The following is a 72,089-nucleotide window of genomic DNA, read 5'->3' as shown; positions in this document are numbered from 1 at the left end:
AACCTGAGCCTCCATTACGTTTGTTTTTATACAGTAAGTCTCTCGAGATTCTAGCCTTTTTCCCTCCCCAAATAAAAGAATTAATCAAATTTTGAATCTTATTGATGAATTTATGAGGGATAGTCAAAGGCAAAGTCCTAAAGAAGTAGAGAATCTTCGGCAAAGTAATAGTTTTAATAGTCAATATTCTTCCAAATAAAGAAAGAGCTAGTCGAGCATGGAAAGAAGTGTCGAGAGAGACAATCCTGAGGATCTCATTCAAGTTTGTTTTAATAATATTCGGTAGATTACTAGTTATAGTTATCCCCAGGTATTTTACCCCTTTTTCCTCCCAGGTGAACTCATTCTCCTTCCTAAGCTCTTCAATCTCCAGGTTGTCCAAATTAAAAGTCAGATAATTAGATTTATTTTTGTTGACCTTAAAATAGGAGGCCCTAGTAAAGAGCTCCAATTCCAAAGTCAATGCAGCGATGGATTTTCCAGGATCGAGTAGAGTCAAAAACAGGTCATCCGCAAATAAACCAATTTTATACTCACGATGTTGAGTTCTAAAACCCTGAATATCAGTATTAGATCTGATTCTCTCAGCAAGGGGTTCAATGGCCAGGACGAACAGAAGTGGTGACAAAGGGCAGCCCTGCCTTGTGCCGTTAGAAATGGCAAATTTTACAGACAGGAAATTATTGGCGTATATTCTTGCACTGGGCGCCGAATAAAGTGCAAAAATTGAAGACAGAAACCTATGGTCGAAACTGAATTTTTCAAGGGTGGCTTTGAGATATGACCAATTCAGCCTGTCAAATGCTTTTTCGGCGTCCAGTGTCAAAAAAACCGCTTGAGAGCCAGATAACTCAATTTTATTTATCAGATTTATCACTCTCCTTGTCCCATCCGAAGCCTGACGCCCCTTTATGAAGCCGATCTGATCATCTGAAAGTAGAGATGGTAAGATATTCTTTAAACGGTCTGCTAAAATTTTAGAGTAAATTTTGACATCGCTATTGATCAATGATATTGGCCTATAACTCCGAATCCTCTCAGGATCTCCCCCCCCCTTGGGAATCATGATAATTGTCGCTTCCAACATTTCTTTTGGGAAAGAGCCCCGAGAGGATGCAGCTTCAAAGACCGACACCAAATGGGGAGCGAGAAGACCTGAAAATGACATAAAATATTCATTAGAAAAACCATCTGGTCCTGGAGCTTTCTGGGTCTTGAGTCTGTTAATGGTGTCAATCACTTCTTTTTCATTAAAAGAGCCATTAACAAAGTCAAGATCTGCCGAAGATATCTTGGGCAGATTAATGCTAGAAAGAAAAGCATTAATAGATCCTGTGTCCACACTGGGAGTACTAGGGTCTTCCTTTAAGTTGTACAAATTATGAAAGAACTCTGCAAAGGAGTTGACTATATCCTTAGGGTGTATTAGGGTTTTACCTGCAGGTGTAATAATTTTGTTAATTCTCCTATTGATTCTCTCCTTCTTTAATCTAGCCATCATGAATTTAGTAGGTCTATTAAGGGAAGTGTAAAACTTGAATTTAGAGGCCCTAATCATAGCATCGTATTCCAGTGTAATTTCAGACCTCAGTTTTTGCCTAAGTCCCAAAATCTCCGCTTGGATAGTGGAGGAAGGAGTTTGTAAACTGATCTGTTGTTGTTCTTTCTTACTGATTTGGGCCTGAAGATTAATGATATTTTCTCTACTTTTCTTCTTATTTCTGGACGCAATCTGAATAAGGCCACCTCTGATAACTGCCTTATGCGCGTTCCATAAAGTGAAAGCGTCTTTTTCGGGGGAAGCATTCTCTCTAAAATAATTAGTAATTAGGTCCTCAATTTCCTGACTGTATTCTGGAGTCTTAAGTAAATTTGGATTATATTTCCAAAGGTATGTATTTTCGGAAATCGGGCCTAAAGAGAAATCTGCCAAAACAGGGCAATGATCTGATAACGTTTTTTTGAGGAACTTAAAGCTCTTAAATTTGCTCAACGTAAAGACATTCATAAGGATTAAGTCAATGCATGAGGCTGTGCCATGGACATCCGAGTGATGTGAGTATTCTTGAGAGGAAGTATTCAGACACCTAAAAACATCAAAAAGCTCATTTTGTTTTAGCCATTTATTCAGCACTGGAGCTTTGTAACGGACTGTAGAGGATGAGTCAATTGTACTGTCAGGAATGATGTTAAAATCACCCAACAAAATGACGTCTCCTGATTTAACCTCATTAACTTTTTTTAGTAACTTATTCAGAAAGGAGATGTGGTTTTTGTTTGGAGCATAAATGTTCACTACCGTGCAAGGCGAATTATTTAATACACAGATGAGAATATGAAATCTGCCCAATGGGTCTGCTACCTCATTGACAAATTGAAATGGGACAGCGCCACCGATCATTGTAATCACTCCTGCCTTCTTTGATGGAGAAAGTGCTTTAAACAGGTGTGGAAAAGATTTATGTTTAAAAGTCGGTTGGTTATCCTTCGCCAGCTTGACTTCTTGCAGGCATATCAATTCAGCATGTGTACCGGAAATTTCTTTCAGTAAATCATATCTTTTATTGGGACTGTTAAGACCCCTAACATTGTATGATAGAATTTTCATTAAGTACAATGAAAGGGAAAGAAAATGAGTAAAAAAGTAATCAACTAGTCAAGCAACAATTGGCCTAACAAGGCCTATTAAACAAAAGTGAAGACTGTAAGAGTCCTCCTGGCGGACTTCCAAAATTGGAGTCTCACCTATTTGCGGGGTAAAAAAATTAAAAATTGTGGCAAAGTTCCCCCACGGATCCCCACTAGTTTAAGTATGTAAGCAAACATACATAGATTATGAACAATTGTTTCAATATCTGTCCTTAAACTCAGGTTCTTCTAGAAGGAATTTTACAAATCTGGAACCTTCCTGAGCTGTATTAATTACGTGGCTTCTATTATTGTACCAAACTAACAGCTTTGTTGGAAAACCCCAATGGTAAGGCACTTTAAGGTCTCTTAGTTTGGCAGTAACATCTCTAAAAGCTCTCCTGGCATCCATTGTCTCCTTCGAAAAATCCGAGAAGATTTTGATATCTCTGTAAGGTTCTGGAAAAGAGCCTTTTTCTCTGATATTTTGTAAAATCCTCTCTTTGGCTTCAAAAAAGTGAATGCATAGTATTGTGTCCCTAGGTTTATCTTGATATAAACCCTTGGGACGAGGAAGACGATGAATCCTGTCAATATTTAACTCCAAATCTGAAAGTGACGGTACTGCCTTTTTAAACATATCTTTTGCGTATCCAGAAAGTTCATTCTGGGATACACTTTCAGGGATCCCCCTAATCTTCAGGTTATTTCTCCTGTTGCGGTCCTCTAAATCGGTTAACTTTGATTTAATAGTGCTGATTTCTGCCTGTAGTAATGAGTTTTGTTTAGAAAGAAATCCTGTATTTTTTTCCATTGCCTCTATCCTATTCTCAACTTTATCAAGTCTCCTGTTTATTGCATCACACATATCTTTAAGGGTTTTGTTCTGTGCCTCGAAACCTAATCTGATGGAATCGTTGAAAGCTTTAAAAAGGTTGGCCTTAAAACCCTCCGTGGTCTGCTTACAGGAACCCACAAATTCCTCATAATTAATAGCAGGGTGTGGAGTTACTGTTGGAAGAGAGAGTTCTATGTGTATTCTTTTAGCTCTCTGCCTATCTGGACTTACATTAGGGGAATAGTCATCAGAAGGGCAGTCCGAGTCTTCTACGGTCGAATGTGTCCTATTATCTTTATTTTCCGGGCCCCCCCTCTTAGCTGATTTTATTATGTCCATTTCTTCAGTCACATCAAAATTTTCTCCAAGAGCTGTGCTGGGGGTCTCCCTCTGATTACCACCAGCTAACTGAGATGAGGAGGGGGTCACCTTTGAAATGCCCCCCCCTTTAGCAACATTGCTATAAGTTGTGGAGAGGGATTTTTTTGCAGGGTCACTTTTGGGAGGGTCGTTCTTTAAAGGGGACCTTGACTTCACTGGACTTACCAAATTAGCAACATCCCCCCATGATTTTGAGCTGTATTGGGATGTGAGTCTACCCTTCTGTGATTTATAGCTTGATTTCCCTTCTGTGAACATGATTTAACTTTTGTGAGGTATAAAAGATGCCAGCAAATAAAATCTACGTGAAATGCAGAATATAGCCACTCCTCTGAGAAGGAGGAGGTATATAAACTAATACTAGTAACAAATTACACACACTATTTATAACTGTAGTAATATTGCACCCTGGACCCCTATCAGTTCAGCAGGTTTTGTAAAAATAAGACAGGTTCGACAGGAATATCTAGTTGTCAGATTGACACATGTTTTGGAGACCAAGTTCAATAAAAAAGTTGCATAATTAGAAAGGAGTCACATCTCCCAGGAAGCATTGTACAAGGGAAATTTTCAAGTTTCAAAGTGTTGCTTATGAATGTAGTTTGCAAATACAGCAGCACCGCACTTAAGAAACCAATCTCTTGAAGACTGTGATAGCCGTCAGTCACCACCTATGTCCCTTTGAATTATAAACTGCAGCACTAGTAACAACATGTCTGACCCACCAGAGATTCCAATAAACAGGGTCCTCTGCTACAACACAGGAACAATACAGGTGCTTCTGATGTGGCTGGGGGTGTATAATCTCAGACAGTTCCAGGTAACCCCCCCATCACTCTCCAGATATATGTCAGCCCCCGCTATTCTGCTCTGTAAGGCCTCTTTCACACTTCAGTTTTTTACAATCAGTCACAATCCGCCAGGTTTTGAAAAAAACGGATCCTCAATTTTCTTTTGAGGATCCGTTTTTTTTCCCCATTGACTTGCATTAATGGCGGATTGTGACGGATTGCTGTCCGTTGCATCCGTTTTTTTTGAGGATCCGCCAAAAGTTGCTGTCCGTCACCATCCTCAAAGATTTCAAAATGGAGCTTGCAACGTTTTTTCCTCTGGCGGATCCTCCAGACACTTATTTAACCCGAAATTCTTTCTGGGTGCCGGACAAAAGGAAAAATCTTTCTTTCTCTCTCTCTCTCTCCTTCCTGGCCAGCAGTTCCTTTATATTTCCTCATTTTCAGGATCCGTCTGAAAACGGATCCTGTGCCATCCGTTCACATCAGTTGAGAACGGATCCGCTTGTCTCACTTTTTGGCGGATTTGAACTGATGCAAAAAAACTGAAGTGTGAAAGAGGCCTAAGATGAGCGCAGCCTCAGTAGTACAGGAGCAGGTAGGAGCAGGCGCGGCACCAGGTATTTCCCTCAGACTGACTTCACAGCTGAGGCTGGGTGGCAATAGAAAGCAGAGATAGGCCGGGACTACTTTCAACAATCAGCTGGTATGTACGTCTCTCCAGCCCACTCTCAGTCCACATTAGCACCGGATGTCACGTTTCCTCATGCAGACCGCAGGTTCAACAATGCAGGAGCCGGTGTAGCTCCCCAGAGAGTTCCTCCCAGACAGGTCACAGCAATCTTAAGGTGTCAATCAGCTGTAGCAGGGAAGCTAGTGAGGGGCTACGAGAGCAGCCTGGTCAACTTTTGCCAGTCAGCTAACATACACTTCACTTCAGCCTGCTCTCAGAGCTAGACCACGCACAGTGTCACTGTTCATAAAGTGGGCCACATCAAGTACAGTATAGTGACCAGCGCAACTCCCTTGGGGACACCCTCAAGCTGGGACCTAGCAGTCTCAGAACAACTGTCCTCCAGGCTCACGTCTCAGGGGCAAAGCAGTCAGGATATGAGCAATGCTGGAGTCTCCATTGCGCCCAGTTACACTCCTGAGACCAGGGCCACCACTGCAATAGTATAACAGTGCAAAGCAGGGTGGACGGCTGGAACTTCTTTTCTCAAACAGCTGATTGAAGTGTAGCTATGACCTTCTCTGCACCATCAGCCCCTGCCAGCAAATCTTCAGTGTGTCTCACCTCCAAGCAGCAGCACAGGCATCCAGATTGACTGGGGGGCACTTCTTGGTAATCCAGAGGTATTTCAAAGTGGTCTTCCAGGTAAAAATCCTGTATCAGGCTCTCAAGCTAGGGCAGTGAGAGGTCAAAGAAAGTGAGAGATCCCTCCGCCTCCTCTCCACTCCTTCCCAGTCACAGCATGTAAAAGGCTGAAAAAATGGCTTTCCCTCACCCAAAATAAGCAATCCTGGTGTCAAAATGTTGAGACCAGCTTCAGGAAGGTGATCCAATAAAATTTGGACAGGAACAAAATTCCTCTAATAAGCTTAGTGTCGCTTTGTGTGGATCCATGCAGGAGCTCTGAGCTCTTGCTGCTCACATTTGAGGGTAAACTGATTAAATTTGCTGATGACACAAAGCTAGGAGGGATAGCTAATACTAGAGAAGAGAGAGAGAGGATTCAAAAAGATTTAAATAAACTGGAGAAGTGGGCAGCAACTAACAGAATGGTTTTTAACAGGGAGAAATGCAAAGTACTACATCTGGGCAATAAAAATGAAAAAAGCATATATAGAATGGGAGGAATAGGGCTAAGTGACAGCACATGTGAAAAAGACTTGGGTATACTAATAGATCACAGACTGAATATGAGTCAACAGTGTGATGCAGCAGCAAAAAAGGCAAATGCAATTCTAGGATGTATTAACAGAAGCATACAGTCTAGATCACGTGAAGTAATTATTTCCCTCTACTCCTCTTTGGTCAGACCTCATCTGGAATATTGTGTCCAATTTTGGGCACCACATTTTAAAAAAGACATCAACAAACTGGAGCAAGTTCAGAAAAGAGCGACCAGAATGGTGACCGGTCTGCAAACCCTGTCTTATGAGGAAAGGTTGCAGGATTTGGGAATGTTTAGTTTGCAAAAGAGAAGACTGAGAGGAGACTTAATAGCTGTCTACAAATATCTAAAGGGCTGTCACATTGTAGAAGGATCAACTTTATTCTCATTTGCACAAGGAAAGACTAGAAGCAATGGGATGAAGCTGAATGGGAGGAGACACAGATTAGATATTAGAAAAAACTTTTTGACAGTTAGAGTGATCAATGAGTGGAACAGGCTGCCACGAGAAGTGGTGAGTTCTCCTTCAATGGAAGTCTTCAAACAGAGGCTGGACAGACATCTAACTGGGATGATTTAGCGAATCCTGCTTTGAGCAGGGGGTTGGACCAGATGGCCCAGGAGGTCCCTTCCAACTCTACGATTCTATGATTCTACATGGGCAGAGCTCAAGCCACACCTCCCCGGGTACATAACATTTTTTGATCACTTTCTATTCCGATTTTTGTGGAGGCAGAATGAACAAAAACCAGCAATTCAGGAATTTTTTTTTCTCCGTTCCGCATGTCGTAAAATTGGTATGGCAGCTTTATTCTTCGGGTCACTACGATTACAGCGATACCTCATTTATATCTTATTTTATGTTTTGGCGTTTTTTACACAGTAAACTTTTATAGAAAAATAATTATTTTTGCATCGCTTTATTCTGCGAGTTATAACTTTTTTATTTTTCACTGATGATGCTGTATGGTTTCTTGTTTTTTGCGGGACAAGATGACGTTTTTAGCGGTACCATGTTTATTTATATCCGTCTTTTTGATCGCATGATATTGCACTTTAGTATAATTTGTGGATTTTTTTTATGGCGTTCACTGAATCGGTTAACTAGGGTGACATTTTTATAGATCGGATTTTTTCGGACATGGCGATACCAAACTTGTGTATTTTTTTGTTTATTTTATTTTTTTACATAAAAATGTGTATTTTTAGGGGAATTTTTAGGGAATTTTTTAAAATTATTTTTTTTATTATTATGTTTTTAAAAAAATGTTTTGTTTTTTTTTTACTTTGTCACATCATGGGACTTTCACTTTCGGTATATTACATTGCAATGCTCCAGCATTGTAATGTAATATGCCTATGCTGAGAGCTGCTGAGATGGTCTCACCAGCTCTCCGTAGCTGTATAACCCAGAGGTGTCATGACAACCTCCGGGTCATCATAACACAGGTCGGGCCCCGCGATTACATCGTGGGGATGCCAATCAGAGGCAGAGGGAGCCCCCTACCCTCTGCCTCCCCCCTGAACGCTGCGATCGCGCTCAATCGCAGCAGTGAGGGGGTAAACAGCAGGGGCGGCGGGGGCGCCGCTCCCAGCTATCAGTGCAGGACGCTCAGCCACTGCAGCACTGAGCTCCTGGCACTGATCATCGGGCAGGAGATGCTGACATTTTAGCCTCTCCTGACCAATCGCTGCTGTGTTTGGTCAGTCAGACTGACTGACCAATCACAGCGCTTGGGGTGCAGGGACCGATTGCAAGTGTCCCTGCACCCCTTGCTGTGCCTGTCAGCTGTCATAGACAGCTGTCGGCACTGAACTGTCACTGCGTGTTTACACACAGTGGCAGTTCAAAGCCATGACGTGCAGAGTCCGTCATGTTGCTGGAAGTTACCTCCTGCCATGATGGACTCTGCACGTCAGTGGACATTAAGGGGTTAAATTTTGTGGAAATTCAAAAACTGAAACGTGGGGTGTGCAATATTATTCGGCCCCTTTAACTTAATACTTTGTTGCACCACACTTTGCTGCGATTACAGATGCAAGTCCTTGAGGTACGTCTCTATCATACTTGTACATCGAAAGATTGAAATTCTTGCCCATTCTTCCTTGGCAAATAGCTCGAGCTCAGTGTGGTTTGATGGAGATCGTTTGTGAACAGCAGTTTTCAGCTCTTTCCACAGATTCTCGATTGGATTCAGGTCTGGACTTTGACTTGGCCATTCTAACACCTGGATACGTTTATTTGTGAACCATTCCATTGTAGATTTTGTTTTATGTTTGGGATCATTATCTTGTTGGAAGACAAATCTCAGTCCCAGTCTCAGGTCTTTTGCAGACTCCAACAGGTTTTCTTCAAAAATGGTCCTGTATTTGGCTCCATCCATCATCCCATCAATTTTAATCATCTTCCCTGTCCCTGCTGAAGAAAAACAGGCCCAAACCATGATGCTGCCACCGCCATGCTTGACAGTGGGGATGGTTTGTTCAGGGTGATGCGCTGTTTTGCCTTTACGCCAAACATATCGTTTGGCATTGTTGCAAAAGAGTTCGATTTTGGTTTCATCAGACCAGAGCACCTTCTTCCACATTTTTGCTGTGTCTCCCAGGTGGCTTGTTGCAAACTTTAAACAACACTTTTTATGGATATTTTTGAGAAATGGCTTTCTTCTTGCCACTCTTCCATAAAGGCCAGATTTGTGCAGTGTACGACTGATTGTTGTCCTATGAACAGACTGTCCCACCTCAGCTGTAGATCTCTGCAGTTCATCCAGAGTGATCAAGGGCCTCTGAGCTGCATCTCTGATCAGTCTTCTCCTTGTTTGAGATGAAAGTTTAGAGGGACGGCAGGGTCTTGGTAGATTTGCAGTGGTATGATACTCCTTCCATTTCAATATGATCGCTTGGACAGTGCTCCCTGGGATGTTTAATATTTTGGAAATCATTTTGTATCCAAATCCGGGTTTAAACTTCTCCACAACAGTATCACGGACCTGCCTGTTGTGGTCCTTGGTATTCATGATGCTCTCAGTGCTTCAAGCAGAACCCTGAGACTATCACAGAGCAGGTGCATTTATACGGAGACGTGATTGCACACAGGTGGATTATATTTATCATCATTAGTCATTTAGGATTACATTGGATCATTCAGAGATCCACAATGAACTTCTGGAGTGAGTTTGCTGCACTGAAAGTAAAGGGGCCGAATAATATTGCACTCCCCACTTTTCAGTTTTAGAATTTCCACAAAAATTAAAAATAACCAATAAATTTTGTTCAACTTCACAATTGTGTTTCACTTGTTGTTGATTCTTCACCAAAAATTTGCATTTGATATCTTTATATTTCAAGCATGATATGTGGGAAAAGGTGGAAAAGTTCCAGGGAGCCGAATACTTTCGCAAGGCACTGTAGTCCAAAAGATATGAAGTTACTAGGAATGAGCTTTCCGATATTGAAATATCGGAAATCGGCCCAATATTTGCGATATCGGAATTCCGATTTCCGATTCCGATACTTTTTTCACATCGGAAATCGGAAATCCCATAATCCTTCAGCCTCTGAGCGCTCCGTGGAGCCAATCAGGAGCTGAAGAATTGCTGACAACATTGTGTAACTCCCCTAAGCTTGGTAGGAGGCATCGAAACTTGCTAGCTAGGGGCTGCGCTGCAATTGATTGGCTGGCTGGATGGTGTGATCAGGCAGTATAAAAGACTGCTCCTGCCATTTTAGCCTCACTCTACTGTGAAAGCAGATAGGGATAGGTTGCTGATGGAGATAGGGAGAGATCTCGGATCTAATAGCAATAGAAATTGTTTTTCAGCGACTGTAGCAGCCCCTGTGTGTTACAGAAGCAGTCTTTTTCCTCACTGACCCCACTCAGCTTCATTTTTTGTGCTGTGCAGGCTCTCAGTGAGGTGCTTAGTGAGACAGTGCAGCGCACATTCACTGCAGCTGCTGCAGCTCCTCTTGCTGCAGCACTGTGTAGTGTGTGTCTCACTGCCTTTTCACAGCCTTTTCTTTTCATCCCTTAAATCCCCTTCCCCTATTTTTTCCTAAAAGGGTAGCTTCACCATCCAGTATATTTTGGTGAATGCTATATAGGGATTTTTCAGTGAGGGGTTCCCTCCCCGAACCTCCCCCCCAATCCCTTACCCCCATTTATCCCTCAAATTTCCTGGTGCTCGGGTGCGCTTTGCATAGTTTATTCACCTCCGCTGACCACTTGCGTGCTTTTTTTTTGGGAATGCAGCACCCATCTGCATCTTTGTAGTCACATCAGACTGCAGGACCCCTAGTGCGGCCTGTTCTATCGCGCACCCCCAAATTTTTCACCAGTAAATTCACTCTCACTGCCCCTATAAGTGTTACTTTACCTCACAGCATCTATTGAGGTTAAAGTTAAACACTATATAGGGATTGTACTGTGAGGGCCCAAACAACCTCTGTGGCTGGTGCCACACAGCACCTGGCCCAGTCCTGGAGAATCCTTTTTTTTTTGTATCACAGCAGTGTCATTTACTGCTCTGTGACAGCCGACCGTGACGTGTACACCAACACCACAAACACACGTTACTCTTTGTGTAGGCCACACTAGATTCAAATAAAGTGTAGCAGACACACCATCATACAGTGCCTTTAGTGTTTCTTATACCTGTTTGTAGTCCTACAGGAATAAGCACACTAATCCCTAATAATTACTTTCTTGCCATTCTGAATCCATCGATAGAGATGAAGAAGGGAGGGAGTAAGGGACGTCCCCGCGGCGGCCGCGGAAGAGGTGCATCAGCAGCTAGACATGGTGCACATCCAGAGCAAGCAGCAGGCCCAAGTCACTCAGCACCTACTTTCACCCAGTCATTTATGCACAGCTTGTTAGGAGCGCAGGGCCATAGGCTGATAAGAGAGGATCAAGTAGAAACCATTTTTGGTTGGATGGCAACTGAGGCATCCACCTCAATGAGCGCAGCATCCTCCCAGGACCTCTCCACCACATCGGGTCAGGCAACTGAAGAGCAGCACCCATCTGCTTCTTCACCGCCCACTAAATTGCCCAGACATTCAGAGGGCCAGGAGCCAACCTTAATCCTCTTCTCAGAATCTGTTGGCTTGGAATCTGTGTGCTAGCCAGACAGCATTCCTGCAGCTGAAGAAGAGGTAGTGTGCATAGATGCGCAACCACTGTGTGCGTCTAAGGAAGAAGTGGAGGGTGGGCCAGTGTCCACAGTGACCAGACCCCAGTAAGCAGATGATGATGAAACTCAGCTGCCAGTTTCTGCTGACGAAAGTGTATTGGATGACGAGGTCCTTGACCCATCATGGCACGCTGAGGGGCAGCAAGCAAGTAGGGATAGCTCAGAGGAAGAGCTTGCAGGTGTGGCGCAGCGTGGCCAACCACGTGGGAGAGGAAGAGGGAAAAATTGGTTGTCGGCTCCCTCAACTTCAGCACCCGTTGGGAGCAGGGCTCTTTTAAAGAGCACAAGGCATGCGCCCAAGAGTTGTGGTGCATGGGCCTTTTTCGACCAAGTTGCAGATGACGTTACAGTAGTCAGATGCAAGCTTTGTTGACAAACTGTGCGGAGAGGGAAGAACGTCAGCAACCTTAATACCACCAATATGTTGATGCATGTCAGGAAGAGGCACCCAGTGGAGTGGCAGCATCACACCCAAGATGATTCGCCACCTGCAGTTTGTCCCCCACCTTCCACCTCTTCAGCCACAGCGGCCACCTCTTCCTCCAGCTTGCAAACAGCTGCTCCCGCTTCCTTGCCAGAATGTCAGGGTGCATCTGCAGGCAGTGTTGTACGGCGGCACACTGTCTGTACTTCGTCAGCATCCCAATCGCTGGCATCCTCACACTCCCAATCCAGTGTGCTGCCATCTGTCACACAGGTGTGGGAGAAAAGGCGCCCATACTCGGCAAACCACCCACGAGCCCAGGGCATGAATTCTCGCATTGCCAAACTGCTTGCAGTGGAAATGCTACCATTCTGGCTGGTGAGCAAGTCAGCCTTTATCGATATGTTGGGGTTTGCAATCCCACAATACAGCATTCCCAGCCACTTCTACTTCAGCAGGCAAGTCGTCCCCGCCCTGCAACAGCATGTGGAGCGTAAAATTAAGCATGCGCTACAAAATGCAGTTAGTAGCAAGGTCCACCTGACCACCGACGTGTGGACCAGTCAGCATGGCCAGGGACGCTACATTTCCCTGGCCATGCGTGGCTCGTATTCTCCACACAAATGACTATTGGGTGGCCACCCTCTTTGATCCACTTTACCGGGACAGCCTTCAAAGCCTAATTACACCATTGAACTGGGCGCGTAAAATGCAGGAGTACCAAGACGCACTGGTTAATTCACTCATGTACTCTTTTCCACCACATAGCAGTGATGCGTGTGCACTAGCAGGCACCTCAGTGCATCCTGGGCCCAGCGGAATCCGTTCAGAAGCCGATAGCAGAAGTAATACATCTGCTAATGACAGGTTCAGTATACCCAACCTGTTCCAACAGTTTCTGAACCCGCAAACAGTTCGGGCACCATCAGCACAGACAGTGCAACACACTAGGAGGCAACGTTACCGTGACATGGTGGCACAATACCTCTCCACCCCTGTCAGTGTGCTTCAGGATGGATCTGCCCCCTTCAAGTTTTGGGTCTCCAAGTTGGATACATGGCCCGAGCTTAGCCAGTATGCCTTGGAGGTCATTGCTTGTCCTGGTGCCAGTGTGATTTCTGAACGCGTCTTTAGTGCAGCTGGCAATGTACTAACAGACCAACGTACCAGACTATCCACTGCAAATGTGAACCAGCTTACATTCCTAAAAATGAACCAGGCCTGGATTTCTGGTGACTTTTGCTGCCCTGGGCCAGAGTAGACAGGTTACATGCATGGTTGGTAGCAGTATGGATGCTCTGTCATATGCCTATGTTGCACACAGCGTCATCTGTTATGCCCATGCTCTGGCCTCTACTACTAACATCTAGCACATGGTTCTGTGACTGACTCTTTCACCTCATACTGCTTTCCATGGGCTCTAGTACCGCCAGCTAGTGCCCATTTCCGTGACTGCTGATTTCACAGCATGCCGTGTTTCTGGGCTCTAGCACCGCCAGCTAGTGCCCATTTCTGTGACTGCCACTTTCACAGCATGCTGTGCTTCTGGGCTCTAGTACCTCCATCAAGTGCCCTTTTCCGTGACTGCTGATTTCACAGCATGCCAAGTTTCTGGGCTCTAGTACCGCCAGCTAGTGCCCATTTCCATGACTGCCACTTTCACAGCATGCCAAGTTTCTGGGCTCTAGTACCGCCAGCTAGTGCCCATTTCCATGACTGCCACTTTCACAGCATGCCGTGTTTCTGGGCTCTAGTACAGCCAGTTAGTGACCATTTCCATGACTGCCACTTTCACAGCATGCTGTGTTTCTGGGCAACAGTACAGCCAGCTGTACCTCGTTAGACCAAAGTGGAAAAAAAGGACGACAGATGCCAAACACCTATAGGCAGAAGCACAAGAGGCGGGATCCAGCCACGCCGGCTGTTTCCAAGCAGAGAATTGCGGACAAAGGTGCCTCCCCCCAAGGGGTAAACGGAGTTCCAGCATCGCCAGCTGGTTCTCGGGAGTGCCCAAGGGCACGGGTACCTCTGCTCCTAACTGTGTTTCGACAACGCTCGCCGTTACACGTTTGTGTCCGCCACACTTTTTCACGCCCCCGCCGTACATCTTTCCGGCTCAGTTTGGTGTTGGCAGTGTAGGAGCCCCCTAAGTGGACTCCGGGACCTGGCGCTCAAGGCTGGTCTCGACAGTGCCAGTAGGCCCTGCTCCTCCCCTGCTGCGACTGCGGAGTAAAGAAGACTGTGTCCGGGTTGCGGGGGAAATGTGGCTCTTGCACCTTCTGCCGAGAAGACATTACTGTGGTAGAAGACCCAAGACAGGAAGACAGATGCAGAAGACCCAAGACAGGAAGACAGATGGAGATGTCCCCGGACTCCTGTCTTTTTGCTCTTGAACTTGCATCTTTGTGGGGTTTTTTTGGGCTTCTCGGCAGTGCTTTTGGCTTATGTCACTACTACATTGTGGTATCCGGGCTACAGTAATGTCAGCTGTTGCCCAGTACAGCCACTGGCACTTTTACCTTCTGCTGCTTATCTGGGTTCCAGTAACGTCAGCTGGTTCTCAGTAGAGTCAATGGCTTAGGTCCCTCCTTTGTGGTATCCGAGTTCCAGTAACATCTGCTGGTCCTTGGTAGTGCATTCTGGCACAGGTACCTCCTGCTTAGTTAATGGGCTCCGGTAACGACAGCTGGTGCCCGTTAGTTCCATTGGCTCTTATGCTGATTTCTGCTGTGTATACAGGTTCCAGACCCACCAGCTGGTTCTCTCAAGTTCCTGTGCCTACTGTTACTTCTGCGTATTTCCTCTGGGTTTGGGACATTCTGTAACCAGCCAATAGCAAAATAACCATAGATGGAGGTTTAGGAAGCAGTAGGAGCAGATGTACATGAACCAAAAGCAGAATATCAATATGCAGAACTACTGAATAACAGTAATATAATCAGCAGAAGAAGACTAAGCATGGTTTAAAGGGAGTTTATCCGTTCCTCCATGTGGTGATCCTGGAAACTCCCTGCAAAGCAAGGTGAGCTGAATGCGGACACATGTCAGTCAAAGGGCATATTGACACCACCACTGGCAGTTTTAATTTAATAAAGTAAAATCACTAACCCTAACTATCCCTAACCACTAACCCTAACCCCTAACCCTTACCCTAACCCTACTAACCCTAAACCCTAACCCTAACCCCTAAGCCTGCTAGCCATAAGCATAACCCTAACCGTAAACCCTGACTCTACTAACCCCTAACCCTAACCCTACTAACCCTAACCCTAAACCCTAATCATAGCCCTACTAACCTTAACCCCTAACCCTACTAACCATAACCATAACCCCTAACCCTAATAACCCTAACCCCTTACCCTAACCCTACTAACCATAAGCATAACCCTAACCCTAACTAACCCTAACCCCTAACCCTAACCCTACTAACCCTAACCCTGACCCTAACTAATCGTAACCCAAAGAAAAAACACCGCTGTTAAGAAGATGGCACCAGTTTTCCTGCTACAGCTTTTGCTCTGTGCATTTTTCTAGCGATTTTTTTTTTGCTCCTCTGCCTCTGCAAACTCCTTCCCCATTATCCTGAGGTGGTTCCCCTCCATTTTATCCATTATATAGCACTGTAGTGGTCATTTTGTAATTTCGATTTTTTTCTCCCATTGACTTGCATTGATATCGGAAATCGGAAATTCCGATATCCGATATTTTTTCAATATCGGAAATCGGAATTCCGATACAATATCGGGCAATATCTCTCATCCCTAGAAGTTATACTTCTTACTGACTGCAGCAGCTTCTGAGGCGAGAGGCAGCACCAAGTATTTTGTTCAATAGACAACCCCGGTCAGGATCCAGGAGCATACAGAAAATGGAAGGCAGCTGAACAAGGTGAGACAGACCACCGAGTAAAGAGCAGCAGTAGCAGGGAGTTCACCAGCACATCGGGCAAGAGCCCTGGAGCCAACAGCACAAAATACTCAGGCAAGGAAAAACACATGACCCGGACTTAAATAACAGGACAGACAGGAAGTTCCATGAAAGGGCAAAATACATGACTCCATCTTGGATAAGGGCAAACAGGCAGAAAGGAAAGTCCAGAATCCTTACACCATTTTGGTTTTGTTTTTGTATGTTTTAGTATGCACCTGTAAGGGTGTGTGCACACGTTGTGGATTCTGCTGCGGATCCACAGCGGATTTGGCCCTGCGGGTCCGCAGCAGTCCACCAACGTCATGGTATACCCTCCCCTCTCTTGTGAGACATGCACATAAAGAGCTGTCTTGCACAGCGTGCCCACATCAGACAGCTTCTTTCTGAATCCTGCTCCGAGATAGGTATACCGTGACATTGGTGGGGTGGCTTAGTATACATTTTTTGCAAAAAACGTATCAACTAAATATCCTGTTTTTTTTATCATCTTTTTACTAGCACTTGCTGTTGACTGTTATATATATTTTTTACAGCAGAGTATTTTTGCATGTTTGTCACACTGTGTTTTTCCTTTGTGTTTCAGTCTTTGGGTGGTGTGAACACTGTCCGACCGACCTGTTCACTTTTGTGCATGTGTCATGTGTTTTTAATCCATTTGTTTCTTGCTTACCCAAGTTTTGGGAGATTCCCGCCCCTCTCTTGTGAGACATACACATAAAGAGCAGTCTTGCACAGCATGCCCACATCAGGCAGCACCTTTCTGAATCCTGCTCATATAGGTACTGTTCACATGATCAGGTTTTAAATACATTAGATAGGACTGCTCCGAGATGAGTATACTGTGACGTTGGTGGAGTGGCTTAGTATACATTTTTTGCAAAAAATGTATCAACTAAACACCCTATTTTTCTTATCATCTTTTTACTAGCACTTGCTGTCTACTGTTATATATATATATTACAGCAGAGTATTTTAGCACGTTTCTCATACTGTGTTTTTTCTTTGTGTTTCAGTCTTTGGGTGGTGTGAACACTGTCCGACCGACCTGTCCACTTTTGTGCATGTCTCATGTATTTTTTAATTAAATCACAATTGTCCAAATGTAAAAAAATGGCACTTCCAAAACACATGAATCAATCTGGTAGGGCAGCTATGAAGGCCGTCACCACACAAGAAGAGAACCATATACTATTAAAAATTAATTACTTTTATTATGAAACATATTAAAAATACATAAAACATGCTACATACATTTAATTACTGTCAACATACTTCCGTGTGGTTTTTTGTCCCCTTCGGGGTATGTTTACAGTAATTACATGTATGTAGCATGTTTTATGTATTTTTAATATGTTTCATAATAAAAGTAATTAATTTTTAATAGTATATGGTTCTCTTCTTGTGTGGTGATGGCCTTGATAGCTGCCCTACCAGATTGATTCATGTGTTTTGGAAGTGCCATTTTTTGACATTTGGACAATTGTGATTTAATTGGTGAGTTTACTGTTTTTATAACAGATGGTTCTTAATTATGGATTTAAAAGCTAGGGTAAACGCCTGGCGTTGAAAAGCAACACACAGATTTTCATGCAACACCCCTATAGTTTTGCATGATACCTCTTATGAAATTAAGGATTTGATGCAAAAATATAAAAGTTTGTTACAAAAGAAAATCAAGTTATGGTGGAATAGATCTTCGCTGGAAAATTATTTGGACAAAAAATAGTTCCTAGGGGATTGAGAATTCAACTATACCCCACTTATGAGTTAGGAGAACAAGAATTCACTAAAAGATGGACTGTAGCAGCATCCAAATGTTCTTTTGAGTTTATACAGATTCTCATTGATAGTAATACAGTTTCATTATTGGAAATGGAAAGGAATTGGATACCTTGTCCAAATTTATTTCTAAGGATATGGTGAATGATCAATTTGCAAAATGGTCAAAGGATCTTGAAAGTGTTGTGTCAAAATGGGAGGAGAAGGTGTGTCAAGATAAACTCAAAAAGTATCAACGTGACGTGGATGATTATGATTCTAATAAAATTTATAGGTGGCAGTTTGGTAAGAATTCAAATTTTAAAAAAAATAAGTAAAAAAAGAAAACAATCAGATATCTCCAGTGCTTCAGAAGTTGAAAGAAGTGCTTCCAATAGTGAGGCGGAAACATCACGTGACTTTCTTCATATAAGTAATGACAAAATGAAGAGATTTCCTGAAATGTTTCATAAAGCTCAGAGTGGACGTAATGTTAGAGATCAATATCAGGTAATCAACCTGTCCAATCATGTTTTGATAGCCAATCAATTATCAGTTTTACAACGTGGTTTAACTTTTTCTCCTTCCAACAAATTAGTCTCGTTCACATCGGTGAAACATACTCATCTTTTTGCAAGAAAATTAGTATTGAAAAAATTACATGCAGCGAAATGTGATAGTGATGATTTACAACAAAGAAATACAGAAAGAGAAGCTTTCGAAACTTTAATTTCCTTGGAAGAAGAGAGTACAGTACCATCAGAGGTAAGTATGATTCCCACTCATCCATTCACCAAGTCAAAAACCTTTCCAGCATTGGGATTGTGTCCGGCAGTAGAAATTTTTTACTAAGTTGGTGACGCATGACATTGAGATTTTAGCAGGTAAACAGGGAATAGGTCATAATTTATCCAGAATTGAAAGAGAAGCTGTCAGGGAAATGGAATCTTGGAAGGATGTGGTCTTTAAGCCCTCTGATAACGGGGGAAATATAGTCATTTGGCCAATCTCTCAATATGAAAAGCAGGCTAAAATTTTGTTAGATGATCCAAAATGTTATAAGAGATTAACATTCAATCCCTTATCCTCATTTCAGAGTCTTCTGATTGATATTTTAGACAAGGCTTTTCCACAGGGAACCATCTCTAAGAAATTATTGGATCAAATTCGAAACAACAAACCTAGACTTCCTGCCCTATATTTAATACTGAAAATACACAAAAATCCGATGGACCCTCCCTGCCGCTCCATTATATCAGGTAGGGAAACTTATTGGGGAAATTATCGATTACTTTTTAAAGCCTCTGGTGGCGGAGTTACCATTCTATATCAGGGACACCACGTCGGCGTTACAGAGATTAGATAAATTATATTTGGATGAGAATACTTTGATTGTGACAGCTGACGTGGAATCCCTGTATATATCTATTCGCCACCAAGATGGACTAAAGGCGGTTGAATTTTTTCTAAGAAGTAGTTCCATAGATAAATCTTTGATTGAGCTAATTTTGACCTTACTGGACTTCTTATTGACACATAATGTGTTTATTTTCAATGGTCATCATTATCTCCAAATACAGGGTACAGCGATGGGGTGCCTCTTGTGCCCCCTCATACACCAATTTATTTCTTGGGGCATGGGAGAGGGAGATGTTCCAGAGTGACCTCATCCAGGAAATGGACCATGTCCATAACTGGATGAGGTACATTGATGATGTTCTCTTTTTTTGGGATGGCTCCTTGGAAGGTCTTAACAATTTGATTAAACAGTTAAACGATAATAATAAGAACATCAGGTTAACCTTTCAATACGTTAAAGAGATAGACTTTTTGGACATTAAATTGAGGATCAATTCAAATGGCCTTATAAGTACAGATATCTTTCAGAAAATCACTGCCACTAATTCTTTTTTGTCTGCAGATTCTTCTCACTCGATTTCCACCATTCGTGGAATTCCCGTGGGACAATTTCTTTGGGCAAAGAGAATATGTTCAGAAGAAGATTCCTTTCAGAAACAAGCCATGGATCTTACGAGGAGGGTTACTGAGAGAGGGTACAGCAAAAGGATGATAAAAAGGGGTTATGTGAGAGCAGTTAAAACTTCACGTAATGAACTTTTATACGGATCTTCAGTTTCTAAGAAACAAAAAAACAGGATCAAGTACGTTTTATCAGTACGTATAATGATAAATGGAATGAACTGAAAGGAATAGTCCAAAAACATTGGAAAGTTTTATTAGTGGATCCCATCTTGAATTGTCTATTACCTGACCAACCATCTTTCGTTGCAAAGAGGTCAAGAACCCTCAAAGACACGTTAGTTCGTAGTCATTTTGAACCTTCAGCTAAAAAATCAGAGATTGGAACGCCAGGTTTTTTCCCTTGTGGTCTCTGCAATGCTTGCTTAAATCATACGAAAGCTACTGCATTCTGTAATTTTGATGGATCTCATAAATTTGAAATAAGAAAACATCTTAATAGCCATTCCGTGGGCGTAATTTATTACGCGCAGTGTCCCTGTCAGAAGATATATATAGGCCTCACCACAAGGGAACTCAAGGTAAGAACGCGCGAACATGTCAGGGACATAGAAAAGGCAATAGATTGTGATGAGTTCATTTCTTTAAAGCCACTCCCTAAACACTTCAAAGCTCATCATAATTGCAATGCTAGAGGTTTGATGATCAAGGCTATAGATCAAATCAACCTAGGATCGAGGGGTGGGGATTTAGAGAGTACTTGATCAATGTGAAAGCAGATGGATCTATCGGCTGGGTACTCTACGTCCAAATGGTTTGAATGAAACCCTAGGGTTTTCAGCTTTTCTTTAACCCTTCGTCAGGAACAATGGATCTGACAGGCGCAGCTCTTCTACTTTCATTTCTTCCTTCTCACCAGATTTTCAGGAAACCCCCTCCCTCTAGATAGTCTCCTGGCTCTAGCTGCTGTGTGAAACCTGATACCACAGTTGGTCTGCAGAGCTTCAGGAAGGAAGATATAGCTGTGCTGGCTTCTCAGGCTCATTGATCCCGAACACATCACACTTTATGAGGTTATGTAATGTTTTTAGTCATTACTATTGTTTATTTAGCTTGTTTTATGAATGGATAGAGAAAGGTTTGTAGATATTTCATATAAATAAGGCAGATTTTCTTACAAATGAAAGTGTACTACTCAGGAGTTTTGAAATTTGTGTATATCAAAGTTATTACTTTTATGTTGAGTAAATGGGTTTGTTTTGCACCTGATAATGTGTAGTCTCTTTTATTACATCCCTATGAAGGTCTCTGATCACTTTTAGATCACTGAAATTGAGAAAATTAGATATTCTAGGCATTTTTCTAGCCTGCGCTTGACAGGCACATTGTTCCATTACGAGTTAGTGCGAATATTGTTCCTGACGGAGGGTTAAATGATTCTTTACATAAGAGGTATTTTTATGGGTTGGGTTCAGGTTCATTTCATTTTATTTGATTTTTTTCTTTATTTTTGAAATAAAGATTATTAAAATGTTTTTAGTATGTAACCTTTATTAATCATTTTTATATTCAATTGTTATTGAGATTTTGTCATCCAATGTGAATCGATGAGCCGAAAAGTTTACCAGGAGGAAGATTGTGACGTTTGATACATGAGGCAAAAAGAACATCAAGACAAACATTCAAATTCATGAATATTTGAAAGAAAGATGAAGTATGGATAATTTTGCAGTTATGAGATAACAAAGAATTAATTAGCTATATGAATAGATAATTTGTATGGGAATATTTTTGGTATTTATTTATATTTGGTTATTAATTAATAATTATTTCTAATGTTATTCTAATAATTTATCAAAATATATAAAATCGGTGTTCATTGAGTACAATAGTGCACGGGTCACTTTATTATATATATAATTTTTTTTTTCATATTTTTTATATTTTTAATTTTTTGTTATCATTATCATTATTTTCATTCACTTATTATTATTCATTATTTATTATTCATTATTATTCATTATTCATTCACTTTCCATATTTATATATATATCGAAAGTCTCATGTATATTTATGAGTTTGCATTGCACATTTATTTATGATTATGAATTCATAGACTGCACTAGTCACTTTAAATTTGATATCCATTATACATAGTGGTAATATTATTAATATATTTATTAGTATACATTTGCACCTTTATATATCATAGGGAGTCATTAATGATTATGTTTTTTACATAAATTGATATTGTCATTACTTTTGAATTAATTGTCTTTACATAAGATATACACGCATAATAATATGGGTATTTGATTGTATTATACGTATTCAATCTTATTACTTCATTAAATGGTCGCTTTTTTCATTCTGTTCACGATTTCTTAATAATAAAATGCACAGTCACTTATTTCTTCTTTTATATTTCTTTCTCTTTTCTCTTTTTTTATATGCAACTATTATGTTTACTTCAGCTCCACAAGACGGTGCGCACATGCATTCAAGTCAGCTCTCCGCACACTTCCTGCAGCGCTGCCATGGTGACCCGTGTGTATACCAACACGCAGTTCACTGAAGTGCATGTCAGGAAGTGTAGTTGAATCGCAGATGAGCGGGACTGACGCGTGCGCCGTAGAGTCTGGGCGGGAGTTTCACTCAATCACTCAATTACTCTCCGGGATTCCTATTTGCTCTGGGCACATTAAATACACTGCCTCTACCCTCTCTGGCATGCCCCCGGAAGAAGGAAGCGGGCAAAACAAGCGTCGGGGCGCAGGGGCTCACAACCATCATAGTCGCACTTTCCACTCCTCTTGAAATTAGTAAGTAAAACCTGTGGATATACTATCTATTGATAGGGCGTTTTTCACCTCTAATTCTTTTGCTTGAGGATATTATTTGTGAATTATACTGAGACTTTCACATGGGAAATTGTACTGAGGTGCTATATGGGGCTATTTCCATAGGCTTATATGCTTTATATGAGAAATGCCATGGGCAACAATATATTTGAATTATAAATTATTTCCTATATACTGCCTTTTACTTCCCCCTTTTTAGAGATCTCTTTTTCCATTTAAAAATACCCTATATAGCAAACAAATTAACAAGTGTATAGAGGTGTATTCACTCTTCTATGTGGTTTTTTGTCCCCTTCGGGGTATGTTGACAGTAATTACATGTATGTAGCATGTTTTATGTATTTTTATTATGTTTCATAATAAAAGTAATTAATTTTTTATAGTATATGGTTCTCTTCTTGTGTGGTGACGGCCTTGATAGCTGCCCTACCATATTGATTCATGTATTTTTTAGTCAGGAGGCTGAGAAGCGGTGTGTTCCTGAAGTCAGAACATGGGACTAACATTTTAACGTACACTATGATAATAGGTTGACAAGTTTTTAGCAACTTAAACTGTATTTTATTGCTTGCTATAACTTTTTCATGAAGTGAGTACAATTCTGCTCAGCACTTACTTAACATGTTACACTGCCTTCTTCCATAACACTTTGGCACTAGACCAAGCGTATTATAAACTCTACCTCTGAGTGGTTATTCATAGTTCACTAATCATGTCTCTCTACTTCAGATGAGATTATAATTTGGGCCTGGTACAGCTTGACCGTGTAACAAAGCAATACAGGGAAAAACACAAAAATGCAAAACAATTTTATGAAAGCTCACTTTGTGGTGCCAAACTTTTAATTTGTGTGTGGGATAAATGCAGACATATGCAAGAATATTAGAAATGCAGAGGGAGTAATATTATATAATGTGTCCATTTTGGCAAGAATATCCAGGGTACAGTACAGTTATAATGGCTTTCAATAATGTTACGCTATAAAACTGCACAAGAAGAGATTATGTATGATCATTTAACTTAATTTCAGGTAATACTAAAGGTCTTAGTGGTTTTAACTCTGTTATAGCCTATGTGGCTGATTAGTTTTTTAGTATTTCTTTCAGAAGAACTCTTTCAAGTATTCATCTACCCAAATAGGAAAACTCATCCTGTCAGATGCTTTAGCTTCCGTGGGACAGGCTCATTTCTTAGGTATCATATGATATGAATTAGATAAATAGAAGTTGCAACGTGACTGAGGGCAGTAGTAGCCATGTATGAGCTGCTGCTTCATAACACCCTGGCATTTTACAGGAAAATCATGTCCCAGACCCAATGTGCTACCGGGTGTGGGGTGCATCACACGCCCTTGTAGGCTGCAGGCCTTCGCTTTCTCCAGGCCTCCATCTTCAGGAATCGCCGAACATAACTCAAGGGACACCCAGTTCAATTTAACAAGCAAAAGTTTCCTGGACAGTTCAAGATCATCAGATTGTAACACACAGTGATGGGCACAATACTTATTAGTTCTTGTTTCCTTAGTACAGTGCATCTTCAGCATTACTATCCATTCTTCCTGGTCTATCCCTATATTTACTGTTCCTGTCAGCCCCAGGGATTTACCGTCCAGTAATATATGTCGAGGAGAGATTAAGCTCAATACTGAGCAACTGACAGAGCTCTCTCCAGAACCAAGAAGCGAACTGGGGACCCCGGGCACCGACTGTTTTGTCAGGTATCCCGTGAAGATGGAAGATGTGCTTCTCAAAAAGCACGACCAATGCTCATGCTGACTGTACGTGTGGACACAGGGTGGTAACGTATCCACCAACTTACCAAACACATATGTTTTTAGTGCACCGACGCGTGCTCCAGAGGACTTTTTATACATTCCTGTTCAAGTCCAGTCAGACAGGACCTTGCTTGTGGACCAATCCGGAACTGCCACGTTACCCGAGCAGCTGACAACCGACCACCAATGAGAGATCGCCTCACGAGCATGCTCAATAGAGTGATTTCTGGACTTAGTCCCAGGAACATCTGTTCGCCAGTGCTTATTGCTAGTTACTATAGCTTTGGCCGGAGAGCCAGTAGTAACCAAGCGAACAGCATGAGTCTGAGCAAGACGCTGGGACCGATGTCTTTGCTGAACAGTACCCACTGTGGCTGAAGCTGAATGGGAGACCACAGAGGTTGACACAGCTTGGGATCTGTACAGTAGAAGAATTCTGGCACCTAAAAATGTAAATATGTATACGTACTAAATGGAGTAAAGTGTTGTGACTAGTGTTGAGCATTCCGATACCGCAAGTATCGGGTATCGGCCGATACTTGCTGTATCGGAATTCCGATACAGACTTCCGATATTTTTTCAATATCGGAAGTCGGCATCGGAATCGGAAGTTCAAAGTTGATTGACAGCCTGACGTCATCATGATGCGCCGTCATTTCGGGCCTTCCGAGGGTCTCTGCCGGCCTGCCGGGGGGGGGGCTGTGTGGACTGCCCGGGGTCTGTACCGGCCTGCCGGGGGGCTGTGCCGGCCTGCCGGTGGTCTGTGCACCCTGTGGGGGTCTGTACCCGCCTGCCGGGGGGCTGTGCCGGCCTGCCGGGGGGCTGTGCTGATGTCCGGGGGTCTGTGCAAGCATCGTCCGATGGGACTATAAGTCCCATCTGGCGATGCCTGCTACCATGACAGTGATTGACACATTAGCCAATGATGGGACAGTAGTAGTCCCATCATCCGGCTAATGTGTTAAATGTTAAAAAAAAAAAAAAAAAATACTACATACATACTACATGCATGCTACATACATACTACATGCTACATACATACTACATATATACTACATGCATGCTACATACATACTGCATGCTACATACATACTACATACATACCACATATATACTACATACATACTACATGCATGCTACATACATACTACATACATACTACATGCATGCTACATACATAACATATATACTACATGCATGCTACATACATACTACATGCTACATACATACTACATACATGCTACATACATACTACATACATACTACATGCTACATACATACTACATATATACTACATACATACTACATACATACTACATGCATGCTACATACATACTACATGCATGCTACATACATACTACATGCATGCTACATACATACTACATGCATGCTACATACATACTACATACATACTACATATATACTACATGCATGCTACATACATACTGCATGCTACATACATACTACATACATACCACATATATACTACATACATACTACATGCATACTACATACATACTACATGCATGCTACATACATAACACATATACTACATGCATGCTACATACATACTACATGCTACATACATACCACATACATACTACATACATACTACATACATACTACATGCATGCTACATACATACTACATGCTACATACATACTACATATATACTACATGCATGCTACATACATACTACATGCTACATACATACTACATACTACATACATACTACATACATACTACATGCATGCTACATACATACTACATGCTACATACATACTACATATATACTACATGCATGCTACATACATACTACATGCTACATATATACTACATGCTACATACATACTACATGCATGCTACATACATACTACATACATACTACATGCATGCTACATACATACTACATGCTACATACATACCACATACATACTACATGCTACATACATACCACATACATACTACATATATACTACATGCATGCTACATACATACTGCATGCTACATGCATGCTACATACATACTACATACATACTACATGCTACATACATACCACATATATACTACATACATACTACATACAATACATTCATACAATACATACATAGACATACAGTACATATAACATAGAGTAACATACTTACCAATACTTGTCACATTGTTCCCCGAAGCCATTGTCTTTTAAAGGAATAAATATTAACATAACAAACCACAAAAATACTCACCCACGATCCGAAGCAGTCCACGAGTGTGTCCCACGACGATCTTGGGTAGAGAACTGCAGCATCAGCTGTTGCCGCCGTTCTCTACGGGCTGCAGGAATCCAATGACGGAAGGTAGGTATCCTTCCGCACTGTATTCCTCCGCCACTTAAAAAAAAAAAAAGTCCCTAGTCTCACTTTATGCCATTGCTGTGTGGGAATTTCCCACGCAGCAATGGCATAAAGTGAGACTAGGGACTTTTTTTTTTTTAAGTGGCGGAGGAATACAGTGCGGAAGGATACCTACCTTCCGTCATTGGATTCCTGCAGCCCGTAGAGAACGGCGGCAACAGCTGATGCTGCAGTTCTCTACCCAAGATCATCGTGGGACACACTCGTGGACTGCTTCGGATCGTGGGTGAGTATTTTTGTGGTTTGTTATGTTAATATTTATTCCGTAAAAGACAATGGCTTCGGGGAACAATGTGACAAGTATTGGTAAGTATGTTACTCTATGTTATATGTACTGTATGTCTATGTATGTATTGTATGAATGTATTGTATGTAGTATGTATGTAGTATATATGTGGTATGTATGTAGCATGTAGTATGTATGTAGTATGTATGTAGCATGCATGTAGCATGCAGTATGTATGTAGCATGCATGTAGTATATATGTAGTATGTATGTGGTATGTATGTAGCATGTAGTATGTATGTAGCATGCATGTAGTATATATGTAGTATGTATGTGGTATGTATGTAGCATGCAGTATGTATGTAGCATGCATGTAGCATGCAGTATGTATGTAGCATGCATGTAGTATATATGTAGTATGTATGTGGTATGTCTGTAGCATGCAGTATGTATGTAGCATGCATGTAGTGTATATGTAGTATGTATGTGGTATGTATGTAGCATGTAGTATGTATGTAGCATGCATGTAGTATGTATGTAGTATGTATGTAGCATGCATGTAGTATGTATGTAGCATGTAGTATATATGTAGCATGTAGTATGTATGTAGCATGCATGTAGTATATATGTAGTATGTATGTAGCATGTAGTATGTATGTAGCATGCATGTAGTATGTATGTAGTATGTATGTAGCATGCATGTAGTATGTATGTAGCATATAGTATATATGTAGCATGTAGCATGCATGTAGTATATATGTAGTATGTATGTAGCATGTAGTATGTATGTAGTATGTATGTAGTATGTATGTGGTATGTATGTAGCATGTAGCATGCATGTAGTATGTATGTAGTATATATGTAGTATGTATGTAGCATGCATGTAGTATATATGTAGTATGTATGTAGCATGCAGTATGTATGTAGCATGCATGTAGTATATATGTAGCATATATGTAGTATGTATGTAGCATGTAGTATATATGTAGCATATATGTAGTATGTATGTAGCATGTAGTATATATGTAGTATGCATGTTGCATGCATGTAGTATATATGTAGTATGCATGTTGCATGCATGTAGTATATATGTAGTATGTATGTTGCATGTAGTATATATGTAGTATGAATGTAGCATGTATGTAGCATGTAATTTTTTTTTTTTTTTTTTTTTTTTTTACATTCAACACATTAGCCGGATGATGGGACTACTACTGTCCCATCATTGGCTAATGTGTCAATCACTGTCATGGTAGCAGGCATCGCCCGATGGGACTTGTAGTCCCATCGGACGATGCCTGCACAGACCCCCGAAGCCTGCACAGCCCCCCGGCAGGCCGGCACAGCCCCCCGGCAGGCCGGCACAGCCCCCCGGCGGGCCGGCACAGCCCACCGGAGCCTGCACAGCCCCCCGGCAGGCCGGCACAGCCCACCGGAGCCTGCACAGCCCCCCCGGCAGGCCGGCACAGCCCCCCGGCAGGCCGGCACAGACCACCGGAGCCTGCACAGACCCCCTGGCAGGCCGGCACAGCCCCCCGAAAGGCCCGTACAGACCCCAGAGAGGCTGTACAAGGGAAAAACAGGGTTTTTCTTATTCCGATACCGGAAGTCCCATAGACTTGAATGGGACTTCCGGTATCGGAATCGGCGATACCGATACTTTTTTTTAAGATCGGCCGATCCATTCCGATCCGATACTTTTAAGTATCGGACGGTATCGCTCAACTCTAGTTGTGACGCCTAAAAATTATACCTATAGAAGCTTTCATGACAGCCTATTCCAGATATGCAGTTGCTCCTAAAATTGCTTCTACTTTTCTTGGACGGCTTTCTGCAAGTTTTTGGAGTATGTCTGTGGGAATTTTTGCATTTGTGAGTTCAGAAACTGATGTTGGATGAGAGGACTTTGCTCGTAATCTCCATTCTAGCTCATCCCAAAGTAAAGATGGTAGCTAGTGGTTCAGCTCACAGGCAGGCGAAACACATCTGCGTAGGTCACTAGCCTAGTTAATCATGTTTTCAATTTCTGCAGTACACTGTAATCACAGTGAGTAAAGGTAAACCTCAGTAGATGACCAGGCTGTTACTGAACAATCATGGCTATATATGGCTGGAGAACATAATAAAAGATTCCAGTACATTTATAAATAGTGAATTACAGATGATGTTCTTTCTGATGGAGTCATTCACTTTCCTACCTTTTCAATCTGGCCCAGAGCAACATAACTTCTTCTAGTCGTGAGTGACTCATCTGCAGAGTTTATAAAAAAGACCTATTTGGCTTTTCACAATTCCAGCACCATTCCCATATTGTCATGTCGGACGCTGTTCACACCACAGCATCCGGCAGGCAGAGGTAGTTCCACCTCCAGCCACTATAGCCTCAGTGGCGCCGGTTTGATCTTCAGGCTCTCGGGGGTTAATCCTGCTGGAGACCAAGTTGGAAGGTTAGTCACGCCCACGGTCTTTAAATAGTCATACTGGCATATGGGCGTCGCCGATTATAGCTTGTGTTTCATACCAAGTGGTTCCGGTCTGGAGTGGAGGTGTTCAAGAGAGAGAGATTCATATCTGGTGTCGTATGATCCGTCGTTATCCTTTCTCCTTCCCATATTTGTGTTTAGTTGTGCCCTGTTGACATTACTGTTTATTCCTGTGTGTGTGCGGCGCAGTGCAGTTTAAGTTCTCCCTGTCTGTCATTATTTGTGTGGGAGCTTTGGTGGTGTGACTCCTCACTGGGTGGAGGGTGGAGGGTTAAGTGCAGGGCTGAGCAGGAGATAAGGAAAGGTCGGAGGCTCAGGCATTTGCACCTTCAGCAAAAACCCTGGGTTGAGGGTCAGACAGGGTTTCCCCTAGTAAAAGGGACACCACAGGGGCCCCGGGTATTTCAGCCTTAGTTGAACTAAGCCCCCGTGACATTATAATCGGCCCACATTTTTTCAGGAGTCCATGGATCCATTAGATTCCATAACCCGCCAGTTGGCGGCGCTGTCCATACAGGTCTCCGAGTTGAAAGGGGCAGTTCAGCAGCAGGGCCTGGTAGTAGCAAAGGTGCAAACGGCATCTGCAGGTATCAGTGCAGAGCCGAAGTTTCCGCTGCCAGAACGATTTTCAGGCGATCGCAGCAAATTTGTCGTATTTCGGGAGGCCTGCAAATTATACTTCCGCATGCGGCCAATATCCTCAGGTAATGAGGCCCAGCGAGTAGGGCTGGTGTTGTCATTACTGAGTGGTGACCCCCAAGCATGGGCATTTTCCTTACCAGCTGACTCTGCTACATTTCATTCGGTCGATAATGTTTTTTCTGCCCTCGGGCTCATTTACGATGACCCTGACCGACTGGCTCTAGCGGAATCTAAAATCCGCGCACTCCGCCAGGGGGAGCGCTTGGCAGAAGACTATTGTTCGGAATTTCGCTGCTGGGCTGTAGACACACAGTGGAATGACCCAGCACTGCGGAGCCAGTTTATTCATGGGGTATCAGGGAGGGTGAAACAAGCCCTCCTGATGTATGAGACTCCGGCATCATTGGAGTCTGCCATGAGTTTGGTGATACGTATTGATCGCCGTTTTCGTCAGGGGGCACAGGAGACGCTACCTCTGGGAGAAAACAGAGGTGCAGGTGTGGTTGAAGTAGATGAGTCCCCTGAACCTATGCAGATTGCTGGCGTGGCACAGGTTCAGCCTCACGCTCCGGGATTCCGGAAGCCCGGAGCATGTTTCTACTGTGGTAAAGGAGGTCATTATGTTAACGTTTGCCCGGTACTACCTAAGAGGGTCACACCGGCGGAAAACTGTTAAGCTCAGAGGGTATGGAGGAGACCCAACTGAGCGTATGCATATCCTCCATGATGGTATCTCAATGTATGCTCCCTGCCAAGGTTATTATCGCCGGCAGAGAGCTACCTATATTAGTGTTTGTGGATAGCGGTTCCGCCACCAATCTCATAGATGAGGAGTTTGCACACACCGCCGGGTTTAAGATCGAAAAACTTCCTCACCCCATACAGGTGGTGACCATTAATGCTGTTCCCCTCCCTCAAGGGGAGATTACTGAGTTTGTGGCAGAGGTGAAACTCCACATTGGGGTCCTACATTCTGAGTCGGTTACATGTAGGGTCCTCCGTAATCTCCCAGCTCAAATGGTCCTGGATTTTCCATGGCTGTCCAGGCACAACCCGGTAATTGATTGGAAAACTCAGGACATAGTACAATGGAGTGGTTTCTGCCAAGACAATTGCTTGGCCACATGTGTGTCCGCCGTGACGCCCAGCCTGCCGGAGGCTTTGCAGGATTTCGCGGATGTTTTCTCTGAGAAGGGTTGCTCAGAACTGCCTCCACATAGAGCCTATGACTGTGCTATTAGGTTAAAACCCGTGGCCAAATTACCTAAGGCCAGGATGTTTAATATTTCTGGTCCTGAGAGACAAGTTCTGAAAGACTACATCGCGGAGAGTCTGAGCAAAGGTCACATCCGGCCTTCGTCCTCGCCTGTAGCCGCGGGTTTTTTCTTCATTAAGAAGAAAGATGGGGGGTTACGCCCGTGTCTGGATTTCCAAGAGTTAAACCAGATTACTATCCGTGATCCCTACCCAATGCCGTTGATCCCGGATTTGTTCAACCAGGTAGCGGGGGCGAAATGGTTTTCCAAGCTGGACCTCAGGGGGGCGTATAACCTCATAAGGGTCCGTCAGGGGGATGAGTGGAAGACGGCGTTTAACACTCCTGAGGGTCATTTTGAGAGTCTGGTTATGCCGTTTGGGTTGACCACCGCGCCTGCCGTTTTCCAACATTTTATTAATGATGTATTTGCTCATGTCCTGGGGAGATTTGTGATTGTATACCTGGATGATATCCTCATTTATTCTAGCGATCGGGACACTCATTTGGAGCATGTTAGGCAGGTGTTACAGTTGCTCCAGGAGAACCAGCTCTATGCTAAGCTGGAAAAATGTTTATTTTTTGTCCAGGAGTCGCCCTTTTTGGGATATATTGTGTCCGCAGCCGGTTTTAAAATGGACACCGCTAAGGTGCAAGCGGTGTTGCAATGGGAGAGGCCGGAGAGTCTGAAAGCACTCCAGCGGTTCCTTGGGTTTGCGAATTATTCTAGGAAATTTATAAAACACTTTTCGACTGTCGCCAAACCGCTCACGGACATGACAAAGAAGGGTGCCGATCTGGCGAACTGGCCTGAGGTGGCTATACGTGCATTTGAGCGTCTGAAGAATAGTTTTGCTTCAGCCCCCATTCTGGTGCAACCAGACGTGTCTAAACCTTTTGTGGTAGAGGTTGATGCGTCGGAGGTGGGAGTGGAGGCAGTACTGTCTCAAGGCTCGTCCTTGAGCGAGATGCATCCATGCGCCTACTTCTCCAAGAAGCTGTCGCCGGCCGAACGGAATTATGATATCGGCAACAGGGAGTTGTTGGCCATCAAACTGGCTTTTGAGGAATGGCGACACTTCTTGGAGGGGGCGGCTCACCAGGTCACAGTTATCACCGACCATAAGAATCTGCTCTACCTGGAGTCGGCCAAGCGTCTGTCTCCTAGGCAGGCTCGCTGGGCATTGTTTTTTACTCGTTTCAATTTTCTTGTGACGTACCGTCCCGGGGCTAAAAACACCAAGGCGGATGCTTTGTCTAGGTGTTTTCCGGGGGGAGAACCTCGGGAAGAGCCGGTACCCATCCTCCAGAAAGGGGTAGTGGTCTCGGCTCTCACGACTGAGGTAGAGGCGGAGATTGCCGAGGCCCAAGAGGAGGTACCACCAGGACTTCCCGCCAACAAATCATTTGTACCCCTGCATCTTCGGCCTAAGGTGTTGAAGGAACACCACGATTCGGTACTGGCTGGTCACCCAGGGGTGAAGGGCACCTTAGAGCTGGTATCGCGTTGTTTCTGGTGGCCCAAAATCCGGCAGGACGTGGTCTCGTACGTGGCAGCTTGCATCACGTGCGCTAGGGCTAAGTCACCCCGAACCCGTCCTGCTGGCACGCTACAGCCTCTGGGGGTACCCAATAGGCCATGGACAGAAATCTCCATGGATTTTATCACTGACTTGCCAGCCTCGGCAGGGAACACGGTCATCCTGGTGGTGGTTGACCGTTTTTCAAAGATGGCGCATTTTGTGGCGTTGTCCTCTTTGCCCAATGCTAAGACGTTGGCTCAGGTATTTGTGAAGGAGGTGGTCAGACTCCACGGAGTACCGTCTGACATAGTATCTGATAGGGGTACGCAATTTGTGGCGAGGTTTTGGAAAGCTTTTTGCTCTAGGTTGGGGATCAAGTTGTCACATTCATCGGCGTTTCATCCACAGTCTAATGGACAAACTGAGCGCATGAACCAAAATCTAGAACAGTATTTACGATGCTTTGTGTCCGACAACCAGGAGGAGTGGTCTACTTTCCTTCCTCTGGCCGAATTCGCATTAAATAATCACCGCCAAGAGTCATCAGGAGAGTCTCCATTCTTTTGTGTGTACGGTCAACATCCTCAGTTTTGTACCTTACGTCAGGGTGACTCCGGGGGTGTCCCGGAGGAGGATCAGCTAGGAGCCCAATTGTCATCAGTCTGGAGGCGGGTGAAACAGCGTTTGTTGAGCATGAGTGCCAGGTACAAACGGGTGGCTGACAGTAGACGCGTGCCAGGTCCGGACCTGTGTGTGGGTGAATGGGTGTGGTTAGCTACGAAGAACATAAAACTAAAAATCCCATCTTTAAAACTGGGTCCAAGGTTTATTGGGCCTTTTAGGATTTCTGCCATCATTAACCCAGTGGCTTATCGGTTGGAACTTCCTGTGGTGTACAGAATACATAATGTTTTTCACAGGGCTTTATTGAAAAAGGTGGTAGGCTTGGTGGACACGACGCCGATGCCACCTCCAGTCATGGTGGATGGCGAGTTAGAGTTCGAGGTCGCCAAGGTGGTGGACTCTCGAGTAGTACGCCGTACTCTTCAGTATTTGGTGCACTGGCGGGGGTATGGTCCAGAGGAGAGGTCTTGGGTTCCAGCCTCAGACATACATGCGGATCGGCTGGTCAGTTCTTTTCACCGTCGTCATCCGGACAAGCCGGGTCCTATGAGTCTTGAGGGCCCTGGGGTCCCTCGTAGAAGACGGGGTACTGTCATGTCGGACGCTGTTCACACCACAGCATCCGGCAGGCAGAGGTAGTTCCACCTCCAGCCACTATAGCCTCAGTGGCGCCGGTTTGATCTTCAGGCTCTCGGGGGTTAATCCTGCTGGAGACCAAGTTGGAAGGTTAGTCACGCCCACGGTCTTTAAATAGTCATACTGGCATATGGGCGTCGCCGATTATAGCTTGTGTTTCATACCAAGTGGTTCCGGTCTGGAGTGGAGGTGTTCAAGAGAGAGAGATTCATATCTGGTGTCGTATGATCCGTCGTTATCCTTTCTCCTTCCCATATTTGTGTTTAGTTGTGCCCTGTTGACATTACTGTTTATTCCTGTGTGTGTGCGGCGCAGTGCAGTTTAAGTTCTCCCTGTCTGTCATTATTTGTGTGGGAGCTTTGGTGGTGTGACTCCTCACTGGGTGGAGGGTGGAGGGTTAAGTGCAGGGCTGAGCAGGAGATAAGGAAAGGTCGGAGGCTCAGGCATTTGCACCTTCAGCAAAAACCCTGGGTTGAGGGTCAGACAGGGTTTCCCCTAGTAAAAGGGACACCACAGGGGCCCCGGGTATTTCAGCCTTAGTTGAACTAAGCCCCCGTGACACATATATTCCCAACCTTCACAAACTCATCATTGTACAGATACCACAGTACTGAGCCTGCTGCTGCCATATTTGTCTCTATTACCACCTGTTGTGTGGCATGCTAACGGGGCTCTGCTTAGTGCACTACACCATGTTCCAAATTATTATGCAAACTATATTTTTCTCTGATTTTCCTAAATGGTCGGTGCAAATGACAGTCAGTCTAATAAAAGTCATCGCCCGTTAGAGTATACATCGAATTTTACTGAAGAAACCTCCCAATGATAACAGTATAATCTCCAAAATGAATAAAGACTCAAAATGCACTGTTCCAAATTATTAGGCACAGTAGAATTTCTAAATATTTGATATGTTTTAAAGAACTGAAAATGCTCTTTTGTGGAATTTGCAGCATTAGGAGGTCACATTCACAGAACAAAAAAGCTATTTAACTCCAAAACATCCTAACAGGCCAAGTTGCATGTTAACATAGGAACTCTTCTTTGATATCACCTTCACAATTCTTGCATCCATTGAACTGAGTTTTTGGAGAGTTTCTGCTTGTATTTCTTTGCATGAAGTCAGAATAGCCTCCCAGAGCTGCTGTTTTGATGTGAACTGACTCCCACCCTCATAGATCTTTTGCTTAATGATACTCCAAAGGTTCTCTATAGGGTTGAGGTCGGGGGAAGATGGTGGTCACACCATGAGTTTATCTCCTTTTATGCCCATAGCAGCCAATGACTCAGAGGTATTCTTTGCAGCATGAGATGGTGCATTGTCATGCATGAAGATGATTTTGCTCCTGAAGGCACGTTTCTGCTTTTTATACCATGGAAGAAAGTTGTCAGTCAGAAACTCTATAAACTTTGCAGAGGTCATTTTCACACCTGCAGAAACCTTAAAGAAACCAGCTGTTTCCCCATGATTCCGTCCCAAAACATGACTCCTCCACCTCCTTGCTGACGTCGCAACCTTGTTGGGACATGGTGGCCATCCACCAACCATCCACTACTCCATCCATCTGGACCATCCAGGGTTGCTCGACACTCATCAGTAAACAAGATTGTTTGAAAATTAGTCTTCATGTATCTCTGGGCCCACTGCAACCGTTTCTGCTTGTGAGCACTGTTTAGGGGTTGCCGAATAGTAGGTTTATGCACCACAGCAAGCCTTTGAAGGATCCTACACTTTGACGTTCAAAGAAGTCCAGAGGCACCAGCAGCTTCAAATATCTGTTTGCTGGTTTGTAATGGCTTTTTAGCAGCTGCTCTCTTAATCCGATGAACTTGCCTGGCAGAAACCTTCCTCATTCTGCCTTTATCAGTACAAACACGTCTGTGCTCAGAATCACAAATCACAAATCTCTTAACAGTACGATGATCACGCTTAAGTTTTCGGGAAACATCTAATGTTTTCATCCCTTGACCAAGGCATTGCACTATTTGATGCTTTTTGGCAGCAGAGAGATACTTTTTTTTCCCATGTTACTTGAAAACTGTGGCCTGCTTAATAGTGTGGAACATCCAGTTTTCATTTTATTGGGCTCACATGGCAAACTCATTATCACAGGTATCTGAGATTGATTTCAGTGATCCAAAGAACCCTGTGACACAATACCATCAATGGGTTTCATTGACAAAAAAAACAAAACGCTATGACACGTATAACCAATTTGCATAATAATTTGGAATATGGTGTACATAATGATGCCAATCAGTATGCCCCTTAGAAGTAAAAAGCTCCCTTTGTGACTTCTAGATGATAAAATTGCCTCCTAGAAAATATTATTGTGCTCTGTGAGTGCCACAGAAAGTAATAATGAATCCTGTGTGTCGTGTTGATGGTAAAAATACACTGAGTGCCCATGTAATGTTTTAATGTCTCTTAAGTTCACAGTTAACATTTAATAATGTCCTTTGGGTCCCCCTCACATAAAGAAATAAAGGCCCCTGATTCCACCCCCAACCACATACAGTAATAAATACCCATATGTTCCTTTTAAAAAAGTAATAGTACACCAGGAAATTAAAGAAAAAAATAAAATGCATATATACACAGCCTCCCACGCAAAATGATGGCCCCAAAAAAACCCACACACCATGATCTCCCACAACCTCCTCACACATAGTATGATCTCTCACATACAGAATGAACTCCCAAACACAGAATGAACTCCACACACAGCATGATCTCCCACAGCCTCACACAGACAGTATGATACTCTCAGCCCCCCCCAACACAGTATAATGTATGTACAGGGTGGGTCATTTATATGGATACACTTAAATAAAATGGGAATGGTTGGTGATATCAACTTCCTGTTTGTGGCACATTAGTATATGGGAGGGGGAAAACTTTTCAAGATGGGTGGTGACCATGGCAGCCACTTTGAAGTCAGCCATTTTGGATCCAACTTTATTTTTTTCAATGGGAAGAGGGTCATGTGATATCAAACTTATTGAGAATTTCACAAGAAAAACAATGGTGTGCTTAGTTTTAACATAACTTTATTATTTCATGAGTTATTTACAAGTTTCTCTTTGTTTACAGCCATTGACATGTCGCAGAGGTTAACATGTGAGTAGCAGATAGAAATTGTGTTGCCTGGTGAACGCAGTACCAGGGTCATTGCAGCAGATTTCAATGCAGGACACCCTACGCAGAGAAAACTGTCACCATTCCCATTTTATTTAGGCATATCCAAAAAAATGGCCCACCCAAAAAAGTTTGCCTCATCACTGTCAGGTACACTTCGGACGTCCTGAGAAAACTGGATGGTCTTCACCTTGAACCTGGTATGTTGTTTGCGGCGGTTGATGTCGAGTCGCTCTACACGAGCATTGAACATAAAGATGGTTTGGAGGCCGCTGAGTTCTTTCTTGGCATGAGTAACCTAGATCCGGCTCTGCGGTCCTTGATCCTGGAGCTGCTTGAGTTTATTTTAACTCACAATTATTTTACTTTTAAAGATAAATTTTATTTACAGCGTCGCGGCACTGCAATGGGCGTGGCTTGCGCGCCATCATACGCTAATCTCTTCTTGGGGTTATGAGAAAGTGAGATTTTCGGGGATGGTGCGTGGGCCACGTCCCAGGTGCAGTACTGGTATCGTTATATCGATGACGTTTTCATAATCTGGCAGGGTTCTGAGTCTGACCTCCTTGGGTTCATCCGGGATCTGAATCTAAATGATCGCAATATCAAATTGACCAACAGGGTGGCAACTAATGAGATCGATTTTTTAGATATTAAGATTATGTTGTGTGCGGATGGTACGATCCATACTGATGTCTTCCGTAAGGAGACATCAGTTAATTCTTTACTTCATGCCACATCCGCACACACTTTCTCAACAATCAAAGCCATCCCTGTGGGTCAGTTTCTAAGAATGAAGCGAATTTGTTCTACGGATGATTCATTTGAGGTCCGGGCCCATGACCTTGCCCAGCGGTTCCAGGACCGTGGATACAGCAGAAGGATTTATGGCGGCCTAACCTCTAGGGAGCTTCGCACCAGAATGAGAGAGCATGTTAGGGACATTAGAGCAGCTAGGGAAATTACTGATGTTACCACCCTTAAGACTATCCAGCGGCATTTCAAGCAGGTCTATAACTGTGACCCACGGGCACTTAAGGTCAGGGGCATTGATAGAGTACACTCTGGAATTAGGGGTGGGGACTCCAGAAGATCCCTGGCCCAACTTGAGTGCCACTGGATAGTCACTTTGGGTTCCATGGCTCCCCATGGACTCAATGAAAAACTTTCTTTTGTTCCTTTTCTCTAGCATCATTATGTGCACTATGTATAGCTTGTCTTATTTAATTTGTTTTGTCTGTCCTTCTGGCCTTTATATTCCTTTGGTTTTTAATTTTCTCTGTTTTTATTATTTTTAGTGTCTGATTAGTTTGATATGTTCAGATATATATTGCGGGGTCTACATCTGCAAAGTTGGCACATTTCATCTGAAATTACATGGAATACGAGATGGAATCCCTTTTTATGATGAGCGTGGATCCTTATATGGATGACGGGAACAACTTCTATATTATAATGACCATTCTGTCTGTGTGCTCTTTTTCCCATATTGACGCAATTATTATATTCCTTTTGCATGCTGTCTATGTTATAACTTCTTTGTACAGCACTTTAGGTGGGATAGAAATGGTTTATCTTTATATTTCATATTGTTATGTGTTTGTCATGTCCACTTATATGATCTCATCATTTTCCGCTCGTTGCTCCTCTTGCCTTGATTGTGATAGGCACTTTGCAGAGATAACCAATAGGGGCGGTTTTAATATAATTATCACATTATTACATTCAGTGGATCATACTTACTCCTGGTATAATGACCACAGTATATATTTATATACTCCCCTTTCTGTTTATATGTCTTGCCTTTCCCTTATCTTGGCCAGTAGTCAAGATGGCCGCTGCGGTGTGTGCATGCACGGTGGTTCCCTGCCATATAGGCGTTCCGGAAGGCGTCATTTGAGTCTGGGGTGGGAGAGTGACGTCAGGAGCTCATTCTCCTTGTCCCTCCCGCAGACTCTGACGGCCGGACGTGACACGCCGGTGGCCGGGGTCCGCCTCCCATGCGCCCCTGTGACCAGCGGCATTAATTATCAGCTGTGCCTTGCATATTTATACCCCGACAATTAACCAGTACCACACAAAGCTCCCCGACGAAGCCCAGCGCGAAACGTGCGTTGGGGCTCTGGATTCGACTTACAGCTGACATGTCCCACATGGGTAAGCACGGTCTATTGGGGTATTTTTCTCCCATTTAACCCTTTTTGTACTTTAGCACTTCAGCACTTTGCGGTTTGCTTTTTCACAATTTTACATGGGTTTTTGTTAGGGAAGCCCCTCTGCGTCCTTTATTAGTCTTTATGACAGCATAGTACTTCAGCATAAAAAATATATATTTTTTTGCGGCTGTCTGACTATTAGGTTTTTCTATCTGCACATTTTTTGTATAGACCCTTGCACTTTATATATGCTGTTGTCCTTTCCTACATTGTGTCTCATCTGACACCTGATTACATTATTGTATTATATATGTGAACAAAAAACTCTCATTTAATTGTATCAATAAAGTTTATACCTTTTTATTATATTTTTTGTTCCTTTGTAATTTATTACTCGGATGCTATACTCCAATCCTTCTATATAGGTTTATACAGTATAATGTATGTACAGGGTGGGTCATTTATATGGATACACTTAAATAAAATGGGAATGGTTGGTGATATCAACTTCCTGTTTGTGGCACATTAGTATATGGGAGGGGGAAAACTTTTCAAGATGGTTGGTGACCATGGCGGCCACTTTGAAGTCGGCCATTTTGGATCCAACTTTATTTTTTTCAATGGGAAGAGGATCATGTGATATCAAACTTATTGAGAATTTCACGAGAAAACAATGGTGTGCTTGGTTTTAACGTAACTTTATTATTTCAAGAGTTATTTACAAGTTTCTCTTTGTTTACAGCCATTGACATGTCGCAGAGGTTAACACATGAGGAGCAGATAGAAATTGTGTTGCCTGGTGAACGCAGTACCAGGGTCATTGCAGCAGATTTCAATGCAGGACACCCTACGCAGAAAAAACTGTCACCATTCCCATTTAATTTAGGCGTATCCAAATAAATGGCCCACCCAAAAAAGTTTGCCTCATCACTGAACATACTGTTCTGTGTAAACTGAGGGTCCTGTTCCAATTTTTGTTTAGCCCATTTTGCAAATTCAGCGCGCCGATCTGGGTCCCCAACCATTCCCATTTTATTTAGGTGTATTCATGTAAATGGCCCACCCTGTACAGTTCTACACACAGCAGTATCCCCTGCACACAGCTTGATCCCCACAAAAACAGAATGATCCCCCACACACTGCATAATTCTCCACAGCCCACCACACATAGTGTAATGTCCCCCACAGCCTACCACACAGTATATCCTCCTCAGCTCCCCACACAGCATGATCCCACACATAGACCATGATACCCCACAAACAATATGATCCACGCACACATTATGTCTCCCACAACTCCCATATATAGTATATTGCCCCAACAGCTACCCACACACTGCATGACTCCACACACACAACAGAATCTCCCATATACAAAATAATCCCCCACACACATGATGTCCCACATACAGCATGATCTCCCTCATACACAGCATGATCCCTCCACATACAGCATAATTCACCTTACATAGAATGTTGGTTCCACAGCCCACCCACACAGTATGATTCCACATAGACTCTCACCTACAGCATGATGGCACTTCAGTAGTTTCCACTCAGTATAATACACTCACTCATTGTATGATCCCCACATAGTATAATGCCCCCCACAATCCCACTTCAAGTACTGACTATTAAAATTAAATATAATCATTATATACTCACCTACACCCTCATCCTTGTGAATCTGTCAACACTTTAAGAGTAATGATGGAGGTGGCTCAATATTGTGACATTATCTTGCTGGAGAACACAAATCACCATATGGCTTTCCCACACTAAGACTTAGAATAATTATGCGTGATCCTGCCATTTTATAGGCCACAGGCCTAAAGTGCATTATAGACTATGGAATGGCAGAACAGGGATACCATGTCTCTTTTCTGTATTGCAAGATTTAACTGTGTAGGCATGCTGTACATGCCAATACAGTTGTAAGCGATGATCACTTCTGGTGGGTGCCTCCTTGTGTATGGGCCTAGGGCACCTACCCCCCCATATCCCATTAGCTCTGTTACTGTCCCAAAGGTGATTGATGGAGTTAAAGTTAGGACTTCGTGCAGTGTAGTTCTTCCAGAGCAAACTTATATAACCATGCCTTGAAGGCCTTTGCTTTGTGTCTTGAAGCACAGTCATGCTGAAACAAAAGAAGGACCTTCCCCAAACTGTTTCCTCAAAATTTGAATAATATAATTATCCAAAATGTCTTGATATGCTAAAATATTAAGATTTCCCTTTTCTGGAACTAAGAGGACTACTAAAATGATAAATGGAGTTGGTTCACTACAATACCCAGAAAGGTTATCAAAATTTGGTCTATTTACTCTAGAAAAGAGAAGACTTAGGGGAGACTTAATATATATGTACAAGTATATCAGAGGGCAATACAGAGATCTCACCAATGAACTGTTTGTACCAAGGACTGTGACAAGAACAAGGGGGCATTCTCTTCATTTGGAGGAAAGACAATTTGTGCACCAGCATAGAAGAGGCTTCTTCACGGTAAGAGCAGCGAGGCTCTGGAATTCTCTTCCTGAGGAAGTGGTGGTGGCCAACTCACTGAATGAATTTAAGAAAGGAATGAATGCTTTTCTTGTGAGTAACAGTATAGAAGGTTACGAATAACAGAATATTATAGGTAGATGGTTGACTCAGCTTAGGGGAAGGAATTTTTTTCCCTATGGAGAAAATTGGCTTCTACTCTGTGGGTTTTTTGCCTTCCCTAGGATCAACAATGCAGAACAGCTGCACTAAAAATAGGCTGAACTAGATGGACATAAGGTCTTCCTTCAGCCTTCAAAACTATGTTACTATGTTACTAAGTGGAAAAACAACCTCATATCACTATCCTTCCTTTGCCAAACTCTGCAGTTGGTATGATGTAGTCAGGCAGGTAATGTTCCTGAGTTCACCATACCAAGTCGCATCAGTCAGACTGCCTGATAGAAAAGTGTAAATTGTCACTCTACAGAATATGTATCCACTGCCTCAGAGTCCAATGGCCGCGTGCGTTATACCACACCATCCAATGTTTGACATTGTGGTTGGTGATGTAAGGTTTGCAAGAAGCTGCAATGGAAACTTGTGTTATGAAGCACAATTTATTTGCTGATGTTAATATCAGTGGAAGTGGGAAATTTTGCAGTTATTGAGACAGCAGAGTGTTGGTGACGTTTATACACTATTCATCTCACTATAGGGTGAGCCCAGGCTGAAACTTTTTATGGTCTACAACTTTTAAAGGTACTTAACTATTTCTATTTTTCAATACTTGTCATACAGAAAAATTAAAATCAATGCAGACATCTCCAGAGAATAGAGAAGAGCTGACACTACAACTTCCTTGAAGTAAGCCTTCCAATTGAACATCTGGCAACATGGTGATTCATTTACACAAAGATGACTCTTGTTTTCTTTAAAGAAAAACTGGACAATTGCTTTAGACATTCTGTGTCCAGAGTCTAGATATGAATATTGGGGTTTGCATTGATCAAATAATTTTGGGAGATACATTTTTGGCGATGTAACCAAAGGTACGAACATAATGCAGTCACTTACACCACTGTAAGGCCATTCTAACCTCTCCAATTTAATAATGCTCCCATAGATAATGCTATCCAGGTCATGTTTGATCCTCATGTAAACGTAACACCGTAATAAGAAATATGATGACAATATTTACCGCCTGGGATCTCCAGAGGTGAAGATATCCTGTAAGTTGGGAATCTACCAGATCTAGCACATCCCATAATCAGCCCCCACATGAGCTAATCAACGGGAGGTATGTGGGCGTAACCTCAAGCAAATAAAATGCAGTATTTGAGTTTGGGTTATTGGTCATTCTGGAAGACATAGTTCGCTGTGAGGGTGTCCGATTTTCCTAATTGGATTGTTTTTCTCCACTAATATCTGAGCCATTTCCATGACATCAGATTTAGTCATTTCCTTTTGTTATTTCTTTTTATCTTATTTAATTGTATATATCGTATTGCTTTGTTCCCATTTTGTGCATTTTTTATAGACTCTGCCTAATTTCTTGATTAAATATATAAAATGTAGAATCTTTGTTACTCTGCTCTGCAAACTGCTCTCTTGAAGCCATACACTACCTGTAACAGGTGTCCAATTGGCCTACATAAACAATTGGTGGAAGCCTGTAGTTCTTTTTGTTATTGTGTAGCTGGCCATGATTGTACCTGTGTATATATATATATATATATATATATATATATATATATATTCCAGGCATTGGATTCGGAGGTGTATATACCATATGCTCACTGTGAGTTCCCCAATAACTAGCCTAGTAGTGGAAATATTCATTGATTGTGTAAGTGTCCTGATTAGAGTTGAGCGAAACGGGTCGAAACATTTCAAAAGTCGCCAACTTTTGGTAAAGTCGGGTTTCATGAAACGAAACCCGACCCTAGGGTGAGGTCGGCCACGAGCTCGGCGACTTTAGCGCCAAAGTCGCGTTTCAAAAGTTTGTTTTCCGCCCTTTTTCAGCCTATCAGGATCCATGGACACTGTGGGCAACGTGATGAAATAGGCAGGGGTCACCACCATCTTTGAGAAGGGCATGCAAGTGATTGGCTTGCTTTGGGGGGCGTCACAGGGGGTATAAAAGGGCGTGCATGCCGACCGCCATGTTACTCATGCTGATCTCAGAATAGGGAGAGCTGCTGCTGATGATGATTCTGTAGGGAGAGTGTTAGGCAGGGAAGAAGATACCAAAAACTACTACTGCTGCTAGCGATTTAGCCTGTACAACACACCAGTTACTGTGCAGTGCAAGGGGAGGCTATATTTTGGTGCATCAGCTCTGTTGGTTATTAGGCTGCCTTTTAAGGCTTCCTGATAGCTGCATTGCTGTTTTTCCACTGCTCTGCAAACTGCTTTTTTAAAAGCAATCCAAATTTTTTTTTTTGTCCTGGTGAGGTACTGAGCGTGCATTTTTTCACACCATACAGCGGTGTACGCTCCTCACACAGTACCGTGTAATGGCTGTTATCACGGCCACAGTGAAGCTATCTGTGTGTCACTCTGTAAGAATAAGTCGAGGACATGTTCCGTTCTTACAGACCTACACCTTCTAGTTTTGTCTGCTTTTCAAACAGTTAAGTATATTTGCTGTTTGATCACATTCAAAACTATAGAGAGACAGCGTGTGTCAGTCCGTATACTTAAAAAACACGGAGCTTGACAATTTTACGTACACCGGACAGCGGTGTACGACGTGCACGCTCCTCTCTCAGGACCGTGTAACGGCTGTTATCACGGCCACAGTGAAGCTATCTGTGTGTCACTCTGTAAGAATAAGTCGAGGACATGTTCCGATCTTACAGACCTACACTCTAGGGAGATTCCTATTCTGCCCAATTCTATATACACCTTGTAGTTTGTCATACACTAGCCAATTTCTGCCTGTGACATAGCGGTGTGATATTCACTGGGCCTCACACAATCCAACAGTGTCCACAAGCGTGTTCAGAAATTCTACATCTCCCCTGTCCTATAGTGACATTTTTCACACCTGCGACATTGAGCCTGTGACATAGCGGTGTGATATTAACTGGGCCTCACACAACAGTGTCCACAAGTGTGTTCAGAAATTCTACATCTCCCCTGTCCTATAGTGACATTTTTCACACCTGCGACATTGAGCCTGTGACATAGCGGTGTGATATTAACTGGGCCTCACACAAGAGTGTCCACAAGTGTGTTCAGAAATTCTACATCTCCCCTGTCCTATAGTGACATTTTTCAAACCTGCGACATTGAGCCGGTGACATAGCGGTGTGATATTAACTGGGCCTCACACAACAGTGTCCAAGTGTGTTCAGAAATTCTACATCTCCCCTGTCCTATAGTGACATTTTTCACACCTGCGACATTGAGCCTGTGACATAGCGGTGTGATATTAACTGGGCCTCACACAACAGTGTCAACAAGTGTGTTCAGAAATTCTACATCTCCCCTGTCCTATAGTGACATTTTTCACACCTGCGACATTGAGCCTGTGACATAGCGGTGTGATATTAACTGGGCCTCACACAATCCAACAGTGTCCACAAGTGTGTTCAGAAATTCGACGTCTCCCCTGTCCTATATACACCTTGTACCTTGTTTTACATTACTATATAGTTTGTGGGATTTTGTGTACATTTTTACCAAAAATGAAGAAGGCTGGTGGAAGAGGCCATGGAATTGGGCGGGGGTTGCCAGCTGGTAATGATGGTGTTGGTGGTGGATCTGATGGTAGTGGCAAAAGCAAAATAGGACCGAATGCAGGAGGTGTTGAGCCTGCGTCATCGTCTGGCTCCACAAGGCCTCGAAGGCTTAGTTTTCTAGGAGTTGGCAAACCGCTTTTAAAGCCAGAGCATCGGGGGGCGTGGCCTGGCTTCTGCCACATGAGGAAGCAAGAGTCTTAAGCTCTCACAGAGACCCCAACAAAAAGCGTCAAAAGCGACTTTGAGACCCAACACCTGCCAAGATTCTGCCTCTTACCAAAAGCCTAACACTCAGGGCTTAAATTGAGACCAAAATCAGATCTCTAGGTAAAGGAGAACTTGAGATAAGAAGATTTGAACTTTGAGCTGGTGGCCTCTCATGGTCACGCTGCCATTTTCGATCCCGGCTTCTACATCTCAAGAGATTAAGATTACCCTGTGAACATGGAAGACAAACTCCAGAGCCTCACCGGACTTTTATGAGAGATACTCTCCGACACAAGCATCTTTAACTAACCCCAGGAAGAGACTTCTGCCTTCCCCCTGAGGGATTATAACAATCACCGGCATCCATTCGCCGGAGCAACGCTGTAACTCGCAGCAGAAGACAGTGGCTGCTGCTAGGATATTGACTGTCCTCCCCCAGTTATCAAGAGGACCATCGCCTGCCAGCTGAGGAAGCGTGGGGATCTAAAATTTTGAGACCGCAGCTGCGGAGAAGCTTTCTGGAGAGGCAGCAGTAGCTTAAGTGCCTCCTGATTCATAGCCGGGGCTCCTGCTCTTACACGCCGCTACATTGCCAAATGCAGACGCAGCGAGGACCCGAGACTGACGGCGACCGCTCCTGAGCTTTAGCCGGATCATCGCTGAGGACACCGCTGTGCAGGCGTTTACACGCATATCTACCGGAGGACAGTGCAGCTGGACACATAGAGGTGCCAGTAAACGAGAGCCGCGGACTGTGGCAAAAGACAAGAGAGGGAGCCGCACTGTTTTCAGTGAACAGCGCTCCAGACCGCTACAGACCCCTCAGCAGCGTCAGTGCCCTCCCTGCAAGTAGGGGCACAAGGTAAGCCCGGTAACGGGAATCCTCCATAGACTCTAGCGCTCAGCAAGTGTAAAGAAGGGGTTGTACCCTAGACTGACCAGCGGGAGCCAATATTGTGAAACTTGATATGATCTATGCTTAGTAAATTACCATCCCAGCACTAATATTTGAGAGGGAGACGGGGTTACTGTTTAAGCGGGAAGCCTGCTGTGGAACATCACAAAGGGTAATATATACACTCCAATGTTCAAGGAACCGGGAGTCAGGATGTAGAAGTATAGCCTGCAGAGCGGGCGTTTTACATAAAGTGGACAGGAAGTGCTGTAGGGGAAATCACCATTTATTGAGGGACAGGGAGCAACGCTGTGGAATGTAAAGCAGACTCTGTGGATTGATAAAGAGAATAAATCTTTAAGGTACATAGTACCCATAACAAAGTCTGACCTAGTGACTCCTATCAGTGCCACAGCTCCACCTGGTGGATAAATAAATATTTATCCGTGACAACAGAGAAGATACACAGAAGGTGTCCCTCTTACCGCCTTACTTATTTAAAGCTGGGAATTGGTCCAATCAAATTAGGGGACTCTTTCTAAATAACTCGCTTATATATCATAATTCCCAAATGGAACAAAAGTCTGAAAATAAAAAACCACTACAAAGCCAAAGGAAAGCCTCTGCATCTTACTCCAGATCAAATACAGATATTCCCACCCTGTTGAGTCCAATTAAGTTCAGATCTCCCCAAAAAGCTGATGACTACAAAACTCATAAAATAACAACGCAATCAAACAGTGCTAAATCCACTTCTCAAAAAACCACCTCAATTACTAGGAGCAAAAACTCACCCTCTGCGACAGCTGCCTCCTCAGCATCGAGTCAGCTGATGGATACTTCTGTCTCGACCAAGAGAAGTGCTCCAGAAGAGGAGAGAAATTCGGACTCAGAAAATAAAAATAAAAAAGACCGACCATAATCTGAACAAAAGACTCCAAAAATGAGCCACGAAGAAATATTCTTTCAAAAAATAACCTCACTGATTGACGAAAAGCTAAACTCGGGCTTTGCTAAACATAATGCCTCTTTCGAGGAGGTCTGCAGAGGTTTTACCCAAAAACTGGAAATCTATGAATCCAAAATAATTGACCTTGAAAATAAGACAGAATCACTAACCAGCCAAAATATAGTTTTAAAAAAAGAAATTAGCGATCTCAGAACCAAAATGGCAGATTTAGAGGACCGGAGTCGGAGAAATAATTTGAAAATCAGGGGTATTCCAGAAGAAGTAAGCCAATCAGAACTACCAGAATTTGTCAAAACTATTTTCAAAAAAACAATACCAAACCTCAATGCTCTAGATCTATGCATTGACAGAATCCATAGACTCCCTAAACCCCAAGGCATCAAAGCAGTCAAACCAAGAGATACGATCCTTCGACTACATTTTTTTGGCACCAAAGAAAAGATACAGAATTACGTCAAAACCAAGGGTTCGCTCCCGGAACCTTATCACCAACTAAAAATATTTACAGATCTCTCAAAACATACTCTGGACACTCGTAGATCTTTCAAGCCTTTAACAGACATTTTAAGAGGAAAAAATATCCAGTACAGATGGGGATTCCCCACTAAACTGATGTTCAAACATAGAGATAAATTCGTAGTGATTAACACCTTGGAGGAAGTTATGGCATTATTCAAATCTCATTCCTGATCTGACTTTAAAGAACTAAAGAGACTTCGGAAAATTCAGGGCTATCGTCTCAATAACCATGGGGTAAAAATGGAGAGCTTTCTAATTTTTCACGAACTTTTCCCCCAACAGGTCGAGACTTCCTCAAGGAAAAGACCCAGTCTTGAATTTCTTGCTCATACCAGTTATATTGTATTGTATTTGACAAATCCATTTGCTTCTGATTGTTAAACCTTTTTTGTTTTTTATCTTGGTGTTCCTACAGCTCCTTTGACACTTCGAACTATGCAACTAAAGTGTATGTCCTACAATGTCAGAGGACTTAACAGCCCATGGAGGAGGTACACATTGTGGAAAGAAATTAAGCATTCACATGCAGACGTCGTCTGTAGAGTTGAGCGACTTTTGGTTTTTTAAGGGTCGAGTTTCGTTTCGTGAAACCCGACTTTTCCAAAAGTCGGGTCGAGCAAGATCGGCCGATTATAGGGAAAAGTCGGGGTCGTCCCGAAACACGAAACCCAATGTAAGTCAATGGGGAATAAAAGTCGGCAGTGAGAGGAGGACAGGAAACACACCTACAGTGCCCATTTGAATGCCAAAAGCATCAATTCTTCTTACTTAAGCTTGTCAACCTTAATTAACTTCATAATACAAGTTACGCACTGAAAAATGTGGGTTATTTGGCTAAAGTTGTGGGGGGGTAGGGCTGGCTCCAGGTTTTCATGTGCCCTGGGCGAAAGAGCGCCCCTTTAACACATACCACAACTCATGATGCTCCGATACGGCAGAGAAATAGCGGTATAGTACAATGAAAAATACTTCACTTTTTACATCTCATGACGAGGCCCATCTATTTCTCCATACAGAATCATTGGTCCCATATAATGTTTGAAACAGTATATGATGAGCTCCACATAATGCTACAGTATATGTTGGTCCCCATGGATGAAGCTCCACTGTCTTATGGGCCCAAATAATGCTCCAAACATAATGGGCCCCATTTCTAATGCTCTAGTGTATAATGGGCCCTGTAAATGCTGCTCCAGTGTCTGATGTCCACCTTTGGAATGTTCCAATGTATGGTGGGCCCCATCTATCATTCTCCAGAGTATAGTGCTCCCCAAAAATTGCTGTCCCAACATTGAAAACAATCAAATAAGTCTCCTCGCTAGGGAATCCCTGTACTAGTCTGGACTCCTCGTCGTCCCCATCTTCCATCTCACTGCACAGTATTTCAACCTTGCAAGTGCTGTGATCCTGAACAAGCAGGGGGGGCCCACTCGTTGGTGACGGTACTGGCACAGGGTCCCTGATAGTACGGTGGTGTGTCTGATGGCGGGTGGGCCGAACCTGCACTTTCATCTGCAGCTTCCTCTTTGTCACCGTGTAAGATGGAACTGTATATGGGAAGGGTAACCTGAGTTTCATCAGGGTCAGATTCAGGCCGTGTAGTGTGCGAGGGGAATGTAGTGGTCTGAGTCAATGTACCAGCAGATTCATCGAGCAGTGGCTGGGCATCAGTGCACTTGTGTCGCCCCCAGGAGTACGGTCGCCACAGTGGCATTACCTTCCTCCTAGGGAGTGTGATGTCATGCTTGGGAGCAACGAAGGATCTCTCTAGCAGGTTAACTGATTGGGCGGCGTTATTACCACGAGTCATGACCCTCCAAACAGCGTTCATGAAGGCAAAGTGTTTGTTTTACGTGGGCAGTACGGTTGCAAAGCTGAACCTTAAAGGAATGTCCAGAAGGGCACCACCAGGAGTGGAGCCTACAGTTAAATTCGACTCCACCTGGGAAACCTCAACCATGCCAGCTACAGAAAAGATGCACACATTGCAAGCTGAATTCCGTTAACGAACGAGACTCCGTCATGCCCCGCGGTACGAGTCCGGCTTACTAGAGGGACACGTGAGGCTCTGGCACATGAGATTGGCCAATAGCTGGTGTGTCATACCCTTACATGTCCGTGGCTGCATGTGCTCTACACTGAAAAGGCCAGCGTTTGTCGGTTACAGGTGCAGATAACCCGCTGAACAACGTTAGTGATGGGGATCACTGATTACAATTATTACCCGCGAACGATGATTTCCCAGTAAGTGCAGGTCAACCGCAGTTCCGGAATTAGGCCTAACCGTCATTCCTGAAAAAATGAAAAACTTACGTGTGCAAACCACAGGTGCTGTAGCTTGCTTAACAGCTCGCCAGCCGTTCTCACGCCCAGTATGGATTACACGTGATTGCACAAAGGTGAGAAAGGGTACCGTATCCCCGGATAACATGTATGGATAGCGTACACATTCAAAATATATGTCAATACATCAGGAGGCAGGCTCAGACGGTGTTAGGCCCAGTATGGCTTGCACGTGATTGCACAAAGGTGAGAAAGGGTACCGTATCCCCGGATAACATGTATGGAGAGCGTACACATTCAAAATATATGTCTATACATCAGGAGGCAGGCTCAGACGGTGTTAGGCCCAGTATGGCTTGCACGTGATTGCACAAAGGTGAGAAAGGGTACCGTATCCCCGGATAACATGTATGGATAGCGTACACATTCAAAATATATGTCTATACATCAGGAGGCAGGCTCAGACGGTGTTAGGCCCAGTATGGATTGCACGTGATTGCACAAAGGTGAGAAAGGGTACCGTATCCCCGGATAACATGTATGGATAGCGTACACATTCAAAATATATGTCTATACATCAGGAGGCAGGCTCAGACGGTGTCAGGCACAGTATGGATTTGACAGCCCAGACTACACAGCGGAGGAGCAGTGAGAGGTAAAGATTGCAAATGCTGGGGCCCTGCCCAAGCAAGGGGGGCCCACTCGTGGGCGTCGGTACTGGCACTGGGCCCCTCATAGTACGGCGGTGTGACTGACGGCGGGTGTGCACCACCACCGTCAGAGACACTTGATTGCACTATGAGGGACCCTGTGCCAGTGCCCGCGCCCAAGAGTCGGCCTACCCACCTGTCCAGGGCAACGGCACTCGCACGGTGTCATGCGCTAGGTGTTGACCCCGGCCATGGGGGGGGGCAGCACAGTTAGGGAGTTTTAGAAAGTGGCATATGTTGATGTTGGACATTCAGCTGGTGCAAAAGGTGAAATAGGTCAAGTCCCAGGAAGAGGTGGACCAAAGCAAGCCATTTTTCTGTCACCCTATGTGTCATCAGGGGAAGGTGGGACAAAATCCTTGGAAACCCATGCATGGTTCATTTTAATGAAGGTTAGATCATCCACATTTTGGGTTGACAGACGGGTCCTTTTTTCTGTCAGGATTGATCCAGCTGCACTGAAGACTCTTTCCGATAGCACACTTGCAGCTGGGCAAGCGAGCTCCTGTAAGGCATATTGTGCCAATTCAGGCCAGGTGTCCAGTTTAGCGGCCCAATAGTCAAAGGGGAATGACCTGTGTGGGAGAACATCGATATAGGAGGAAAAGTAGCTTGTAACCATAGTTGACAACTGCTGTCTCCTGTCACTTTCCATCGATGCAGTATTACCAGTTGTGTGAGCGGTACTTGAAAAATCAGTCCACAACATTGTCATGAAACCCCTGTCTCCAACGCCACTTCTGCTGTGTGCACCATGAACACCTCTGCCAAGCTGCCCCCGGCCCGTACGGCTCGTGTGAGAACCATCACCGCTGCTGTGTGCTGGGAATGCCTCAAGCAACCGATTTACCAGAGTTGCTTGTTTATTAGCCAATATTAGGTCAAGGTTCTCCTGTGGCATGATGTTTTGTAATTTGCCTTTATAGCGTGGATCCAGGATGCTGGCCAACCAGTAGTCGTCATCGTTCATCATTTTGGCAATGCGGGGGTCCCTTTTTAGGATCAGCAAGGCATAATCTGACATGTGGGCCAATGTTACCGGTGTCAATGATGCACTGCGAGTGCTGGTTGCAGGAGCACTTTCTGGCAAATCCACATCCCTCCAGTCACGCACAAACCCTGTACCAGACCTTGCCACGCCAACATTTTCACTTGCCCCACGAGATGCATCCTCCTCCCCTAAGTAATCATCCTCATCATCATCCTCCTCCTCCTCTTCTTCCTCCACCTCATCCAGGAGAGGTCCCTGAGCAGACAATGGCTGAATGTCATCAAGGATTCCCTCCTCCTCTTCCTCCTCATCAACATTGGCTGCAGACGCCAGCTACTTAAGGTGCGTCAAAGTTTGCATGAGCAGACGCATAAGTGGGACACTCATGCTTAGGATGGCGTCGTCTGCGCTTACCAGCCGTGTGCATTCCTCAAAACACTGAAGGACTTTACAGAGGTCTTTCAGCTTCGACCACTGCACACCTGTCAACTAGAGTTGAGCGAAACGGGTCGAAAAAATTCAAAAGTCACCGACTTTTAGCAAAGTCGGGTTTCATGAAACGAAACCCGACCCTAGGATGAGGTCGGCCACGAGGTCGGCGACTTACGCGCCAAAGTCGCGTTTCAAAAGTTTGTTTTGCGCTCTTTTTCAGCCAATCAGGATCCACGGACACTGTGGGCAACGTGATGACATAGGCACGGGTCACCACCATCTTTCAGAAGGGCATGCAACTGATTGGCTTGCTTTGGTGGGCGTCACAGGCGGTATAAAAGGGCGTGCACGCCGACCGCCATCTTACTTCTGCCGATCTTAGTATAGGGAGAGGTTGCTGCTGATTCTGTAGGGAGAGCGTTAGGCAGTGAAGAAGACAAAAAAACTGCTTCTGCTGCTAGCGATTTGGCCTGCACAACACACCAGTCACTGTGTGTGCAGTGCAAGGGGAGGCTATATAGTGGTGTATCAGTGGTGTTGGTTGTTGGGCTGCCTTCTAAGGCTTCCTGACATTCCTGCATTGCTGTTTACCCACTGCTCCGCAAACTGCTTTTTTAAAAGCAATCCAATCTCCCTTATCCTCTAGTCACTTTTGTCACAGCTGTGCCATCGAGCCTGTCACATAGCGCTCAGATATCAGTGGGCCTCACACAATCCAAAAGTGTCCACTGTCCACAAGTGTGTGCAGAAATTCAAAATCTCCCTTATCCTCTAGTCACTTTTGTCACAGCTGTGCCATCGAGCCTGTCACATAGCGCTCAGATATTCATTGGGCCTCACACAATCCAAAAGTGTCCACTGTCCACAAGTGTGTGCAGAAATTCAAAATCTCCCTTATCCTCTAGTCACTTTTGTCACAGCTGTGCCATCAAGCCTGTCACATAGCGCTCAGATATCAGTGGGCCTCACACAATCCAAAAGTGTCCACTGTCCACAAGTGTGTGCAGAAATTCAAAATCTCCCTTATCCTCTAGTCACTTTTGTCACAGCTGTGCCATCGAGCCTGTCACATAGCGCTCAGATATTCATTGGGCCTCACACAATCCAAAAGTGTCCACTGTCCACAAGTGTGTGCAGAAATTCAAAATCTCCCTTATCCTCTAGTCACTTTTGTCACAGCTGTGCCATCGAGCCTGTCACATAGCGCTCAGATATTCATTGGGCCTCACACAATCCAAAAGTGTCCAGTGTCCAAAAGTGTGTGCAGAGATTCAAAATCTCCCTTATCCTCTAGTCACTTTTGTCACAGCTGTGCCATCGAGCCTGTCACATAGCGCTCAGATATCAGTGGGCCTCACACAATCCAAAAGTGTCCAGTGTCCAAAAGTGTGTGCAGAGATTCAAAATCTCCCTTATCCTCTAGTCACTTTTGTCACAGCTGTGCATCGAGCCTGTCACATAGCGCTCAGATATTCATTGGGCCTCACACAATCCAAAAGTGTCCAATGTCCAAAAGTGTGTGCAGAGATTCAAAATCTCCCTTATCCTCTAGTCACTTTTGTCACAGCTGTGCCATCGAGCCTGTCACATAGCGCTCAGATATCAGTGGGCCTCACACAATCCAAAAGTGTCCACTGTCCACAAGTGTGTGCAGAAATTCAAAATCTCCCTTATCCTCTAGTCACTTTTGTCACAGCTGTGCCATCGAGCCTGTCACATAGCGCTCAGATATCAGTGGGCCTCACACAATCCAAAAGTGTCCAGTGTCCAAAAGTGTGTGCAGAGATTCAAAATCTCCCTTATCCTCTAGTCACTTTTGTCACAGCTGTGCCATCGAGCCTGTCACATAGCGCTCAGATATCAGTGGGCCTCACACAATCCAAAAGTGTCCAGTGTCCAAAAGTGTGTGCAGAAATTCAAAATCTCCCGTCCTATAGACACCTTGTACCTTGTTTTACATTACTATATAGTTTGTTGGATTTTGTCTACATTTCTACCAAAAATGAGGAAGGCTGGTGGAAGAGGCCGTGGAATTGGGCGGGGGTTGGCAGCTGGTAATGATGGTGTTGGTGGTGGATCTGATGGTAGTGGCAAGAGCAAAATAGGACCGAATGCAGGAGGTGCTGACCCTGCGCCATCATCTGGCTACATAAGGCCTCTAACGCTTAGTTTTCTAGGAGTTGGCAAACCGCTTTTAAAGCCAGAGCATCAGGAAAAAGTTTTGTCTTACATTGCTGACTCAGCCTCCAGCTCTATCGCCTCCTCTTCTTCAGTTGTAAAAAGTAAAAGCACTGAGTCGTCATTGGAGGCTCATGTTCATGAACCACACCTTTCCTTGTGTCCTTCACCCCAACCAAGATTGAAGGATGACGCAGGCCATACTACTGATTACTCCATGGAGCTGTTTTCACATACCATGCCTGGATTATCAAGTGAAATGGTGAATTACCCAGGCCAAGATGAATCTGACATGGAGTGCACTGATGCACAGCCGCTGATGGATGATTCTGCTGGTACATTCACTCAGAGCACTACATTGTCCTCGCAGTGTACAGAGCCAGATTCTGACCCTGATGAGACTCAGGTGCCCCTTGCCGCACACTATACCACCATACACGGTGACACAGAGGAAGGTGCACATGACATAGAAGAGGAGGTGATGGATGACCCAGTTGTTGACCCAGATTGGCATCCATTGGGGGAAGAGGGTGCTGCTTCCAATAGCTCAGATGAGGAGCATCCACAGCAGACATCGACATCGCAACAGCTGTTATCTGGCAGGCCCGGAGCACTCCAAAGACAGGTTCCAAACATCAAAAGAGTTGCTGGACAGCTTGTCCAGAGGGTCAAAAGATCACAGCGTGCTAGGCCGCAAAATGTCTGCCAAAGTAGGAAGAGTGCAGTGTGGCACTTTTTTGAACAAAATCCTCATGATCAGGCCAAGGTTATCTGTAAGAAGTGCGCAAAGACCTTAAGCCGAGGGAAAAATCTGAAAAATTTGAATACCAGTTGCATGCTTAGACATTTAACCAGCATGCACTTGCAAGCGTGGACACAACACCAAACCTCAAGTGCCACATGTGCAACTGATCACAACGAAGGTAGTCAGCAACGCTACATTGTTTCCCCCACTGTAAGCCCACCGGTTAGCACAGCAGCAAATGTTGAGGTGTCGTTGCAAGACCACAGCAGTCAGGGAATCCCACTGTTATATCAACGAAAGACTGATTCTAGGCCATCAGAAAGAACACCAACTCCATCACCATCATCAACCCTCTCTCAGTCCGCCCTGTCCACCGCTACTTCCACCATATGCAGCTCTCAAGTCCAGCTCACCCTCCCAGACACTATGAGTAGGTCAAGAAAGTACTCAGTCTCTCATCCGCGTACACTGGGTTTGAACGCCCACATTGCCAAACTAATCTCGTTTGAGATGATGCCCTTTCGGTTGGTGGAAAGCACAGCTTTCCGCGAACTCATGGCCTATGCAGTACCACGCTATGACCTACCCAGTCGCCACTTCTTCTCTCGCAAAGCCATCCCAGCCCTCCACCATCATGTGAAAGACCGCATTGTCCATGCACTCAAGCAGTCAGTGAGCGGAAAGGTGCACCTCACAACTGATGCATGGTCCAGTCAGCATGGCCAGGGCCGTTACGTGTCCATCACTGCGCACTGGGTTAATGTGGTGGATGCAGGGTCCACAGGGGACAGCGGTGGTGGGACAGTGCTGCCTAGCCCACGGTATAGGAAACAGTTGGCTGTAGGCGTTCGACCCTCCTCCTCCTCCTCCTCCTCCTCCAGAAGCGAAAGCTCGTCCACGGAGCGCAGTCGTACGAGCACTCCATCTGCAGCTGCCACTGTTGCACACGATGTGTCCCCTTATCGAGCAGCTAGTGGAAAGCGTCAGCAGGCTGTGTTGCAGATGATGTGTTTGGGCGACAGACACACCGCCGAGGTGCTGGCCGAGTACTTGAAGCGACAAACTGAGTCATGGCTGGGCAGTGTACATCTTGAGGCAGGCAAGGTAGTTAGTGATAACGGCCGTAATTTTGTGGCAGCCATAGCCCTTTCAAAACTCAGCCACATACCTTGCTTGGCTCACACCTTGAACCTGGTGGTGCAGTGCTTCCTCAAAAATTATCCGGAGTTAACAGCCCTGCTCCAGAAGGTGCGAAGACTGTGCGCGCACATGCGCCGGTGGCCTGTACACTCCGTTCGTATGCAGAAGCTGCAGCGATTGCTCCACCTTCCCAACCACCGCCTCATTATCGACATTGCAACAAGGTGGAACTCCACCCTGCACATGGTGGAGCGGCTGTGCGAGCAGAAGCAGGCTATAATGCATTTGTGGGATGATACACGGCCAGGCACTTTGAGAGCAGACATGGAGTTGACAGGTGTGCAGTGGTCGAAGCTGAAAGACCTTTGTAAAGTCCTTCAGTGTTTTGAGGAATGCACACGGCTGGTAAGCGCAGACGACGCCATCCTAAGCATGAGCATCCCACTTATGCGTCTGCTCATGCAAACTTTGACGCACCTTAAGGAGCAGGCGTCTGCAGCCAATGTTGATGAGGAGGAAGAGGAGGAGGGAATCCTTGATGACATTCAGCCATTGTCTGCTCAGGGACCTCTCCTGGACGAGGTGGAGGAAGAAGAGGAGGAGGATGATGGGGATGATTACTTAGGGGAGGAGGATGCATCTCGTGGGGCAAGTGAAAATGTTGGCATGGCAAGGTCTGGTACAGGGTTTGTGCGTGACTGGAGGGATGTGGATTTGCCAGAAAGTGCTCCTCCAACCAGCACTCGCAGTGCATCATTGACACCGGGAACATTGGCCCACATGTCAGATTATGCCTTGCGGATCCTAAAAAGGGACCCCCGCATTGCCAAAATGATGAACGATGACGACTACTGGTTGGCCAGCATCCTGGATCCACTCTATAAAGGCAAATTACAAAACATCATGCCACAGGAGAACCTTGACCTAATATTGGCTAATAAACAAGCAACTCTGGTAAATCGGTTGCTTGAGGCATTCCCAGCACACAGCAGCGGTGATGGTTCTCACACGAGCCGTACGGGCCGGGGGCAGCTTGGCAGAGGTGTTCGTGGTGCACACAGCAGAAGTGGCGTTGGAGACAGGGGTTTCATGACAATGTTGTGGACTGATTTTTCAAATACCGCTCACACAACTGGTAATACTGCATCGATGGAAAGTGACAGGAGACAGCAGTTGTCAACTATGGTTACAAACTACTTTTCCTCCCATATCGATGTTCTCCCACACAGGTCATTCCCCTTTGACTATTGGGCCGCTAAACTGGACACCTGGCCTGAATTGGCCCAATATGCCTTACAGGAGCTTGCTTGCCCAGCTGCAAGTGTGCTATCGGAAAGAGTCTTCAGTGCAGCTGGATCAATCCTGACAGAAAAAAAGGACCCGTCTGTCAACCCAAAATGTGGATGATCTAACCTTCATTAAAATGAACCACGCATGGGTTTCCAAGGATTTTGTCCCACCTTCCCCTGATGACACATAGGGTGACAGAAAAATGGCTTGCTTTGGTCCACCTCTTCCTGGTACTTCACCTATTTCGCCTTTTGCATCAGCTGAATGTCCAACATCAACATATGCCACTTTCTAAAACTCCCTAACTGTGCTGCCTCCCCCCACATGGCCGGGGTCACCACCTACCGCACGACACCGTGCGAGTGCCGTTGCCCTGGACAGGTGGGTAGGCCGACTCTTGGGCACGGGCACTGGCACAGGGTCCCTCATAGTGCAATCAAGTGTCTCTGACGGTGGTGGTGCACACCCGCCGTCAGACACACCGCTGTACTATAAGGGGCCTAGTGCCAGTACCGACGCCCACGAGTGGGCCCCCCTTGCTTGGGCAGGGCCCCAGCATTTGCAATCTTTACCTCTCCCTGCTCCTCCGCTGTGTAATCTGGGCCGTCAAATCCATACTGTGCCTGACACCGTCTGAGCCTGCCTCCTGAGACATATATTTTGAATGTGTACGCTATCCATACATGTTATCCAGGGATACGGTACCCTTTCTAACCTTTGTGCAATCACGTGCAATCCATACTTGGCCTAACACCGTCTGAGCCAGCCTCATGCTGTATAGACATATATTTTGAATGTGTACGCTATCCATACATGTTATCCAGGGATACGGTACCCTTTCTAACCTTTGTGCAATCACGTGCAATCCATACTGGGCCTAACACCGTCTGAGCCTGCCTCATGCTGTATAGACATATATTTTGAATGTGTACGCTATCCATACATGTTATCCAGGGATACGGTACACTTTCTAACCTTTGTGCAATCACGTGCAATCCATACTGGGCCTAACACCGTCTGAGCCTGCCTACTGAGACATATATTTTGAATGTGTACGCTATCCATACATGTTATCCAGGGATACGGTACACTTTCTAACCTTTGTGCAATCACGTGCAATCCATACTGGGCCTAACACCGTCTGAGCCTGCCTCCTGAGACATATATTTTGAATGTGTACGCTATCCATCCATGTTATCCAGGGATACGGTACCCTTTCTAACCTTTGTGCAATCACGTGCAATCCATACTGGGCCTAACACCGTCTGAGCCTGCCTCCTGAGACATATATTTTGAATGTGTACGCTATCCATACATGTTATCCGGGGATACGGTACCCTTTCTAACCTTTGTGCAATCACGTGCAATCCATACTGGGCTTAACACCGTCTGAGCCTGCCTCATGCTGTATAGACATATATTTTGAATGTGTACGCTATCCATACATGTTATCCGGGGATACGGTACCCTTTCTAACCTTTGTGCAATCACGTGCAATATATACTGGGCCTAACACCGTCTGAGCCTGCCTCCTGAGACATATATTTTGAATGTGTACGCTATCCATACATGTTATCCAGGGATACGGTACCCTTTCTAACCTTTGTGCAATCACGTGCAATCCATACTTGGCCTAACACCGTCTGAGCCTGCCTCATGCTGTATAGACATATATTTTGAATGTGTACGCTATCCATACATGTTATCCAGGGATACGGTACCCTTTCTAACCTTTGTGCAATCACGTGCAATCCATACTGGGCCTAACACCATCTGAGCCTGCCTCATGCTGTATAGACATATATTTTGAATGTGTACGCTATCCATACATGTTATCCAGGGATACGGTACCCTTTCTAACCTTTGTGCAATCACGTGCAATCCATACTGGGCCTAACACCGTCTGAGCCTGCCTCCTGAGACATATATTTTGAATGTGTACGCTATCCATACATGTTATCCAGGGATACGGTACCCTTTCTAACCTTTGTGCAATCACGTGCAATCCATACTGGGCCTAACACCGTCTGAGCCTGCCTCCTGAGACATATATTTTGAATGTGTACGCTCTCCATACATGTTATCCGGGGATACGGTACCCTTTCTAACCTTTGTGCAATCACGTGCAATCCATACTGGGCTTAACACCGTCTGAGCCTGCCTCATGCTGTATAGACATATATTTTGAATGTGTACGCTATCCATACATGTTATCCAGGGATATGGTACCCTTTCTAACCTTTGTGCAATCACGTGCAATCCATACTGGGCTTAACACCGTCTGAGCCTGCCTCATGCTGTATAGACATATATTTTGAATGTGTACGCTATCCATACATGTTATCCAGGGATACGGTACCCTTTCTAACCTTTGTGCAATCACGTGCAATCCATACTGGGCCTAACACCGTCTGAGCCTGCCTCCTGAGACATATATTTTGAATGTGTACGCTATCCATACATGTTATTCAGGGATACGGTACCCTTTCTAACCTTTGTGCAATCACGTGCAATCCATACTTGGCCTAACACCGTCTGAGCCTGCCTCATGCTGTATAGACATATATTTTGAATGTGTACGCTATCCATACATGTTATCCAGGGATACGGTACCCTTTCTAACCTTTGTGCAATCACGTGCAATCCATACTGGGCCTAACACCGTCTGAGCCTGCCTCATGCTGTATAGACATATATTTTGAATGTGTACGCTATCCATACATGTTATCCAGGGATACGGTACCCTTTCTAACCTTTGAGCAATCACGTGCAATCCATACTGGGCCTAACACCGTCTGAGCCTGCCTCCTGAGACATATATTTTGAATGTGTACGCTATTCATACATGTTATCCAGGGATACGGTACCCTTTCTAACCTTTGTGCAATCACGTGCAATCCATACTGGGCCTAACACCATCTGAGCCTGCCTCCTGAGACATATATTTTGAATGTGTACGCTATCCATCCATGTTATCCAGGGATACGGTACCCTTTCAAACCTTTGTGCAATCACGTGCAATCCATACTGGGCCTAACACTGTCTGAGCCTGCCTCCTGAGACATATATTTTGAATGTGTACGCTATCCATACATGTTATCCGGGGATACGGTAGCCTTTCTAACCTTTGTGCAATCACGTGCAATCCATACTGGGCTTAACTCCGTCTGAGCCTGCCTCATGCTATATAGACATATATTTTGAATGTGTACGCTATCCATACATGTTATCCAGGGATACGGTACCCTTTCTAACCTTTGTGCAATCACGTGCAATCCATACTGGGCCTAACACCGTCTGAGCCTGCCTCCTGAGACATATATTTTGAATGTGTACGCTATCCATACATGTTATCCAGGGATACGGTACCCTTTCTAACCTTTGTGCAATCACGTGCAATCCATACTTGGCCTAACACCGTCTTAGCCTTCCTCATGCTGTATAGACATATATTTTGAATGTGTACGCTATCCATACATGTTATCCAGGGATACGGTACCCTTTCTAACCTTTGTGCAATCACGTGCAATCCATACTGGGCCTAACACCATCTGAGCCTGCCTCATGCTGTATAGACATATATTTTGAATGTGTACGCTATCCATACATGTTATTCAGGGATACAGTACCCTTTCTAACCTTTGTGCAATCACATGCAATCCATACTGGGCCTAACACCATCTGAGCCTGCCTCCTGAGACATATATTTTGAATGTGTACGCTATCCATACATGTTATCCAGGGATACGGTACCCTTTCTAACCTTTGTGCAATCACGTGCAATCCATACTGGGCCTAACACCGTCTGAGCCTGCCTCCTGAGACATATATTTTGAATGTGTACGCTATCCATACATGTTATCCAGGGATACGGTACCCTTTCTAACCTTTGTGCAATCACGTGCAATCCATACTGGGCCTAACACCGTCTGAGCCTGCCTCATGCTGTATAGACATATATTTTGAATGTGTACGCTATCCATACATGTTATCCAGGGATACGGTACCCTTTCTAACCTTTGTGCAATCACGTGCAATCCATACTGGGCCTAACACCGTCTGAGCCTGCCTCATGCTGTATAGACATATATTTTGAATGTGTACGCTATCCATACATGTTATCCAGGGATACGGTACCCTTTCTAACCTTTGTGCAATCACGTGCATTCCATACTGGGCCTAACACCATCTGAGCCTGCCTCCTGAGACATATATTTTGAATGTTTACGCTATCCATACATGTTATCCAGGGATACGGTACCCTTTCTAACCTTTGTGCAATCACGTGCAATCCATACTGGGCCTAACACCGTCTGAGCCTGCCTCCTGAGACATATATTTTGAATGTGTACGCTATCCATCCATGTTATCCAGGGATACGGTACCCTTTCTAACCTTTGTGCAATCACGTGCAATCCATACTGGGCCTAACACCGTCTGCGCCTGCCTCCTGAGACATATATTTTGAATGTGTACGCTATCCATACATGTTATCCGGGGATACGGTACCCTTTCTAACCTTTGTGTAATCACGTGCAATCCATACTGGGCTTAACACCGTCTGAGCCTGCCTCATGCTGTATAGACATATATTTTGAATGTGTACGCTATCCATACATGTTATCCAGGGATACGGTATCCTTTCTAACCTTTGTGCAATCACGTGCAATCCATACTGGGCCTAACACCGTCTGAGCCTGCCTCCTGAGACATATATTTTGAATGTGTACGCTATCCATACATGTTATCCAGGGATACGGTACCCTTTCTAAACTTTGTGCATTCACGTGCAATCCATACTTGGCCTAACACCGTCTGAGCCTGCCTCATGCTGTATAAACATATATTTTGAATGTGTACGCTATCCATACATGTTATCCAGGGATACGGTACCCTTTCTAACCTTTGTGCAATCACGTGCAATCCATACTGGGCCTAACACCGTCTGAGCCTGCCTCATGCTGTATAATCATATATTTTGAATGTGTACGCTATCCATACATGTTATCCAGGGATACGGTACCCTTTCTAACCTTTGTGCAATCACGTGCAATCCATACTGGGCCTAACACCGTCTGAGCCTGCCTCCTGAGACATATATTTTGAATGTGTACGCTATCCATACATGTTATCCAGGGATACGGTACCCTTTCTAACCTTTGTGCAATCACGTGCAATCCATACTGGGCCTAACACCGTCTGAGCCTGCCTCCTGAGACATATATTTTGAATGTGTACGCTCTCCATACATGTTATCCGGGGATACGGTACCCTGTCTAACCTTTGTGCAATCACGTGCAATACATACTGGGCCTAACACCGTCTGAGCCTGCCTCATGCTGTATAGACATATATTTTGAATGTGTACGCTATCCATACATGTTATCCGGGGATACGGTACCCTTTCTAACCTTTGTGCAATCACGTGCAATCCATACTGGGCCCAACACCGTCTGAGCCTGCCTCATGCTGTATAGACATATATTTTGAATGTGTACGCTATCCATACATGTTATCTGGGGATACGGTACCCTTTCTCACCTTTGTGCAATCACGTGTAATCCATACTGGGCGTGAGAACGGCTGGCGAGCTGTTATGCAAGCTACAGCACCTGTCCAGACAAGTACAGGGATTCCCTAGCGAGGAGACTTATTTGATTGTTTTCAATGTTGGGACAGCAATTTTTGGGGAGCACTATACTCTGCAGAATGATAGATGGGGCCCACCATACACTGGAACATTCCAAAGGTGGACATCAGACACTGGAGCAGCATTTACAGGGCCCATTATACACTAGAGCATTAGAAATGGGGCCCATTATGTTTGGAGCATTATTTGGGCCCATAAGACAGCGGAGCTTCATCCATGGGGACCAACATATACTGTAGCATTATGTGGAGCTCATCATATACTGTTTCAAACATTATATGGGACCAATGATTCTGTATGGAGAAATAGATGGGCCTCGTCATGAGATGTAAAAAGTGAGGTATTTTTCATTGTACTATACCGCTATTTCTCTGCCGTATCGGAGCATGATGAGTTGTGGTATGTGTTAAAGGGGCGCTCTTTCGCCCAGGGCACATGAAAACCTGCAGCCAGCCCTCCCCCCCCACAACTTTAGCCAAATAACCCCCATTTTTCAGTGCGTAACTTGTATTATGAAGTTAATTAAGGTTGACAAGCTTAAGAAAGAAGAATTGATGCTTTCGGCATTCAAATGGGCACTGTAGGTGTGTTTCCTGTCCTCCTCTCACTGCCGACTTTTATTCCCCATTGACTTACATTGGGTTTCGTGTTTCGGGACGACCCCGACTTTTCCCTATAATCGGACGATCTTGCTCGACCCAACTTTTGGAAAAATCGGGTTTCACGAAACGAAACGCGACCCTAAAAAACCAAAAGTCGCTCAACTCTACTGTCAACTCCTTGTCTGCTCTCAAAGTGCCTGGCCGTGTATCCTCCCACAAATGCATTATGGCCTGCCTCTGCTCGCACAGCCGCTCCACCATGTGCAGGGTGGAGTTCCACCTTGTTGCAATGTCGATAATGAGGCGGTGGTTGGGAAGGTGGAGCAATCGCTGCAGCTTCTGTATATGAACGGAGTGTACAGGCGACCGGCGGATGTGCGCGCACAGTCTTTGCACCTTCTGGAGCAGGGCTGTTAACTCCGGATAATTTTTGAGGAAGCACTGCACCACCATGTTCAAGGTGTGAGCCAAGCAAGGTATGTGGCTGAGTTTTGAAAGGGCTATGGCTGCCACAAAATTACGGCCGTTATCACTAACTACCTTGCCTGCCTCAAGATGTACACTGCCCAGCCGTGACTCAGTTTGTTGCTTCAAGTACTCGGCCAGCACCTCGGCGGTGTGTCTGTCGCCCAAACACATCATCTGCAACACAGCCTGCTGATGCTTTCCACTAGCTGCTCGATAGGGGGACCTATCACCTCGTGTGCAACAGTGGCAGCTGCAGATGGAGTGCTTGTACGACTGCGCTCTGTGGACGAGCTTTCGCTTCTGGAGGAGGAGGAGGAGAAGGAGGGTCGAACGCCTACAGCCAACTGTTTCCTATACCGTGGGCTCGGCAGCACTGTCCCACCACCGCTGTCCCCTGTGGAACCTGCATCCACCACATTAACCCAGTGCGCAGTGATGGACACGTAACGGCCCTGGCCATGCCGACTGGACCATGCATCAGTTGTGAGATGCACCTTTCCACTCACTGACTGCTTGAGTGCATGGACAATGCGGTCTTTTACATGATGGTGGAGGGCTGGGATGGCTTTGCGAGAGAAGAAGTGGCGACTGGGTAGGTCATAGCGTGGTACTGCATAGGCCATGAGTTCGCGGAAAGCTGCGCTTTCCACCAACCGATAGGGCATCATCTCAAACGAGATTAGTTTGGCAATGTGGGCGTTCAAACCCAGTGTACGCGGATGAGAGACTGAGTACTTTCTTGACCTACTCATAGTGTCTGGGAGGGTGAGCTGGACTTGAGAGCTGCATATGGTGGAAGTAGCGTTGGACACGGCGGACTGAGAGAAGGTTGATGATGGTGAAGGAGTTGGTGTTCTTTCTGTTGGCTTAGATTCAGTATTTCGTTGATATAACAGAGGGATTCCCTGACTGCTGTGGCCTTGCAACGACACCTCAACATTTGCTGCTATGCTAACCGGTGGGCTTACAGTGGGGGAAACAATGTAGCGTTGCTGACTACCTTCTTTGTGATCAGTTGCACATGTGGAACTTGAGGTTTGGTGTTGTGTCCACGCTTGCAAGTGCATGCTGGTTAAATGTCTAAGCATGCAACTGGTATTCAAATTTTTCAGATTTTTCCCTCGGCTAAAGGTCTTTGCGCACTTCTTACAGATAACCTTGGCCTGATCATGAGGATTTTGTTCAAAAAAGAGCCACACTGCACTCTTTCTACTTTGGCAGACATTTTGTGGCCTAGCACGCTGTGATCCTTTGACCCTCTGGACAAGCTGTCCAGCAACTCTTTTGATTTTTGGAACCTGTCTTTGGAGTGCTCCGGGCCTGCCAGATAACAGCTGTTGCGATGTCAATGTCTACTGTGGATGCTCCTCATCTGAGCTATTGGAAGCAGCACCCTCTTCCCCCAATGGATGCCAATCTGGGTCACCAACTGGGTCATCCATCACCTCCTCTTCAATGTCATGTGCACCTTCCTCTGTGTCACCGTGTATGGTGGTATAGTGTGCGGCAAGGGGCACCTGAGTCTCATCAGGGTCAGAATCTGGCTCTGTACACTGCGAGGACAATGTAGTGCTCTGAGTGAATGTACCAGCAGAATCATCTATCAGCGGCTGTGCATCAGTGCACTCCATGTCAGATTCATCTTGGCATGGGTAATTCACCATTTCACTTGATAATCCAGGCATGGTATGTGAAAACAGCTCCATGGAGTAATCAGTAGTATGGCCTGCGTCATCCTTCAATCTTGGTTGGGGTGAAGGACACAAGGAAAGGTGTGGTTCATGAACATGAGCCTACAATGACGACTCAGTGCTTTTTCTTTTTACAACTGAAGAAGAGGAGGCGATAGAGCTGGAGGCTGAGTCAGCAATGTAAGACAAAACTTTTTCCTGATGCTCTGACTTTAAAAGCGGTTTGCCAACTCCTAGAAAACTAAGCCTTCGAAGCCTTATGGAGCCAGACGATGACGCAGGCTCAACACCTCCTGCATTCGGTCCTATTTTGCTCTTGCCACTACCATCAGATCCACCACCAACACCATCATTACCAGCTGCCAACCCCCGCCCAATTTCACGGCCTCTTCCACCAGCCTTCCTCATTTTTTGTAGAAATGTAGACAAAATCCAACAAACTATATAGTAATGTAAAACAAAGTACAAGGTGTCTATAGGACAGGGGAGATTTTGAATTTCTGCACACACTAGTGGACACTGGACACTTTTGGATTGGGTGAGGCCCACTGAATATCAGAGCGCTATGTCACAGGCTCGATGGCACAGGTGTGAAAAAAGTGACTACAGGATAAGGGAGATTTTGAATTTCTGCACACACTAGTGGACACTGGACACTTTTGGATTGTGTGAGGCCCACTGAATATCAGAGCGCTATGTCACAGGCTCGATGGCACAGGTGTGAAAAAAGTGACTAGAGGATCACAGAGATTTTGAATTTCTGCACACACTTGTGGACACTGGACACTTATGGATTGTGTGAGGCCCACAGAATATCAGAGCGCTATGTCACAGGCTCGATGGCACAGGTGTGAAAAAAGTGACTACAGGATAAGGGAGATTTTGAATTTCTGCACACACAAGTGGACACTGGACACTTTTGGATTGTGTGAGGCCCACTGAATATCAGAGCGCTATGTCACAGGCTCGATGGCACAGGTGTGAAAAAAGTGACTACAGGATAAGGGAGATTTTGAATTTCTGCACACACTAGTGGACACTGGACACTTTTGGATTGTGTGAGGCCCACTGAATATCAGAGCGCTATGTCACAGGCTCGATGGCACAGGTGTGAAAAAAGTGACTACAGGATCACAGGGATTTTGAATTTCTGCACACACTTGTGGACACTGGACACTTATGGATTGTGTGATGCCCACTGAATATCAGAGCGCTATGTCACAGGCTCGATGGCACAGGTGTGAAAAAAATGACTACAGGATCACAGAGATTTTGAATTTCTGCACACACTATTGGACACTGGACACTTTTGGATTGTGTGAGGCCCACTGAATATCAGAGCGCTATGTCACAGGCTCGATGGCACTGGTGTGAAAAAAATGACTACAGGATAAGGGAGATTTTGAATTTCTGCACACACTAGTGGACACTGTACACTTTTGGATTGTGTGGGGCCCACTGAATATCAGAGTGCTATGTCAAAGGCTCGATGGCACAGGTGTGAAAAAAGTGACTACAGGATCACAGAGATTTTGAATTTCTGCACACACTAGTGGACACTGGACACTTTTGGATTGTGTGAGGCCCACTGAATATCAGAGCGCTATGTCACAGGCTCGATGGCACAGGTGTGAAAAAAGTGACTACAGGATCACAGAGATTTTGAATTTCTGCACACACTAGTGGACACTGGACACTTTTGGATTGTGTGAGGCCCACTGAATATCAGAGCGCTATGTCACAGGCTCGATGGCACAGGTGTGAAAAAAGTGACTACAGGATCACAGAGATTTTGAATTTCTGCACACACTAGTGGACACTGGACACTTTTGGATTGTGTGAGGCCCACTGAATATTAGAGCGCTATGTCACAGGCTCGATGGCACAGGTGTGAAAAAAGTGACTACAGGATAAGGGAGATTTTGAATTTCTGCACACACTAGTGGACACTGGACACTTTTGGATTGTGTGAGGCCCACTGAATATCAGAGCGCTATGTCACAGGCTTGATGGCACAGGTGTGAAAAAAGTGACTACAGGATCACAGAGATTTTGAATTTCTGCACACACTTGTGGACACTGTACACTTATGGATTGTGTGAGGCCCACTGAATATCAGAGCGCTATGTCACAGGCTCGATGGCACAGGTGTGAAAAAAGTGACTACAGGATAAGGGAGATTTTGAATTTCTGCACACACTAGTGGACACTGGACACTTTTGGATTGTGTGAGGCCCACTGAATATCAGAGCGCTATGTCACAGGCTCGATGGCACAGGTGTGAAAAAAGTGACTACAGGATAAGGGAGATTTTGAATTTCTGCACACACTAGTGGACACTGGACACTTTTCGCTTGTGTGAGGCCCACTGAATATCAGAGCGCTATGTCACAGGCTCGATGGCACAGGTGTGAAAAAAGTGACTACAGGATCACAGAGATTTTGAATTTCTGCACACACTTGTGGACACTTATGGATTGTGTGAGGCCCACTGAATATCAGAGCGCTATGTCACAGGCTCGATGGCACAGGTGTGAAAAAAATGACTACAGGATCACAGAGATTTTGAATTTCTGCACACACTATTGGACACTGGACACTTTTGGATTGTGTGAGGCCCACTGAATATCAGAGCGCTATGTCACAGGCTCGATGGCACAGGTGTGAAAAAAGTGACTACAGGATAAGGGAGATTTTGAATTTCTGCACACACTAGTGGACCCTGGACACTTTTGGATTGTGTGAGGCCCACTGAATATCAGAGCGCTATGTCACAGGCTCGATGGCACAGGTGTGAAAAAAGTGACTACAGGATAAGGGAGATTTTCAATTTCTGCACACACTAGTGGACACTGGACACTTTTGGATTGTGTGAGGCCCACTGAATATCAGAGCGCTATGTCACAGGCTCGATGGCACAGGTGTGAAAAAAGTGACTACAGGATCACAGAGATTTTGAATTTCTGCACACACTAGTGGACACTGGACACTTTTGGATTGTGTGAGGCCCACTGAATATCAGAGCGCTATGTCACAGGCTCGATGGCACAGGTGTGAAAAAAGTGACTACGGGATCACAGAGATTTTAAATTTCTGCACACACTTGTGGACACTGGACACTTATGGATTGTGTGAGGCCCACTGAATATCAGAGCGCTATGTCACAGGCTCGATGGCACAGGTGTGAAAAAAGTGACTACAGGATAAGTGAGATTTTCAATTTCTGCACACACTAGTGGACACTGGACACTTTTGGATTGTGTGAGGCCCACTGAATATCAGAGCGCTATGTCACAGGCTCGATGGCACAGGTGTGAAAAAAGTGACTACAGGATAAGGGAGATTTTGAATTTCTGCACACACTAGTGGACACTGGACACTTATGGATTGTGTGAGGCCCACTGAATATCAGAGCGCTATGTCACAGGCTCGATGGCACAGGTGTGAAAAAAGTGACTACAGGATAAGGGAGATTTTGAATTTCTGCACACACTAGTGGACACTGGACACTTTTGGATTGTGTGAGGCCCACTGAATATCAGAGCGCTATGTCACAGGCTCGATGGCACAGGTGTGAAAAAAGTGACTACAGGATCACAGAGATTTTGAATTTCTGCACACACTTGTGGACACTGGACACTTATGGATTGTGTGAGGCCCACTGAATATCAGAGCGCTATGTCACAGGCTCGATGGCACAGGTGTGAAAAAAATGACTACAGGATCACAGAGATTTTGAATTTCTGCACACACTATTGGACACTGGACACTTTTGGATTGTGTGAGGCCCACTGAATATCAGAGTGCTATGTCACAGGCTCGATGGCACTGGTGTGAAAAAAGTGACTACAGGATAAGGGAGATTTTGAATTTCTGCACACACTAGTGGACACTGGACACTTTTGGATTGTGTGAGGCCCACTGAATATCAGAGCGCTATGTCACAGGCTCGATGGCACAGGTGTGAAAAAAGTGACTACAGGATCACAGAGATTTTGAATTTCTGCACACACTAGTGGACACTGGACACTTTTGGATTGTGTGAGGCCCACTGAATATCAGAGCGCTATGTCACAGGCTCGATGGCACAGGTGTGAAAAAAGTGACTACAGGATCACAGAGATTTTGAATTTCTGCACACACTAGTGGACACTGGACACTTTTGGATTGTGTGAGGCCCACTGAATATCAGAGCGCTATGTCACAGGCTCGATGGCACAGGTGTGAAAAAAGTGACTACAGGATAAGGGAGATTTTGAATTTCTGCACACACTAGTGGACACTGGACACTTTTGGATTGTGTGAGGCCCACTGAATATCAGAGCGCTATGTCACAGGCTCGATGGCACAGGTGTGAAAAAAGTGACTACAGGATCACAGAGATTTTGAATTTCTGCACACACTTGTGGACACTGGACACTTATGAATTGTGTGAGGCCCACTGAATATCAGAGCACTATGTCACAGGCTCGATGGCACAGGTGTGAAAAAAGTGACTACAGGATAAGGGAGATTTTGAATTTCTGCACACACTAGTGGACACTGGACACTTTTGGATTGTGTGAGGCCCACTGAATATCAGAGCGCTATGTCACAGGCTCGATGGCACAGGTGTGAAAAAAGTGACTACAGGATAAGGGAGATTTTGAATTTCTGCACACACTAGTGGACACTGGACACTTTTGGATTGTGTGAGGCCCACTGAATATCAGAGCGCTATGTCACAGGCTCGATGGCACAGGTGTGAAAAAAGTGACTACAGGATCACAGAGATTTTGAATTTCTGCACACACTTGTGGACACTGGACACTTATGGATTGTGTGAGGCCCACTGAATGTCAGAGCGCTATGTCACAGGCTCGATGGCACAGGTGTGAAAAAAATGACTACAGGATCACAAAGATTTTGAATTTCTGCACACACTAGTGGACACTGGACACTTTTGGATTGTGTGAGGCCCACTGAATATCAGAGCGCTATGTCACAGGCTCGATGGAACAGGTGTGAAAAACGTGACTACAGGATAAGGGATATTTTGAATTTCTGCACACACTAGTGGACACTGGACACTTTTGGATTGTGTGAGGCCCACTGAATATCAGAGCGCTATGTCACAGGCTCGATGGCACAGGTGTGAAAAAAGTGACTACAGGATAAGGGAGATTTTGAATTTCTGCACACACTAGTGGACACTGGACACTTATGGATTGTGTGAGGCCCACTGAATATCAGAGCGCTATGTCACAGGCTCGATGGCACAGGTGTGAAAAAAGTGACTACAGGATAAGGGAGATTTTGAATTTCTGCACACACTAGTGGACACTGGACACTTTTGGATTGTGTGAGGCCCACTGAATATCAGAGCGCTATGTCACAGGCTCGATGGCACAGGTGTGAAAAAAGTGACTACAGGATCACAGAGATTTTGAATTTCTGCACACACTTGTGGACACTGGACACTTATGGATTGTGTGAGGCCCACTGAATATCAGAGCGCTATGTCACAGGCTCGATGGCACAGGTGTGAAAAAAATGACTACAGGATCACAGAGAT

The sequence above is a fragment of the Dendrobates tinctorius genome, unplaced genomic scaffold, assembly GCF_039654945.1.
Source record: "Dendrobates tinctorius isolate UK_male_01 unplaced genomic scaffold, ASM3965494v1 ptg000103l, whole genome shotgun sequence".
NCBI classification, from domain to species: domain Eukaryota; kingdom Metazoa; phylum Chordata; class Amphibia; order Anura; family Dendrobatidae; genus Dendrobates; species Dendrobates tinctorius.
Note: the sequence above shows the minus strand (reverse complement) of the source record.